This window comes from Athene cunicularia (genome assembly GCF_003259725.1).
Source record: "Athene cunicularia isolate RWA chromosome 13 unlocalized genomic scaffold, athCun1 chr13_part1, whole genome shotgun sequence".
NCBI classification, from domain to species: domain Eukaryota; kingdom Metazoa; phylum Chordata; class Aves; order Strigiformes; family Strigidae; genus Athene; species Athene cunicularia.
The window spans coordinates 6,893,702-6,964,810 of NW_020799117.1; the positions used below are offsets into that span (position 1 = coordinate 6,893,702).

At 42.8% G+C, this 71,109-nt stretch overlaps 2 protein-coding genes across 4 annotated transcripts in view; one reads left to right on the forward strand and one right to left on the reverse strand.

The window, feature by feature from the left end:
• G3BP1 (G3BP stress granule assembly factor 1) overlaps positions 1-4,189 on the forward strand; it is a 24,608-nt gene extending 20,419 nt beyond the window's left edge. The window contains exons 10-12 of one of the 2 annotated variants that reach the window (XM_026858044.1): positions 356-481; positions 569-699; positions 3,108-4,189. In XM_026858044.1, the coding sequence (XP_026713845.1) occupies positions 356-481; positions 569-699; positions 3,108-3,314 (464 nt within the window). In that variant the 3' untranslated portion in view covers positions 3,315-4,189. The remainder of the gene's footprint in view (positions 1-355; positions 482-568; positions 700-3,107) is intronic. The other variant, XM_026858043.1, reaches the window with a different exon arrangement.
• A 4,834-nt stretch (positions 4,190-9,023) lies between these two features.
• Positions 9,024-56,870, reverse strand: GLRA1 (glycine receptor alpha 1). Of its 2 annotated transcripts, none has more exons than XM_026858095.1 (10): positions 56,768-56,870; positions 40,945-41,075; positions 38,952-39,019; positions 30,199-30,422; positions 26,532-26,614; positions 25,776-25,913; positions 25,034-25,248; positions 24,221-24,367; positions 19,528-19,814; positions 9,024-18,900 (listed from the first exon to the last, which is right to left on the reverse strand). In XM_026858095.1, exons 1-10 carry the CDS (start codon positions 56,821-56,823, stop codon positions 18,744-18,746), a joined length of 1,506 nt encoding a protein of 501 aa, XP_026713896.1. In that variant the 5' UTR covers positions 56,824-56,870; the 3' UTR covers positions 9,024-18,743. The 2 variants fall into 2 exon arrangements, with proteins under 2 accessions (XP_026713896.1, XP_026713895.1); XM_026858094.1 differs by having other exon boundaries at positions 19,528-19,838.
• Positions 56,871-71,109: the final 14,239 nt, after the last annotated feature.

Sequence of the window (71,109 nt, forward strand, 5' to 3'; positions counted from 1 at the left end):
AGCTTTTAAAATCTCATTAATTTTGTCAGTAAGCAAATTATTTCTACTTTTGTGGATATGGTTATTTTAGATGATCTTGGTCTGAATGTCTGTCAAGCTTCAGAGCTGAATTTCACTAGCATTCTGTTGAACCGTCTAGGTTTCTACTCAAGTGTTTGGCTTCAGTCAGGCGATAAAAAGCAAACAGTTACAAACCTGTTAGTGTAGAATGCTTACCTTTTTTATATATGAATGGATAAATAGAGTGTAAATTCTCATTATCTTATAAGGTGCTAATTCTGACCATGGCTTGGTTTTTTTATTAGTTGGGAGACTGTCTTTTTTTCTTTAAACAAGTTTAAATTTTCTTTTCAAGTTCGTGAGGGTGAACAAGGCGATGTGGAAACTAGACGGATTGTGAGATACCCAGACAGTCATCAGCTGTTTGTTGGGAACCTTCCCCATGATGTGGATAAAACTGAACTTAAAGACTTCTTCCAAAGTAAGTTAGTTGCTTTGCTATGCTTCCAGGGTTTGGGGGTTGTAGCCATAAGCGTGGTCGACAGAGCATTCTAATGTATGACCCAAGAACTTGGCTTTTCTCTTGCAGGCTATGGCAATGTTGTTGAACTCCGCATCAACAGTGGTGGAAAGCTCCCCAACTTTGGGTTTGTGGTGTTTGATGATCCTGAACCAGTTCAGAAGATCCTTAGCAGCAGGGTAAATAAACTTAGTCAGTGGTTTTTGGTCTGTTAATAACAGGCAGTGTTTTTCAGATTACTCTTAACAAGAAAAGATTCTACCTTTGGGCTTTCTTGAGCATATTAAAGTAGGTGTCATGTCTTTCCCTCCTATTACCAAGGCTTGTGCAGCATTTTGTACAGATTGGACCTTTTGTCATTAGCTTGTAACAACTTAGGTGAACATGAATTTATTCATTGTAGAGCCTTTTTCTAATGGGAAGTTGTTGAGCTCTACCAAGGAAGCATGTAAATAGTTTTCAGGAAGGCAAAATAGTCTTAACTGTGTAGACAAGTACAATCTTCTTTGTCAAAGAGCTTGCGAAGAGGAGGTTGAAAGGGAGAAGCTATACTAGTGTGCATGTTGAAAAGGATTTCTGCTAACAAAGGCAGGAGGTCCCTGCTCAGCTTGTTAGCAGTGGTTGCTAATGTGAAATGTGCACCCCGTGACTGTATAGTGTGGTGGTAGGCAGTGAATCTGGATGCACCGTAACGGCTGTGCAGTGTTCTTACTTACAGCTTAGCTCTTCACCAGACAGGGACATCCTTTTTTTCTTTATTTCCTTACTGTACAGCAGTATTGCCAGTATAATTTCTGTTCTTAAAGTGAAGGTAACTTTGCAGATTTTTAAGCCTTGAGTTTAAGTCCCAGTTTGGAATATTTCATGTGGCAGGACACCTTTAGTTGTGGGATGCTGGCAGCACTGGTGGCGATGCTTGATGAGTTAGTGCACATGAAGCCCAGCAGCCCTAGAACTCTTGCAGGGAGCTGGCAATTCAAGATTGGAATGCTGACAGAGATACTTACTTAAGTGGCAGTTCCAGTGTGGTCTAGGGTAAAGTCAAAAGTGATTTGAAACCAGTGCTAAAAGTAGGTTGAGTAAATCTGGTTGACTTTGGTCTGAATTGGTGTGGGAACAAGTAGTACAGTGGCAGTGGGTCCTTAGACCATTTCTTAGCTTCAAGCAATAGACGAACACCTTCAGCAGTGACTTAAATTTGCATGTTTGAGTTTTTGCTGAAGCAAACTAGAAATGTTCACTCGAGTTCCCTTGCAGTTGTGGGGGTATAACTAAGAGCTGAATGCCAGACTTCATGTCCAGGGAATACTGAAGGTGCACTCAGCTGGGGAATTTGTGGCCTCTGTTTACTTGTTCAGCTGTGCCACTCTGTAATGGAGAGTGGATGCTGGTTTCCAAGTTAGACTTTGAATGTCTAATAGTTGGTGCACTCAGAGTATTGTTTCTGCAAGCCCATGTAAATGTTGAAGATATAATGGATGAGCATGGTTTTCTGGAATAAGACTTTTTATGTATAACTAAAGTCCTGTAGAAGCAGTTTAACATACCTCCTAGCCTGCTTTGAACAGCACTAAATTCTGTTTGTAGTATCCACTGTGTGAAATATTTTGCAGATGGGTCCAGTACTTTGAGCAAATGTATGTCCTGAAACAGTAAGGACTCTTTTCAGGATGAGCTTTGCTCTAAATGAGTGTTAAAAGCTTTGATAGACTCTTAGCCAGTAAAACTAAACCTGATGTCTGCTGCCTGATGTGAAATGTGGGAGTTTACACTGGATTTGGTAATAATGCTGTAACATGATGCTTCGATCTTTGTCCAGCATAGCTGATGGCTAGAGGAGGGCAATGTGCTTAGATCTGTTCTGCCTCTGTAGTCAGCTCAGTAGAAGTGAGTGGCTAGTCTTTCCATCTGATGAGAAAGCATTGTGCCTGGGCCAAGGATGGATCATCTTTTTCATGTTCTTGTTTATGCACCTGCAGCAATAATTTGAAACAAGTGAGTCCTTGTTCCTGTAGTTTGTGAATTCTTGCAGACTTCAGCTTTTTGTCTAGTGAGGTTTGTGGGAAACCTCACTGAAGCAAGAGCAGAGAGGAGCAGAGCTGCAACATCCCACACAAATGACGGCTTGTTGCTGCAGTTCAAAAAAAATAGAACTTGACCTAAGAGAAAAACTTCACTGGCCTGTATAGGAAGGTGGTGGCAGAGAGGATCTGATGTTCTTCAGGCCATAACAAAAATCAGCTGGGACTCTGCATGGTGTCAGACTGAATTGCCATGTATTAATGGAAGGTTACTGTTAATAGTTCAATTCCTTTTCTAAAAGGTGTCAGAATGTTAAATGTTAAGCCTGAGACTGCTTTTCAGGTGTCACATCTCTTTTTTTTTTTTTTTTATTAATATCTTCTCCATTAAAGCCACTGACTGGATGCATAGTTTGACTATCACCTTTTTCTAGTAACCAATCATAAACCACTTCAGTTTTCTTTCATGTAGAGGAGGATATGAGACAAGGTTGCAGAAATCTGCTTGACGTTGAAGAGTTACTGGTGAGTCATTAATGAAAGTACCTTTTCTGTTTTTGTTGCAGCCCATCATGTTCAGGGGAGAGGTGCGCCTGAATGTGGAGGAGAAGAAAACACGAGCTGCCAGGGAGGGTGACCGCAGAGATAACAGACCACGTGGACCTGGAGGCACTCGTGGGGGGCTGGGAGGTGGGATTCGAGGGCCTCCGCGTGGAGGAATGTCCCAGAAGCCAGGATTTGGAGCTGGAAGGGGGATCGGGCAACGCCAGTGAATGCATCACGGATGTTGACATGGTGGCGCAAACCCTTTTTCCTGCAGATTTGTGAATTTCAGCCTTGGGTATCTTGGAATGTGGCCCTAGCCTGTATAGACTGCTACGTTTGATACTATTTTGGCCCCTTTTTGTTTGTGTTATGGTTTTGTGATTTTTTTTTTTCTAGTCCTTGTCCCAGATTCCAGCTTTGTGGAACAACGTTTTAGGAAAAGTGGATTTTAAAAAGAAAAGAACTGATTTTTCTTGTTCACCTCAAACTTACGGACTGGATTTTTTTGGTACCGGTGGTTTCTCCTAAAGGAATGTCTCTTTTTTTTCTTCTTTTTTTTTTTTTTCTCCCACCCTTTCTACTGAATTTGGGTGCGTTTCAGTCAGTGGAATAATATTTCACGTGCATGCGTTCAAGAGCCTGTAGGAAAGCATAGTACTTGACAAGTATTTCAAGGGCAGAAAAACAAAACTATTGATTTATTCTTTAAGGGTCATATGAACAGCCTCTGGTCCGGAGATATTGCCACTTGAAAAATTGACATTCACCTTTCCCTTTGTGGCGCTGTAAAGTGGAATAATGGGTATCTGTAAAATCTTTTTTCTTTTGATACATGATCACGGAAAGGAATTCGAACTACTGTTTTACCACTTTAAAATTTTGGATTGTGGGATAGGTTTTAAATGTCTAGAACTTGACTCTTAAAACACTTTTCCTGAACTTGTGAAATTTTTTATTGAAATAGGGAGTTTTTTTCATGTTTAGTTTGTATTTGTATAAAAAAAAAAAGCAAAATTGTTGTGCCTTCTATTTATCTCTCATTCCAGTCTTGGCAAATTGTTTAAAAAAAAAAAATAAAAAAGGTCTAGATTTGCTTTATCAAGTTAAGAGTATGTTGGAGTTTTTCCAAGGGGAAGAGGTTTTTCAGTCATTAGGTTTACTAGGTAGAGGTGGTTATAGCTGAAGTTTTTAATACCTTCTGTTCATCAGTTTGGCTGATTTAAATAACTGAAAACAAGTACTTTTTGGATGTAGAAATTTAATAAGATTGATTTGTGGCTGGGCAGGCCCCATTACAATTGTTGCAAAACTACAGCCAAAGCAGAAATACCTCTGTCACGTCCTTTACAGTTCAAACTGCAGTATGTTATAGAGTCATTTTTGCAGTTTTAGGCATTAATTTCATCCCTGCTTCTGCCAGTCCTGAAGTGGATGGATGCCATTTTTGTCAGAAGTGCAAAAGGTGCCTGTATGCCCTGGTGTTAAGAAAGATGTTGAGTTCTCTCTGCTGCTTCTGAAAGGTGAAACAAAATAAAAAAACTGGGTAATTTCAATCAGAGATCCTGTAAGATTCTACTGCACAAAGCAGTATTATTTCTATAATGTGTGGTGTTAAACATCTGAATGAAAACAGCAGTTTTGAGTCTACACCAGACCTTCAAGAGCTCTTGGTAATACAAAAGAGCTGCTTAAGTAGTTTGCTTATCTGTGTCAGGGTTCATTGTTTCTGTGTTTTCTTGATTTATTAATATAATTGCTGTGCATATGCAATATATCTCTTGGCCTTTCCTTGCTGTAAAGCTAGAAGAACAAAGCTGCCCTTGCTCGAAGGGCAGATAGGTATTACTTGTTCCAGAACAGTAATTTTTTGCCTCTTGCTTCCTAAACTTAGTGGTTGAGCCAGGTTGTACTAAATGTCAGTAGTTTTGGTTTGTTCTATTTTATCTGCATCTTCAGAGTTGTTATGCTATTTGTCTCTTCCCTCCTTACAAATGTTTCTGCCATTGACTTGCTTACAGTCTGTTCCTGAAGACTTAAATATCTTAGTGAATTGGAGGGGAGTGAGTTGTGACAATAGCTGTGGTATGCTCTCGCAGCCAGCATATTGGAAATACATGCTGCTTCCTCTTGTGGTGGTAACTGGTATTTAAAAAAAAAAAGCTTTCTGCGTTTATCAGGAATGACTGTGAGGTAAAGGTATGCAATGGAAGTCTTTCACTGAACTCTGTCCTTGTTCATGGTATATTTTTCCATCTCATTTGTTGGGTTCCTATTGTTCTTGATGTTAAATCCAAGGCTGCAGTAACAGGTTGCACTTCAGACTTAGCAAAGTGCTGTTTATTCATAGAAGCTTTTATAGCTCTTAACCAAATCTGCAAACGCATCCATAAACCTGAAACACCATTTTTGTAGTGGGAGTTGGGCAGTTCTGACTGGTTTGAGAAAAAGAGCTGAGGAATGTTGGTGAAGAATTTAAGAGGCTATAAGGTGAAGTGTATGCTTGTTCTCATCTATGAATCGTACTCTCAATATGTTGACCCAGAAAGTGATGTTCTTGTCCAAGATGACGGGCAAAATAAAATATTTACATAAAATTTTCCTGGAATGTCTTGTAACAAAATACTTGTTAAAAGCAATTTATATTGACAACATCTTGACAAAATGTAGAGTGACTCAATATTTGCATTTTGATGGTTCTGTGACTAGCTAATAACAGTATATGGAAAAGACCTGCTGTAGAATGTTGTCACATTGGCTTTTTTGTTTAAACTTTTTAGTAAGCGTCAAGCCCTTCTGGTTTCTGTGCTGCTGTGCTGTAAAACCTCAATGTGTAAGGTCTTCAGTGCTTTGCATGCGATTAGTGGTGAAGATGACTATGAAGAAGTCATGATTAAGTTTGCCTTAGCGAGCTGCCTTGAACTCAAATAGCTACAAGGTGGCTAACCTCTAATAACCAGGTAGCCTGACCCTTACAGGAAGGAAAATGCTACAGGGCTGTCTCAAACGAGTAAGGTGCTGTGTGTCTCCTTGCTAGCACCTCCACTTTAATCTAGACAATGAGGTGTTTGCTGAAGTGCTCTCCATGTCCCAGTGCTCTGTGGTCAGATCTGTCACAGGCTGCTTTTTGCACCCACGCAAGCCACATGGACAGTGTCAGAAGCAATCTTAATGATCCTTAGAACTTCATGATCTGCCTTTCTTGAGAGCACAGGGGTTTCATGTATGACTGGTGCAATCTGACCTCATAGTGTAAAAATAAGACTTTAATTTACAGTATTACCTCACATCACCTGAACCAGAACTGGAAGCTGGGCTGTCTTTGCTGTATTTTTGGTTAAAGGCATTGCGCATTTAACCAGGCTTTGTTATGCCATTTTCTTGTGCAGGGAGAAACTCATGGAGTATTCAAGTACCAGCACACTTGCATGGGGCTGTTGTATAACGTTGAACTGAAATTTTTGTGTTTGGGACTGCAGGTGGTTTGTTCTGTGATTGAGGATACAGGCAGGGAACACTTGCTGTCTCTGCAGGGCCCTGTTTACAGGTTCTTTTATTTATTTTTTTTTTTAAATTTGCTCAGAACTGAAGCTCTACTGTTCCTGGGTGTACACTAGCTACATAGAGACAAGTGTGAGGTGTTGAGCACGCTACTGGAATTAGGGCTTTGCATAAAGGATTTACTTCTGGAGTGAGAAATGACCTGTGTACTAACACACTGTGTGTAACAGCGACCTCTGACTTGAATCTGAATGAGAAATTCATCAGCAGTGCCACATGGAAGGGGTGTCCCTTAGACCTGGGAGTCTGCTTTCCTTGGTGAAAAGGATGGTTCTGGGTGCAAGTATGAAGATTTGGAGTTGTGGTCTCTGCAGCTGCTGATTCTGCACATCTCGAAGGGACATATTTTTTTTAACAAAATGTGTGGGGTGTTTTTAACTGTTTCTCTTTACACGCTGCTGCCTGGGGCAAAGAGCACATGGCACACTATCAGTTTCCTTAAGTTGCGTGTGTTTTAGCAGGAAATAATTATCTTGATGATTATTTCATTTCCCAGCACTACCATTCTTACCCTGGCTGGTAACTTGAGAAACTGTTCTCCTAAGATCCTAATAATCTCGTTTGTGTGTTTGTTGTGTGGAGGATGGGATGAGGAGGTTTGTTAATAGTTTATCCGGTTATGAGATGTGAAACAATTGAGTAAAATGCTTTTGAACTCCATCATTCCTTAAAGGCAGCAGATTTTAAGAGTAATGTTGTGTTCTCAGAATAGATTTGAAGGGCAGGATGTTGCCCTTCTGTTTTCTGTCACAAAATGCTGCTTGCCAAGCCAAGTGGGATCTGCTGTTCTGCTGATGATACTTCAAACTTGACAAAGCACCTGACTGTGGAAGGACAAATACTTTATCATGTCCATCTTTGAGATTCAGCATGAGAGGCAGTCCTTTAATGTTCTGAAATGTCATTTTTTAGGTGTCTGCACTGAGGTCAGTTGATCTACCGAAGAATTTTAGGCTATGTATAAATAATGCTATGCCCTAGCTTGCAAAATGGTCCATGAAATACCATTTTTTCCTTTATATGGACTCTAGGACCAGACAGCTAAGCTTGACAGAACCTGTTTCAAGTTGCATGAGAATTTAAGGCATAGTTTGTTGAAAGTAGCACTGTTCATTTGTGTCTGACTTTCTAATTCAGGATACTGTAAAGATGACACAAACAGAACTTGCTGTTTGGGTACCTGTCCTTGCTGTGTGAAAGACCAGATGTCCCTCTTGTGGAAAACTTGCTTGTGCTGCCTGGAGTTAGTCTTGAATCCATGGAAGTGAAGGCTAACTGTAAACTGTGTTAGCCTTGCAAGAGCCTGAAACAGTAAGGAGCAGTTCAGGAGTCTGAGTGCTATAGGAGTCTGAGTGCTATAGCTGATGTATACTGCTGTGGTTGTAGGAATTCCTTTGTGGGGTGGAGCTCAGGAGGTCACAGGTGGGAGAGGTTATTCTTCAGAATAAAAGGTTTAACAGTAAAACTTTTTTTTCACCTTATTTTCATGAAATGTTGTATTAGCGCAAATGCACCAGCAGTATAGGCTGCAGCATGGAACCTCTGGCACTAAAAATCCATTGAGAGAATTTCAGAAAAATCTTTTATTTTTTTATTGGAATCAGCATGAATGTATGATTCAATAAATATATTTTATATACATATAACAGCAGAAACTTTACATTCCATCTTCAAACTGCTGAAATAGAACTTCTGTTTTCTAAAATTTTTTACAAGCCAGAAAAATAATCTGCCACTGTTTCTGTGTGGTCATGCAAATTGTATAACTTACAGGTTTATTTTCATAATGATGTAAAAATGCTGCTTTTAAGGAAGCAGTTGCTTTGCACTCTGACCAATGTAGCAAAATATCCTTAAAAGGAGTGTAAGGCCATACCAACTTTTTGTATATATTTATATATATGTATCTATAATAAATTCATATAGAAAAAATAGGGGGTCCCTTTTTAAGTTGGGTAGGGAGAAGACATAAGCACTTCATGATTAAGCTAGTTTATTCTTTTTGAAGAATTTTAGATCCTAAGTTTTAAGCGTAGGTACACTTTATATTCTGTATCTCTCTAGTCCCTCCTTTGTTCTTGAGGGGAGATTAGTGTGAAAATTAATAAGCATTGAGTCTTCCCATTATTTTCTTTCAGACTTGTGTTGTTAATGAACCAGTAGAGGTGCTCAGAGAGCACTTCACTCCTTAACTCTAGTGATTAATCCTTACTCTGTGAATACTTTTTTGATTATCTCTTGTGAAATGTTGATATTTTAGCACCCACCTTGCAAGGAAGAAAATGAAAACTGCTGAGTAGGAACTATTTCAATGCTTGTTTCAAAGAGGCTTATTTGAGGTTAGGTGAGTTTTGTTCTCTTAACAGCAGCTGCCTCTCCCTATATTTAAAAGAGTTGGTTAAACTGGGGCAGGTTTTAATGCCGCTGCTTCCTTCTGAGGTCTCAATAAGACTGAAGAAAGAAAGGAAAACAATCTGACCTTGTTGCCAGTCCTTTCCTGATTATGACCAAGCTTGGAAAATATGTATCCTGGCTTTTAACAAGCAAACACACAAAACTGCAAAAGTAGTTCAAATCTGGATTTAGTATTTACAAAAGAGCGTTGATAAACGGGCTCTGTTGGATGGGTGTGTCAAGAGTGTAATCCTCAGTGGTCTGTCCTGCCCCTTTGCGAGAGGGTCTGTACCCCAGCTGAGATCTTAATCTGTGGTGGCAAACCCTCTGTTTTTACTTTGAGCTCCACTGGAGAGTGGAGGGTGACTGATATTGCCCTCTCTGGGGGGGGACAGTGACTGCTGGCGGAGGGATGGGGCAGCCATAACACGTTACACTGCGGCTGCTAAACCCAGCCCAGCTCCTTTGTCAGAGCCCTTGGCTGTCCCTGGTATAAACAGCGTCAAGGCGCTGCTTGTATTTTGGAACAAATGAGCTTTAGTAAGTCAAGCTTTGGAAACAAAGATTTTCTTCATACAAATGGTTTACAGATGGGGGAGAAACAGAAAAATAGAACAAAACAATGCCACTACTTAATAGGCTTTTTTCAAAAGTTTTTGGGAGGCATTCTTCCTAGATACCGGATTTGAGGGGGGGGGGTTGTTGACCAGTGAGGTGGATAATTCTGGGAAACGGAGACGATGTTTATCAAGGACACAAGGAAAATCTAGGTGCTGAACTGTTCCCACTTCTGTTTTGTATGTTTTCAATTAGAAAGTATTCCTGCTTTGTGTGCGTGTGTATCTCCCCTCCAAAGTAAAATCAAATGTGCAGTGTTGTCCAGAAGAGAAATATGTTGTGTTTTTATTTTTCTTCTAAAGATAAATTCATTTACAAAACAATGTAAATGGGTGTGCGTTTATAGTTGAAAGGGAGGAATTCCTCTGTCCTCCCCTCCTTTTTTATATCACTTGTTTCATTACTCCTCATCTTAGTTTTAATATAATAAGCATGATATGCTGTACACTGTGGTTGGATGTGAGTAGACAACACAGTCCATAAAATATCACTGTCCACAATGATGTTAGCCTGCTTATGGCTGTCGTTTGATCTCGGGCGGGTGGTTACAAACAGCTGCTTGGGACGGGCTTGTGCATCTTCAGGAGTTCAAAGGCTGCTTCCAGAATGGTGTTCACCAATGCTGCAGGGATGGTAAAGTGTGATGAAATGCGCTGTGACCTTTGCATGTCAGGCCATTTTTTGGGTGAAGTCCTTAGTGTGTTGCTTCATCTCTACATCTCGCTATAGATCTCTTAATTCACTGAAGTTTTTACTGTATCTCAAATGCATGTGTGAATAGCTTTTTTAGCACAGTTGCCTTCTATTTCAGTTCTTTTGAAACAAACAGTCGTCTCTTTTTCTGCAGCTCAGTAAATCCATGAAAGAAGAGGTGAGCTCTGGCTATGATTAGTGCTGTCAGTATGTCGTGACCAGACTCAGGAACCGCAAACTTATCTTTTTGCCCATGAATTCCATTTCACAGTAGGCTTGAGATGCTCCAGGCGGTGCATTTTTCAGGATAATTAATTCCACACGCATGTGGTGAGTCAAGTCACTTGGCCTTTGTGCCTTAATGTCTGTGTCTGTCACCTCGTACGCCTCTGGAGTTGGCCTCTGTCTCCTGACCTACTGCACCAGTCGCAGGGAGTGCAGCACTGATTGTACAGCGAGATGCTCTGGCGTTGCAGTGAGCAGCAAAACGGAGCTCAAAGGCAGAGTTCAGGCACAACAGATCACTCTTCCCAGCAAGGAGAAGGTGGGTTACATACCTGTCTTCCAGTTTTCACATAACATCACTTTAGACCTTATTTACTAAAAATTCCAATTTGGATACTCCCAAAGCTGACAGATCCCCAAATTAACCTGCTGTCTTGACCTGATCTAGGAGGGATGTATCAATCATGGATTCGAAATGCATGTGTCTTTCAGCTGACCTGTCAAGTTTAGTCACTCTGCTCAGTGCTGGAGGACTGTGAAGGGGGCATCAACCTCGGGATGGAGGTGCTGTTCTTACAATTCTCCACTTCAAGTAGGTTAATTTAGGGATTTGTCAGCTTGGTCCATGCTGCTTCTGAGCTTCTTTTCCCTGTTTCTAATCTCACCCCAGAATTGCAAGAATTCAAGTGTTTTGGACAAAGAAGCAGATTTGGGAAGAGGGAAACAGAAAGGAAACAGTGCTCTGCCTTTGCCTACACTGAACTTGTAGAGTGTTTCAAAGCCTTCCATCAGTTGTTCCCCAGCCTAGGCAAGCATAAGGTAAAGGAACTTGTGTTCCCTTCTGCTAAGATTTTGTTGGGTCAGCTTGTAGCTGAGCATTTCTTGTTGAGCTGAGCTCTACTGCTGTGACCAACAGCACTGGCCACAATTACTTAAAAGAGTAAGGAGAAGATATAACAATAACCTAACTCATTGGTGGTAGGTTTTTGGTTGTGAATTTTTTTTGGTGGGGAATATTTGTTTTTGGTTTGTTTTTCCAGATAAAAAAATGGGATTGATGGCAAGTGGAGGCATATATCTGATCAAGGACTTGCCGGGGTTGTTCATTGTACTCCTGCCTGTGAAGGCTATCCTGGTGTCCCTCACCAAGTGTGCAGTTGTTCAGGGAGATGCATTTCTAGCACTGTTCCTATGTTACAGAGGCTGCCCCTTCACTTTATTTGTCTGCTGGTTTCTCAAGCTTTTGTTTTTAGAGGTGTCACTGCCCATACTGTACCGTACTACTTCTTCCATGGGACAAGTCAAGCCTCATGAATGATCTTTCCAGCCCCTCAAAGAAAAAGCAGCGGTATTTAAAGCCTCAACTCCCACAAAGACCACAGGGACTGGAGTTGCAATTGTGACTGCACTACAGTGAGGAGCAAGTACTATAAGCTCCTGTGCCTTACACAAGTCTTGATCTCCTCTTCCTTTCTCATTGCTGATCCCTGCCCTCACTCTACTCTTGGGTAGGGAGCTGAACTTTTAGGACTCCTCTACTTTGAACATTGTAGCCTCAGAGGAGCAGAACTGTCCTAGAAGCTGTGGTCACAATTCAGTTGTGGCCATCTGTGGCACATCACAAGCTCCAAAGCTGGCTCCACTCCTCAGGAGCATGTGTTGGTTCTTTATCACAAGCAACTGGGAGGATACTTTTAAAAATGTGTAAGTGCATATCCAGGAGAGGTGGCTAAGGCACCACTCTTGGCAAAATCTGTTCAATATTGCATAGTTTTAGTTCAATAAAGGTCAGTATTTGGGGATTAGGTGTCAAGCAAGGAACAGTGACGCCCAAGCCCCAGTTGTGCTAGCATTGGAAGTCCTGGCCTGTTGATCTCCGCAAGGCTATGACAGGGTAATGCTGATTTAAGCAACACTATTATCAGGCCTCCACTCTAATTGTGACCGAGCATGTCATCACTGCAAAGTTGATTCAGGCTTGAACCTAGAGCTGTAATTTAGTGCCCAAATTCTGTGGTATGCTCAACCCAGGCCCGCTGGCTCAGCTGGTCTGCAGCCTAAAGCTTGATTCATGTTTGTCAGACAAGTAACCCAACAGTGCCCCAGTATCACCAAGTGCCTAAATAAGACAGGTGTGTCCTCCCACAGACCCACCAGGGAAGGTGATTTTTTTTTTTTTTTTTTTTTTTTTTTTTTCACTAAATCCTGGCACCAGCTTCCCAAAAGCCTTAGCAGCAAAAGCTACTTGTGAGCTCTGTGCCCCGCAGACCTGGCAGCTCCAGGCCAGTCTACCTGTCCCTACTTGTGCCAAGCTTGACTCACCTGCCATAGTAATGACACACTTGCAGCTCTAAGCCAGAGCACGTAGTTAAATGATGGCACCTCGTGCCTCAGCCAGTTCCCTGGGTAGGTGAAAAGGGTGTCCTTGTTTGACTTAAGCTACTTATGCAATTCAAGTGGTGAATCTATAAATAAAAGCTAATTTCAAACCAGGCTGATGGCTTATTTATGGTGGTATTATCCTATGCCCAGGAAAAGTTGGATGATTTTATATTTGAACCTCATGTTGGGGACATAGGGTTTTGTATCCTCTCTCCTTGCTGAAAACTACTGCTGTTGGGAAGCTGCTGGGCTCCTTCTCCCTTGTGCTTTTTGTGGCTGGCTTCTCACTGTTGGTAGGAGTAATGGCAGCATTAAGCACAGCCTGCAAGCCCCAGCAGTGATGCTTTTGAGTGCTGATGGGATTGTTAAACCAACATGAAGCCATCCCTGCCTTCCCCCAAAGTGGTAACTTCCCCTTCTGCTGAATCTGTTCCCAGTGCATGCGCTGTCCCTGTGCATGACCTGGGGCAAATCCTGGCTAGCTCCTCTCCAGCACTGCGGGAGCCAGCCCTATCCCAGGATGGGCTTCAGCACTCAGTCTAGAATAGACCCAGGAATATCACAAACATAAGACTCCCTTACAATTTCTATGCAAAAGCCTGGCAGTAAAGTGCATGAGGACTACAGCTTAGGTTTGCTAGACTTGATGGTCATGATTACTTAACACAATGTTGTAATTCCTGCTGCTAGCTTTGACTCTTGCATCATACCTGTTGGCACTGCCTGCCTTGAAAGCCAGGAGAAGATGGTGTTGTGGCAGGAAAACAAACTTCTCCTATTGCTTTTTCCTTTTCCTTCCCCTTCTTTTCTAGGATCCTCTTTGATTACTCTTGACAAGTATTACTTGATTACTCTTGACAAGTAATTTCCTCTGCTAGGTGCTGAAATCATTCCTCTATAGGCTACTGTGTGGTTTGTGTCCTTTACCATGTTACAACACCAGGAGCTTTGGTGCTTTGCTGGCAGCATGATGCTAGGACAACATGATAGGGCAAGTGAGGGTAATGATGAACCAGGATCTGCTTTCTTTCTCCCTGATGCTGCTTTGCTTTCACACAGAGCACAGTCAAAAAAAGACCTTGTTGGCCACCCTTGCATTCCCCAGGCATCCTCTTCATGCACACGTGGCTATGAGAGGGCTTCCCTGGTATATGTTACCCTGCCTGCTTAGGAGGAATGCTTTTCCTCACATATTTTGCCCTGTATTTCCCAAGGCACCCATCTGTGCCAGGCCCTTGAAAGGTTGTGGAGCTGAGGGACTTAGCCCCACAGAAATGAAACTTGAGGTGGTGAAAGAAGGGAGATGGACGCAGGAAAATGCAATATACTTTAATGAAGTAGGAGATTTGTGGAGATTGATTTGAGCAAGAGAAGTGCAACTGCCCTTAAGAAATAATTGTTAAGGAGATGAAGGGCTGGGAAGATTTAAAAGACCTAAAGTAATTTTGAAGATGCTGAAATTATTGAATATTAGTTTCTGCTTTGGTGCTAGTCCTAGCACCATGAAGAACAACCAAGTATCTCAATTTTCTACTTAAATAGTACACTGCCTCCGTACAAATGATGGAAATCTATTGAAGCAGAAGCACCCCAAGATACCCCTTCCATGTCCTTTTGAGAAGAAGACAGAAGAGTGTTGACTGCTTCTTAGCAGGGCAGGGATCAGACCCTTCTTTGACAGAACTGAGCTCTGTGGGATGCTCCAGCAGGACAGGACCTGCTGCTCGCCATTACCCTGGCAGGAGATGCACAATGTCCAGCTGGCAGGCGGTGACCCCAGGGCTGCAGCCACACTGGTAGGGTTGGGTTTTGAGGGGGGAAGGTGTCCATATTGTGTTATTCACTGCTGCTGTTAGCAAGGTTTTGGAGTAGAATGGGGCATTGAAAGAGATTGTCTGTCTTTGGCACAGGGATAAGAACTATGTTTTATTAAAGAATGGTAGTACAGTACAAAAATATGATTGTATAAAATCTGTGAAAAATATGGCACTATTTAAAATAGTCTTTTCTCCTTTCATATGTTCCTTTCTTTTTCAAAAATATATATTGTAAATATCTCTAATCTTTTTTTCTACCAGCATTAGGAAGCCAAGCAAGGTCTTCAAATTACAGTCAAGATAAAGGACAAATGATAGGTAATTTGAATTGTCTTGGGTTTGCCTTAAAATTAAAAATCTTCAGAAGGGGCTGAAGAAAAAATGCCTTCCAGAAAAGTCTGGACAAAACAAAAAAATGTTTCTGTTCACTGGGTATGAAAATATTCAGTATTGGAAATTTTTTTATGCTTTTGGGAACTAAGTCACTTGGCCCTGACCAGCAAAGGCTTCTAGAACAGGAGGAATGAGGGCACTGCTGGACCCATGAAGCGAATGTGACCCTGCCTGTGTGTTTAAAGGCAAGCTGGTGCTTTGCCAGGGTCAAGGCTAAGCCTTGCAGTCTGTAGCAGACCACGTGCTTAATGATCTGTCCTGGCCCTCTTCAGCACCTTTCTCAGATTTCCATGGCACTGGGATCCCAGATGGAAAGCTGCTTTAATCGGGAATTAAAGTGGGAAAAACTCATCTACCTGACAAAAAAAAAAATAGTAAGTTTATTTTACTTTTTTTGTTTCCACAGTTATGTTTATGTATAAGGAAAAATAATTCCTGCTCACAAAGTGATACTTTTCCAGCAACATCTGGAAATAATATTGTTTGGGATAAGGCTCTGTTTTTCCAAAGAGTCCAAGTGAATTGAGTCCCTATTTTCTCTCTTTACTACCAGACTGACTGATGTCTATTTTATTCAGAGGTTTTGCTTCTGAGCCTCGTTCTTAACAAGAGCTAACAATTACTGAGTTAAATTCAATCAGTATGTCTGGAAGCTGCCCTGTGATATCAAATCCTGTGCATTCTTACTAATAAATGTAATTGCTGGCACTATTAAAGCAGCCTACTTTGAAGATAGGTTATCAAAGCAAGCTCTGTTGCAATACAGAGACTAAAAGCAGTCTAGTACACATGAAAAGTTTGATTTTGAAAACTGCACAGACTTGCCAGGGGCTCCTAGGACAGTCTAAGGTCTTGTCTACATGGTGAATCTGTCTGGCAGGACATCTGTGGGATGGCTATCTCGGCACCACCAGACCTTTGCCAAGACCCCAGCGTGTTTCATCTCGGGATGTGAGTGCTGCACACTCTCACTGTGCAGGCAGCCCTGGGGCTGGAAAATGGCCTAAATGGAAACTGGCTGCTCAGTGAAGAGAAGATAACACTACTGGTGAGCATCAAACATGCCCAGTGGTTGGCAGAGTTGAACGGACACAAAGGCGTGCTGGTAAGCGTGTAATTCTTATTTCAGTCCCTAAACTCCCATGGGCTCCACCCTCAGCTGAAGTGCTTCTGTATGAGCAGGAAACACAAGCATCTTCCTAATGATTTCTAATCCCTAATTTGCCTTCCTCTGGCCTTACTCAATGCCAGAAAGTGACACTGGAGCTCTAGTAAAGCAGTAACTGCGAGTTTATCTGCATCTCCAAGCAGTAAGTCTAGGATGAACAGGGGATTCCTCTTTGGTCTTGAGGTCTTTCTCTAAGCTGGAGCAGAATGAAGTGAGGTGGGAATGGACTCCTTATCTTCACTCTGGTCTTGCCCTTCAGATGTAGGATCAAAACTCACTTGGGTGGGAGGATGGTGCATGGGATTAGTGAACCTACTGGCCACTCCTTAGAGCAGCTCTAGTGAGGAAGGAAACCCACAGCCCTGCAGCTGGCTGTGCCCTCGTGAGCCATCCTGGGTAGCCTGAGAAGTTGTACAAACCACAACAAGTGCAAGGTCTGGGCATTGAGGCAGGACACTTTTTTTTTTTTTTTTCCCCCCAAATGACAATGATTTGCGGTTGTTCCCGTGCATGAGCAAGGAGCTGCGGCGCATGGGCTGCCAAGCTTCTGCCCCGCCGCTGGGCAGGGAGGGGAATTCCCTGGGTTTGCTCTCTCATCTCAGACAAGGACACGGCGTTTAAAGCAATCGCACAGCCCGCAGTTGGCACGACCGCCCGTCGCGCATGCAGGGAGAGTTCAATAATTCAGCAAGCAAAACCAGAGCCAGCAGCAGACTTGGGCTCCAGCCAAGACTCGGAAAGTTGTCCTAGCATCAAATAACGCCTCTGCTCGACAGCTTGAGATCTCCCTGCTTGGGAAAGTACTGTCTGCCAGGGGAAGAAGAAATCCTCAGCCCACAGGTTTTCTGCTGCTCTGATGGAGGGAAGGGGCTGTTGTACTGGTTCACACTGGTGTATTGTGTGCTCTTTCCCTGTCTCAGCAGTGCAGAAGGACATGGAAAGCTCAGTGGCCTTTGCCAAAACATTAGGAAATGTTGCCATTTGCCCTAGTCCACACAGTGACCACAATAGTTTTTTAATCCCTTTTTCTTCTTGTTGTTATCCTTGGTTTCTTTTTCTTTCTTTTTTCTTTTTTTTTTTTCTTTTTTTTTTTAAATAAAGTGTATTTAGTGCTGGTGAAAGGTGCTGAACTGGCAGCCTCGGAGATGGGTATCCCTCTATCCAGCCCAGGAGAGCCCTGGGCTTTCTCCTCTTGGCCCCACGCCTGTGCTAGGAGAGTTTGCAGGTCCCCATTCTCTCCCACCCTCTCCTAGAGCTGCCTCTTGCTGCACTGGTTGGGACACCCATGGCTGAGTATAGACTCCCACCTCCTGTCCCAGGCTTGGGTGCTGCTGACCTGGGCCAGACTGGACTGGCCAGTGCTGGAGGGTACTTTGCTGTGAGCTGTCCCAGCTGCCATGGATGATGCAGCTTCTGGAAGCAGGAGCCTGTCTGTTCCCAGAGCAAGCATCAGATCTGCAGTCCAGTCCAGCTGTGGTCTGGCCCTAAGTAGGAGACTGGGGAGAGGAAGGAGAGGGAAAGCCCTGCTTTGGGTGTCACTTGTCTCTCTGCCTTCATCTGGTGCCTAATCCTGACCTGACCCCAAGTGCTTCAGTGCAGACTGATTGTCTCTTCCTTCATGCTCTTTTACCTGCCTCGCTAAAGTGCAAATGAACACAACTAAATCACCATGGGTGCTGTTGCCTGGCTCATGCCCAGGGTCCCAGAGAGGCAAGTGGGGCATCAGGACCTTGACTTGCCCATACCAGCCCTGAGACAGGCTTACAAATAACACCCTGGAGGCATTTGGTGTGTTCCCCCCACCCCCCAAAACACCAATGCCAACCTGTGCTACCACTTGGCAAAAGGGAAACCCCTTTGCTCGTGTATTCCCACCGCCCTCCCGCCTTTCCCTGTCCCCACCAAACGGTGACAGCCTCCCCTGGGACTCTGCTGGGCAGGAGAGAGGGGCAAAGCAGCCTGCTCCATCTTCCCATCCACATTAAAGCTAAATGCAGCACCAAAACAGATACAAAAATAGAGTTTTGGGTCCATCGGCCCAGCTTCACTATTAATATTACTGCTATGAAATGTCTGAAAATAAGAGCTGCTCTCTCTGTACACACCTTCCCCCCTCCCACCCCTTACTGACAGTATTGCCGTTCGCCCCATCTTATCACAACAAAGCACGAATATGCCTGTTTTCTCTATATTTTAAATATAATTTAAAATAGAATTTTAAATATAATTTAAAATAGAATTTTAAATATAATTTCTGCTTTAACTCATTCAACACTTCCATCCCCTCATTGTAAACAAACATGGCAGAAAGGGGTTTGGGAAAAAGAAAAAAGCCGTTTTAAAAATCCTTCATCATTTCTAGTGCTCTGAATAATATTTCTACCTCCTGGGACTTGAATCCTGTTAGGTCATTTAAAAGGACAGAAGGTACCTGCAATTTCTGATGAAGGCCCTGATGTCCTTCTCGGGTTTCCCATTGGATGCTCTCTGATGGAGATGAGAGAGATAATGTATTTGCTTTCCTCTATCCAAAAGTCACAAAGTGTTTGATTGGCAAACCCGTGACTAAAAAAAGTAAATATATAAAATAAACAACAACCCACAGCCTCTTTCTTAAGTTTCCCCGTCTATCCAGTTTTCAAAGTGCAAAACCTAGAGAAGCATAAAATGATTTTCTTGTGTGTGTGTTTTGTTTTTTTTTTTCCTTTTGTTAGGGCTTTTTTTTCCCTACGTGCTTGACTGGTATGGCCTTTCTATAGCAAAAGTCAGATAAAGCGTAATTGCAGTCATTTCTGCACATGGAATTATGAATCATTCCAGTGACTTGAGAATCTAAGCTGTTAATAGGCTAAAAAAAGGATTTTTTTATCTTTTTTTGGATTGTTTTCTTTTGCATTATAATTAAGCATGAATATATATTAATATATTACACTGCTTGGATTGCAGCTGGAGCAATCCAAACCTTCCTATGCTGTAAAACTAACCCCCACCCTGCACTCCCAAGATCAAGAGGGTTTTTTCTCCTCCCTGTGCCAGTTATCCTCTGTTCACATGATTTGAAGTCCCTCCCAGCCCCCCTCCCCATTTTTTTTAGTAGATATTGCCACATTCTTAAATTCATGCATTGCTGCATTGCTATTGCACATATATAAAGGATTGCTCGCTCCCTCCCAGCTGCTCCCCTTCCCTCACTGGTTGTGCACATCCTCTCTGCGGACGATCTTGTAGATGATCCAGTAGAAAATGTTGAAGATCAGGAACGCCATGGGGAAGCCGATGCGTGAGATTTTGTCGATCTTCTTGGCTCGCTGGATGAAGAGCTTTCGCATCTCCTCGGGGGAGCGGGACGGCGGGGGAACCGGGTTGGCTGTATTGTTGTTGTTGGCGCCCTTGACAGAGATGCCGTCCTTGGCTTGTAGACAAGCTGGTCCCATCCCGTAGGCAGTGAAGTTGAACCTGCCTTCACCAGTTTCATCCTCCTGAAACAGATTCAGCATGGGACTCTACTTAAAATAAGATATAGACAGTGCACCCTCACTATAAGGCTCTCCACCGACAGCTTCCTGCTCTGCAAGGGTAAGATGCCTCCATCATGCCCCGGCCTCAGTGCCCTTGGACAAACCCTCTGCTCTTGGGAGATCAGCCTTATAGAGGGGTGCCAGCTGTGTGCTGCACAGATGCAAATCAGGGGATCCAGGCACCCCACAGAGAACAGGACTGACTTCCACCCCATTTGGGTCTTTGACATACTTGAAGGGTTTATGGTACTGCTTTCGTTTTTCCAATTGCATCCCCTGTTTTGCTTCTGCCTCTCCCTCCCCCTCACTCCTATCAGCACCTTCTTTGCTTTGCCTGTGCTGGATCAGCTTGCCCAGAAGGAGTGGGCTCCATGTAACTCACGTAGTTGAATCTGCAGCGTGAGAATTCCTACCGAGTTACATGGATGTGCAGGCGCCGAGACCTGTCCAGGAAAAGACCTCTGCAGGCAGCGTGCAACCAGCCCTCTGCTCGCCTGCCCGTGGGACCCCTGAGCCCCTCAGGCCATCTTTTAGGTGAGGAACAGAAGTGCCCTTCTGTGGGTCAGCAGCAAGTCATGGCTGCTTGTGTTAATTCCAATTACTGAGCAAGAGAAATAATTTAGTTTCCAGTCTAAAAGCCAATGCTATTGCTGGGTTTTGGTGACGGCCTTTCAGGCTTCTCAGAATGATTTAGCCCTGTTTTATTGAACACGGGGATGTAATTTGGCCAAGTCTGGCCAAAATAATGCAACCAGTGAGTTGCAGAGGCAGGGTCAGAAACCCAAGTCTACAGGTCACCGAGCCTAATTGTTAGACCAATGACACTAATTAAATGTCACAGAGGCTGATCCATGCTGTATCCCCCAACTCTGAGTTACTGGCCCCCTCCCTCCTAACCCGCCAGCCCGATGTGCCCTGCTGCCCCTTCCTCTCTCCTTTGCAGAGTGTCTTTTCTGGATGGCTCCTGTATCAAGCAGGTAGCTGCATGGGATGGAGTCACTGTGCTGGGGTCTGGGGCAGAGAAGCAGAAGGCAGAGCACACTGGTATATCTGAGCAAAGCAAAACATCCCAAATAAAATCAAACTGTTGTTCTGGGGAGATTGGCAAGCTGGTGAGTTGTGTGACCTACCAGCAGGTTTATTTGTTTCAGAGTCCTTGCTGAGACAGTTTTGCAGGCCTTAGGATAATTCTTCCCTACTCTGGTTGTGTCCTCTTGGTGTATCTCTGGTAGCCCTTAAATGTCGTTGCCTCCTAACAATGCCTCTGCAAGGGGGCAGTGTTCTGGTTGGAGAAACTGAGGCACCAACAATTAAGACCCAGCTGCTCTCAGGGCTGGGTGAGTCCAGGTGCTGAACATCTAGTAAGAGATGCTTTGTGAGCTGAGAGTCAAGGTTCACAGAAACTCTTCTCTTAGCTCCCTTGGAGAGTTTTCTCAGTTTAAAAGTTGATTTTCCAATGATAGGTGATGCAGAAATTCTGCTTTTCAGGCGGCTAGAACCTGCACTGTGGATGAGGCACTGGCAGTGAGGGTGGGTGGGGACCTGGAGGGGTACAGGCTGCAGGGATCACTTCTGACCCTCCCGCTGCCTGGCGATCAGCAGATGCCTTTGGCCATGCTGCCAGCTCCTGGCACAGGGCAAGGCAGGAGCCCCAGGCGGTGGCACTGGGGACTGGCATCCCTTGGTTCTGGGGCAACAGGGGGAGTTTTGCAAAGGTCTGTCTCACTCCTGACTTGCCCCCTTTCCTTAACTGGACTCCTTTGAGCAGCTAATAATGGGTGCTTGGGCTGCAAAGGTCTGGCTTTCTGAGCTGCTCGGAGCTTAGAGACCTCTTCATGTGTTTGTGTTATGGGGGTCCAGGTAAGGCTGCCTCTGCTCTTCTCTGGTTGCACAAACACACATGCACTGACACATGTCTGGCTGTACACTAAATTACTTAATTCCTTAATTTACTGAGTTTCTTTCTCTTCTCCTTGCTGAGGGGCCACTGGGTGTTTTCTGTGGCTGATCTGTTTTGTGTGAGTGCCGTGCCTAGGACAGAGCAGCTAATGGTGCCTTTTTGCAATGTGCCATATCAAATGAGAAAGGAAAAGACATGACCAGCCACACTGGGCTGGCTTTCTTGGGCTGGGTTTCCAAAGTGGGTCTGATGATGGTGTCATATTAACCAGACTGGTCCATACCTCAAAGGGACAGTAACTCTCCCTAGCCATCACAGTCCCTGCATCTCCCCAGTCTGCCCCAGTAAATACAGACAGCCTAACGAGTTCAGAGAGCGCTGCCTGGTCGATCCTTCTAGTCTAATTCTTCCCCTCCTTCCAGAGGCAAGAAGAGATGGCTCAGAAATGGAAAGGGCCACATGTATTTATTGATTTGATTTATTTTTTTTTAGAGAGGAAGGGAGACTCTTAATGAATGAGAATAAGCTAGCACCTTGCATCTAACTCTGAGGAAAGCAAGAAACAGATTTGTCTGGATTCACTTATATTAATGCCAGACCATGGCACATTGTCTGGTGCACTGAGCTGTGAAGAATGGCTAGTAGGTTCTGATTTGGGCAGACCTAATAAGTGTGGGCATGGGCTGGTCCTCTCCCCAGCTGCCTCCACCAGCATGGACCACTGCAACATCTCACTTGTTTTTAGCTGGCACATCACGCCTAAACCAGGCAGAGCTACCCAGACAAGTCAGAACATCAGGACAGAGCGATTAGTTTTTTTGGCAGCTGCACTAATCCATTTGCATATTTGCAGTCAGCTCCTAGTTTTCTGATGAGCCTGCAAACCTTGTTCATTTTGCTTTTGCAAGTGTTTTTGTTTATGCTTTGTTCCAATTAAATTGCTGTGAGATTGGGCAAGGATTGCAATAGCAGCCTTGTGTTCAGTTGAACATCTCTGGCAAATATCTTTTAAACTCATCTCTATATTAGTGGCTTTTTTCTCCTTATTGTTTTATCAACAGACTGATCTGCATACAACAGCATAGATTAAGAGACAGGATGCCTGAATCTAGATGAAGAGATAAAAGCACTACAAGACACCCACGTTGGGTGGTTTTAGCTTTGACTCTATTAAGCAGGCTGCATCTTCTGAACCAAAACAGCCTCAGCTGATTTGGAGATGTCAGGGTCTTGCTCTGGCCAGACAAAATCAATGGATGCTGATGGTCTCATCTGTTATTTCTTTTCCCTTGCATTTGTCCAACAGTTTTCATCCCTGATCCTGACTGGGTTGGGGACAAATGGACAACTTTCCCCTGTTTTGCAGATAGGTCAACTGAAGCAGAGAGGCAGATCTACAAGGAGACAGGGATTCCTGCTCCTTAGCCCCCACTGCCTCCTAGAATGGTGGCAGTTCTCCAGGCACACATTGTGAACTGCTGTAGGACAGGTTAGACCCTGGGAATGACTTTTAATGGCTGGGACAGTGAAGCAGTGGAGTGAAGGGGGTCTCTGGATGGGATGGATCACAGAGAGTTCTTTAAAATAGAGGATAGACAAATACCTATGAGGAATATTTTAGGCAGACCTTGGCGGTCTCTTAGGGGCTCTCTTGAGATTTCCATCAGAAAAAAATTCCGTGGGTTTTTTTTTCCTTAGCAAATGTACTCTTTTCTTAATGCTAGCTTGGGGGCAAACTGTCAGGCCTGGTGCTGAAAATTTGATACCACCTACCTGATTCTACTAGTTAATTAAGGACAATTTTAAAGTGCCTCTGGTCTTGTGATCACAGTCACCTTTATGTTTCTTTCCAATGCATCCTGTGAGGTGAAATCTCTGCTGTGGTACCTCAGCCTAAAAGCTACTAGAGTCCAGGCTGCAGGAGATGAGTATCTATGTGATGCATTCGTGCTCGTATTGGCATCAGTCATGGCGAGTAAGCATGGAGCGAGGCTAAGGTTGAGAATAATGCTCTTTCTTTTTGAGAGGAGTTTGCAGTCTGAGAAGCAGATGCTTTTGAACACAGAGATGACAAAGATAAAAGAGGTGTCACTTACCTCCGGGCTAATGTAGACTGTTCTCTGATAGACATCCCTCAAAACTCCCTGCCTGCCTCCCCCCAGCCCTTGCTGTGTCTTCTGAAGAGGAGAACTCAGACCAGAACATTGCTGTGTGAAAATTGTTCTGCTGACAACAACCCTTTTGGCTTAGACCACTCGGCTAGCAAAAACCAGCTGCTCCTGGAGTCAGCAGACTGTTAGAAGAGACAATTTGTTGAGGTAGCCCTGCTTTTTGATGTGTGACCCTCTTTAACATCTGACCATATACTGAGGACTTCACTGGGAGCTAGTGGCTTGGTTCAATTGGCTGTGTAGTGATGTTCTGCTGGGACAGGTTTCAGTTGTGTCCTTCATGCTTTATGTATTACCTTATGATGCCTCCTCTTCCTTCTGAACCTGAGCAGCTCTTTGTGCTGCCGAGACACGAAGTTGACGGCAGCATACTCTAGAAGAGCGGAGAACACAAACAGCAAGCACACGGCCATCCAGATGTCTATGGCCTTCACATAGGACACCTAGGAGTCAGAGAGAAAGGCTGACACAGGGTGGCTTCTTCACCCAAATGCCTTTTTCCTTGCTATTTTACATGTTTCAGGGTCTGTCTTTGGAAGGAGTTGATCAAGCCATGATATAGTTGACATCTGCTCTTGTATACCAATATCGAACTCATTTAATATGAATGTATTATCAGGCCACTGAATTTGATCCTGGGCTCTTAAGTAGCAATAATTCCACAGTTTTAAACTTATCCAGGTCTTGACTGTGATGGTTTATAAGCAAGGAAAATAGTAATTCAATCTGATCATACCAGGAACTCTTAATAACATGGAAATTCAGTACTATTACAAAAGTATGATGGTCAAGTGAGTAAAAAGCTAGAATGTAAAGTGCATTATCCTTGTGTGGTTGTTGCAGGGGTTTGTAAGGTACAGAGCTCCTGGCTACTGGGAGCTGTGGTGGATCTTGAGGTGAGTGCTAGGGAAGCTTCACTGATAGACATAGCAACTCTGCTAAAACTTTTGCAGGAGGGGACTGGAATTTGTTCTGCTTGCTCCTAAACTGCAATAGTGCAATGGCAGCAGAATCTCCTTGAGTAGGAGGATCTATGTGGTGACTTACTTATGTGCTATCCCCAGAAAGTGCACATTTTGCCCCTCTGTGAAGATAAGTGTGTTCTGTACCTTGGGCAGTGATGCTCGGGAACCAGAGCTCTGCGTGGTCATAGTGAGCACTGTGGTGATCCCCAGGCCAACACGAGCAGGTGCAGCATCCATATTGATCCAGAAGGAGATCCAGGAGAGGATGACAATAAGGAGGCTGGGGATGTACATCTGGATCAAGTAATAGCCCATCTGCCGCTCCAGGTGGAAACGAGCTTCTATACAGGTGAACTTGCCTGAGAAGGATGGGAAATACATGGAAAATTACTGATAAGGCACAGTGAGCCTCCTGGTTTCAGCTATTTTATGGGTACTTTCCTTGCATTGTCTAGAACCAAAGTCTTGTTAGAAGAGGAAATTAACAGCTATTGTCCAGTTCTGAAATATGAGTGTACTATATCAACATAGCAAAGAAAGCTCTTGACAGTATGTTCTTTGTCACTTAAATTTAATCTGCTCCCTTGCATCAAAGACAAAAGAAGACACTGGAAGAGAAAGTCCAGACCAAACACCCTTGAACTGATGCAGATGTTACTGGGGGCAAGAGGGTTCCAAGCATTTGTGTCTATTAGCTTTTTATCGGCTGTATATGCGTATATTTACTGACAACATATCTATGTGTATTCATATGTACGTTGTCCCTGGCTGTACAGAACAAGGCTTATATCACCTGTGCCATCAGACGTAGCAAGAGACTCTGGCAAATGCACAGTCCTGAATTCCCCTCTAACGAACCCAGCAGCTAAGCGTAAACAGCACTGACCTGTGTTGTAGTGTTTTGTGCAGTATCTCAAGTCTTTTTCTTCTTTGAGTATGAACTGAGGCAGCGTCAACCCATCAGCAACTTGCACGGCTCCTTTTTCTTGCCACTCAAATATGAGATCATTCATTGTGTAGCCAACTGTTGAGAGGAGGGAACGAATACCATGTGAAACATATTAAATACTGATCTGGAAAGAGACAGACTTTTAGAAGAGAGCTATACTTGGAGACAGGGGTTTATCCTGGCCTTCCTTAGAAATGCTGTAATGAATGGGATTTGGGTTGAGGCAAAACTGCTTGTATGTGTGATAAAAGCTAGGGCAATGACCTGCACTGGAGCTGTGATGGTGTGCAATGAATTGTCTGCAATAAATCATATTTTTTCTTGGATTTGGCTTATTGAGCTGTTTGCTGATTTTTCAGACTTGACCTCCTTCTCTGAAAGAAGTTGCTCATTGTCTTTCCCTCCTTTGGGATAAGCAATGCAGCTGAAAGCACTTTCACCTTTCTCCTCCAAAGTGAAAGGCCAATGTAAATACAACCAAGCCAGGGTTCCTCTCGTGGGATCTGTTAGGGTTTGGCTTTTCTACAAAATGTCACATGTGCTGAATGAATGGAAAATCCTGAGCAAGGGGTTCTTGAGCAAGTCTCCAGTGAAGGCTGAACTGGGACTGGACTGCAGCTGGGGAGAGAGATGGCAAGGGAGAGGGAAAACACATTGTCTCCTCTCCAAAAAGGAGATGTGCACAGGACTCACAGCTTTCCAACTGCATGATGCACGTCTGTACGTCCATGGGGAAGTTCTTCAGGTCCATGGGGCAGGCCAGAGTCAGCGTGATCCTGAGGAGAGAAGGCAGCACAAGGGAATGTCAAACAGTTCGTGGCACTGATGAGGGGGTGAACCCTCTCAGGTTCTGTCTGCAACCAGGCTGGCACCTTGCCTGAGACACAGGGGTGTGCTGGGGGAGTGACTGATCAGTCACCTCTTCCCTGCCTGCTTTTTTCACATGTGGTGTTGGAAAGCATCAGAAATGCCAAGCGTTTGGGTCTGTGATATAACTCCTGGCAGAGTTGTCTGTTGCAGATGGCTTTTTATTACAATGTTGTTTTGAACTGAGCAGAACAAAGGGTTCCCACACCAAACAGTTTTGCTGCTTCGGTCTTCATTTCTTGCCTCAAGCTCACAACAGTTTGGATTAGCAGCAAGCCCGGCCCGTTCTCTGGACCCCCGCAGATGCATTTCTAGAGACCAAGACTGTAAATCTTTAAACAGAAAATTTCTGTGTCAGAAAAAAACAAATAAAGTTTGGTCAAGATTACACACTGCGGTGGGGGAAAAGAGAGACTTTAGTGGGATTTTCTGCAGGGAAAATGCCCTGCGGTAAGTCAGTATGGACCTCTGTATCTTCCCAAATTCCTGCTGTGCCTCTTGAGATCTCTACTTCTGCCTCACAAGCTACATTTTCCACTAGGTGCAGGCTGAATTTTCTGTATCATATTGCTGTGCTGCCTTATACCATGATCTATACTCAAAATGTTTGTTTGGTTCAACAAGCTGATATTGAACAATTTGATTCAGATAGCTGGACTTCCATAATTTGGTTTGATAATGTTGAAAACTATGTTCCCTGAAGTGTTCAGGTTCTTCAGCTTCTTGCCTTGATGTAGAAATAGTGGCATTTCTTGGGGAACAGGAATTGAACTTTTCTATCAGCAGACCTACAAGAAACAACAGGAAGGAATGATACTTCAACTTAAATCCTTGTGTTGGAAGAAATATTTGAGTTTAGAGGCATGCTGGGACAGAAGATGTGACAGCAGAAAGAACGCAATTCAAGTTTCCTCTTTATGAAAGCAACTACATTTTCTGTATTTAAACAAACACCTCACTAGAAGAGAGTCATCACTGGCCTTTGCTCGCTTTGTTTTTCTCATCGCATCGCTGGCAGGGAACTCCATCTCTAATCAATCGGATAAGCCTTCAATTACATCTTCAGACAAGCCCCTTGAGAAGAATTTACTGTATATATCTGCCAGATATGAAACAGGGGTGACTGTGGCTATGACTAGGTCATGAGATGCTGAGCACATGCCGGACAATTGTGTGCTGAGAAGGGATCAGAGTGAACTCCTCAGGGGTGATTTTGGGTGAACCCAGTGCTGAGCATGCTGACTCTTGGCTCCATGGGACAAGTCCACCTTCTTGTAAGTGCCTTGACTAGAATTTTTCTATTGCAAATAGTAACAGCAAAGAGCCAGTGAGAAAATGGCAGAGCACTTTAGATGGAAACTGTGTTTTAAAAGGAAAAGACTATTTCTCCTTTTGGAAACTCTTTGCATTTACATTGTGCTCTTCCATCATGAATGTCCTCATTCTCTTTGATTTTCACCAGAAAACGTACTTAAAAAGAAATCTGTATTTTCATTTGGAGATGAGGGAGATAGGAATTTAAAAAAACAAAACAAAACAAAACAAAACAAGAACTGAAGTGTTTTCAAGTTTTTGCCTTGAAAACAGTGATCGGGTCAGCCACATTGCTCCGTTTCCCCTGCTGAGTTGTTGCTCTGTTTTGCAGAGCAACCCCAGGGCTGGGGTGACCCCTTATTCCCCCTCTGTGCTCCTGCAAACCCACCTGGAGCAGGGCTATGTGCCATGATCACTGCCCAGTTGCTGGTGGCAGTTTTACTACATGCCTGGTTTTAGAAATGGAGAATGTGAGGTTTCTTCATTCAGCCACATGCCTGGCAATTCTCTTACTGTTTTGGCCATCGGGGAGCTGGTCTTTGGGCTGGAACCGCCTTGATGTTTGATGGAGGCTGTCTACCTTGCAGCATTAAGCTCTTTCCTTTCCATTTTACAGCTCCGTGCTGCTTTTTTCTTCCCCATGGCTGTCACTGGGAGCGGCAGTGTGAGATAGGGTGTGCATACGTTAGGCAAATTTACATTATACATGAGGTGAAAAAGTCTTTAAGATAGAGTTAAACTTTCCTGCTTTAAGCTCATGAAGTTTGGTCTTAATTTCATTGGTTTAAAATAAAGAATGGATGGGGTTGGAAGTAAAGTGAAGGTGGGGAATTGGATTGATTTCCTGTGGGAAATTCAGTGCAATTAGTTCAGCTTCACTGATGGATTCTTGGATCTAGCAATGAAGGGATAAATGGGAAGAGTTATGGTGAGACAAAGACATGGACCAGTACTTAGGAGTTTCCCTAATTTTTTGTCAGGAAATGCTGCAGCTTTCAAAACGGAGTTTTCATGGACTGTTTTCAGGCTTGTGCTAGTATATCTCAAGTAATTTTACACTAGGGATGTTAAGGAATCTATTAGTGAGAAGCAGAAGTCTCAGACTGAGAAAGGTAGAGATGAGCTAGATTCCTTCCCAGACGAACCCTCTGTCTTGATATGCTTTGGCTAACACATTCCTGGTCATTACTTTTCTACCTGTTGTACAAGCAGTAGCAAGTGGCAACCGTCTGGCTGAAGTACTGACATCCTTCTGCTCCAACATGATTCAACTACTGATGTAAGGAGGCATTTCCCAGCCTCCTTTTTTTCACTCCAGTTTTTTCTCTCCCTCCTTCAAATTAAAATGTTTCTGAAAGTAAGTACCTTAGGCATAGCTTTGTCTTAGCAGGTCTTGAAGATGGAGTACTGCCAGGCTGCCCAGTACTTTTGGATGGGCACCTTCTTACTTAATGATGAAGAAAAATAATGATGTTCCTCATGCTTTCTTTTAAAGGGAAACTACTAATGTGAAATTAGGACTTGAAGCTCAGATAGCTGGTGGCACATTCTCAGAAAGATTCCACAGTTTTGACAACCTCTTCTTCTTGGGGTGGCTGGAGAAAGACCTCCTGACGTGCAGCACATTACTCTGCTCCCACAAGGATGTGCTTACATGTGCAAACAGGGAACTGTTTATCCCACTGCTCTTAAGCAAAGGTTAATGCTGGATATAAAGGTCTAGATGAGGGAATTGGTTACCGACCTGTTTCTTTCTTTTAGCTTGTGTATTTAACTCAAAATCATTGACACAATATTGGCTAGGGAAATAAGGATGTGTTTCACTTCTCAGTGATTTTTGTGCAGAGGAATCAGCCCCAGAAGGAGGATGAAACACTGGTACAGGCTGCCCAAAGAGGTCATGGGATCTCCATCTGTGGGGTATTTCAATTTGGCCAGACAAAGCTGCAGCTGATCTGTCTTGTTGTCATTGTCAGGATGAGGTTGCATGGGAGACCTCCGGAGGTCCCTTCCCACCACATTGCTATGACACTGCTAATTGTATGATCTCCTACTTTAAACCCCCCTCAGTTTCTTTTATCAGATGGCATTCTCAAAGTCTCATTTTAGGCTTGAACAGTGGGAGTTTAGCTCTGCCCTCCCCTACCTTGGTGGAGCTCTTCTCATTGAGTCCTCTCACCTGATGCTGTAGAGGACATTGCCATTTCTGGAGATTCTCAGGAGCTTGTTGTCTGTGGTAATCTCATGGAAATGGGCCCCTTTCTCATTTGCAAAGAACAAGTCAGGCTTCCAGATGGAGTCCAGCATAGAGGGGTCCAGGTCCAAGGAGTCATCAGGGTATTCATTGTACGCCAACCGTGGGTCATTCCATTGCTGTCGCAGGAAGATGTTCACCCTGTAATCCTGAACAGTGTAAGCAGGGAGCAGAGAAACACAGTTAGTGCTCAAAGCAGGCTGAAAGTGCTGAAAACTAGGGAGCATGTACTAGAATAATTCTCAAAACCAAACCATGCCTAGGCCTACATTCCCAAGCCATGACAAGCCTTTTTCCCTTTATTTCTCAAGGACCTGTTGTTAATTTTTAGCTCTGTAGCTTACAGCTATCTCATAGCATGAGCAGCTGCCTAACCTTGCATCTCTCTGTCACAGCAGTTGTCAGCTGTGTGTGAAGTGTCAAGACCTCAAGTCTGAACCCCCGGGCTGGAGAAGTGATGTTCAGTTGCGGAGGCTGTAAAGGCTGGTGTCAGCAAGACAACTGTTGCAGAGGATTAAGGGGGAAAGAGACCAAAGGCAACTTCCTTTCAGTGTTGAATCATCCCGTATTGTGACTATCTATGATTCCTCCAGACTTGTCAAAAGAAAAGGCACAGTGAGACAAGCAGTCCATGGAAGGGATATTCCCTGTGTGTCCACTAATATAAGGGTAACTCAGATGGACTGATGGGAGCAGCTGCACTCGGTGAGAGTACGTGAACATGAGAGGGATGTGCACGTAGTCTACTCTCCTAATCCTAAGGGAGTGTTCTGGATTCTCCTCTCTAATGTCAAAATGCCATAAATGCTACAGATTTTATAGGACAGTCATCTTTAATTGAAGCTAGTCCTGAAGCACTATGCAAAATGCTATCTGCCTCATAACTGCGTGTCTTACAGCTCCCCTGAGTTCCCCAGGCCAAGGCTGGCTCCTGAGGTTGAGCTCAGACACTTTCCTGGACTATTAAAGGCAGTTTCTGTTCCCCCTGTCTGACCAGTAGCTTCCCAGGGTGATGTGTGTGCCCCTTTTCTGCTGACTTTCACGTAAGAAAATGAGCCAACAAATTGAAATGGAGAGAGGACATGCCAGCTATCAGGAGAGGGATAAAAGCTCCATGTCCATAAATTAATTGACATTTTCTAAGTATAGAGGCAGACTGTCTGAAGAGCAGAATATAATAAACCAATTTCACTGCCCTGGCCCAAACTAATAGTTGCTATCATGATTAAGGGTTTCTCTGGTGCCTTTCTAACACTAATGTACTTTGAAGACTTTTATGAAGAGACAATTAATGGACGGTGTCTGACGTGCTTGCTGGTATCTAATACCTGCTGCAGGCACTGGAACCTTGATTTCAGTGAGGCTATTTGGCACCTCTGAGGGGATCTCCCTGACTCCCTCAGGTCTGTTCTTTCCATTTGAGAACACAAAGCTCTGAAGGGTGCATGTGGGGGACAGTCTTTCTGATGTTGCTGCCTCAAGTGCTTGCTTGAGTATGAACCTACAGCCTCTTGTCCAGGAGGACATGACTTCTGTGAAGTCCAGTCACACTGGAGGGTTTGGCTTGTGTCTTGTGTGCTTTGTGGGATTTTTGGGGGCAGTTCGTAGCTAAGCCCATGGTCTAGAATCTGTTTCAAGCCACTTAATGCCATCCACATCCTCAGAGCACAGAAGCTGCTAATGACATTAATGATTGTGACAACAGCAAATGGACCAAGGACTTGATGCTAAAAGGAGCAGACTTCTGAACATGAAAAAGAGTTGCAGCACTCTCTCCTTCTGCTGATATTCCGAATGTCACCTTCACAAGTCCTAGTCAGTCCCGCTGATTTAATTATTCATCTCTGTCCACCATGCATAATGTGTCTTGAGAAAATGTGAATAGCAGTGGACAGCTAGGAACCAGGGTCTTAGCTCAGGACTAGACAATCATGCAAACCTAAAGACAAAAGCAACCCTGAATCTCCACTTCCCATGGCACGCAGCAGCTCCTGGAACAACTTGTACACTTTCAGTTCTCCCTTTTCTGTGTATAAAGATCTGCAACCATTGCAGTCAGGGGAAATCAATGTCACTGACCTAATAGGTAGAAAGCAAAAGGTTGTTTTGCTTATTCAGCTACAAATAAGCTGGATGTTAGCAGGTCAGCTCCAGTTGGGGGCTTATGTCATGTATAACACAAATTAAACTCATGTTTGGAAGAAACTTCAGTGGTAGCTGCCCAGAAGTGTTCTCAGCTTGATGGAGTGTTGAAAGCAGGGGGGGGGAAATGGAGTCAATCTCCCTGTAACAGCTTGTGTTGCTGTGGATAAGCTTTGTTGCTGGAGTAAACTCACTGCTTTAGCTTCAAAATTCGTTGAAAGGAAAGGGTGAGAAGAGAGGTGTAGTGTGGTTTATGTTGCCACCACAGCAATTGTGGCAAATATGGCATTAGAGGCCCTAGACAGAATGATTACCATAGTCACCATGATGATGGATCTTAATCACATGTTTGTGGGCCAGATGAAAAATAACTTCTCACAGCAGACGGCTGTGAGAAAACTCCTCCTAACTCATCTCCAGAGATCAAGTGTCCTGTACTCATGTCCTGCGTGGGGACAGTCCCGGGGCATGGCGTGGACAGGTGGTGTGAGAGGCTGCCCTACCTCCCTCCAGGGGATGTTCATCAATGTGGTGAGTAATGCTGGCACGAGTTTGTCTTTGTGCTTCTCCTTTGGAGACAAGTGTTTGCAGCGGATATTTTTTTTTTTCTTTTGGAATATAGACAACTGAACGTTTATGTTGTGATATAAAAAAGGCAAGGACAAAGAAATATAATACACGCACTGAATGTAATTCTCTGGCTTTGCCATTTTATGGCATTAGTATTTCACCTCTCTGCGCGTGTGTTTATGAAGATCTTCCTTCTCAGGGGGTTTATTCCACTGGCCTGGCCTGGCTACTGAGAATGGTTGTTTCCTCCCATACGCCTTTTCCCTTATGACAGACAGCTGCTTTGCACTGCAGTATTGAAGGTGCTAAGCAGCCTTTTATATTTCTTGTGGCCAGGCTTATTTGAACATAAATGTAGAAACAAGCCCTGTGACTGCAAACTGGAGATGGCACTGCCTGAGGAGCCAGCAGAAGGCATGGAGAGCAAATGGGGCATGTCTGTGGCCATGACACAGGCTAAGATAAGAGTTACAGGATCCTGTGTGTTGAAAGCTTTGTGCTTAGGCATTGCAGTCAAGCTGAGGGGTGACTAACCAAACACTCATTCACTGGCTACCTGGAGATATACAGTATTTCTCCTGGATGCTGTTGTATGAAATCTTAATTAGCATCACCAAGAAGTCCACAGTTATTCCTAAGTGATGGAGAGAACAGACCAATTTCTCATATGAACTTCCAAGCAAAAAAAAAAAAAAAAAAAAAAAAAAAAAAAAAGTAAGTTTTACTGGGGCAGCAAAAAAAAATCTTTTTCCATATCCTTCTTATCACTTGAGTTCCTCATTTGTGTGCCAATCACATCCAAGCATTGATTATCTTGTGCAGCTTGGGAAAGGAGAGCAGCATCTCCATGTCATGAAGGCATTCAGGAGTTTTGTAATTTGGCACAAAGGCATTTTGCTCCCAAGGGTGAAATGACACAGGGCAGGAAGAAAATAACTGAAGTGATCAAAGTAGTTCAATTTGATAATGCTGAAATGAAATTCTGTTTAGTGACCTCGCAAGGAGCCAAGGAAATGGAAGATCATTTGAGACCTTTCCTTCCCAAGATACCAGAGTCTTGGCATCTGATGAAAGTAGGGACGGGCTGGAGGTAGTGCTGTGAAGGAGGGATGGAGGCTGTCGGGAAGGTCAGTGGGTTTCAGCCCCTGATTCAGGGGTTCTGTCAGACTAGCCTCTACACTGAACAGTTTTGCTGAGAGATTTCATTTTGCTTCATTTACATTTTGCTGCTGGAAAAAAAATGTGGTAGAACTCCCTCAGAAGGGGATTCTGGCAGCACACCAAGAAGCAGGGAACAAGGGGCTTTAATAGTATTGAGTTAATTCTCTAGAAAGGGAACAGACAAAGGTTTTTAAGGCTACTTGCCCTACAAAGGAGCACTACAACTGACGAATTGTGAAAAAAAAAAAAAATGCATCTGGAGCTGACCTTTGAAGGGTTAATAAGGGACCTCATTACCTTGCCACAGCTGTAGCCAAGGAGCCAACTTGAAGATTAGTGTGAAAGCCACAGCTGGGCCAAGGGGAGGAGGTGCGGAGGAGGAGGAAGCCTGTTGCTTGAGGAAGGTAGGTGGGCATGTGGTGAGGGAGAGGAGTGGTACTCCAGTGTTTAATAGGTGTGAGGGTTTTGCGCTGGAACCTAAGGCAAAGTTTTACTGGTCTCCCTGCAAAAGGAAGGGAAATTATATCTCTCTAAGCCGAGGATGGAGCTGCTAGGGGGTGGGCTGTACCTAGTATCCTGAATTTTACGATTAGGAGTTTAGTATTGAGGTCTTGTTCAGCTTGGGTTTTGGTTCTTATTTTTGTGTCCTTGTGTTTGAGCTGTGTAGTCCTATTTCATGTTTTGTTTTTTTATCTCTTCCCTTCTCCATTCAGTGCAAAGACAAATTCCACCCACATAGATAGCTAAAACACTGTGGGTTTAACATTGAGACTGCAGCAGACTGAGATGGTGTGAAAACCTTTTCATTTTGTGTTGTGTGACTTGTTATATACTTATCATCTCTGTGGGACTGATGGTTGGCTTTAAGAATGACTGACTGCAGAAAACTGAGCTCAAAGCCTAGCCTTTGCTACAGGCTTTGTGTACTGATACTTATATCTTTCACTAATCTCAGGGTGAGTGAACCCAATATTAAATGTGAGATCCATACACTTAATCAGTCATATTTGCTATCTACTGCACTGTGGCTTGTGAGGCTGGAGTGAATTGCTTAGTCTGTTTTGCAGGATGGTTTGTTATCTCATTGGAAATCTCATATATAGATGTCTCTGAAGAAGTATTTAACATTTGGACAGTTACAGCCTCCAGCATCCCCTGTCTTGAGAACACGCTGGGAGACCAATTGTAGCTGGGTCGCAGCTGGCTGGAAGGTCACATCTGGTTTGCTCTTTTCAGATGGGATAGCTATGGCATGAAAACAACAAAACCAAATCTGCATATATACACCCTCTCTAGGGGACCCTGTGCTGGCTGTTTTGTGGTTTTCTTTCTTCTATACTCTCGTTTGCTGTGTGTGGGTCCTTTTTAAAACATGAGACTGTGAGGGAGGGTTATCTTGAGCACTGACTCCAGCTCCTAACAACTCTAGGTGATGATATAAGAAAAACATTTCTCCTTCTCCATGTGCCTTCACTGTATACAAAATGCTCCCAACTGCCTAAGCCAGGGAAAGAGCCACAAAACTGCAGCTTCCATTGGAAGAGAGGTCAAGGGCATAATTTAATTCCAAGTTTGCTGTTATAGCAGGAAATCTGTGAGATGAAACGCTCACATAATCCTGCCAGTTGTCTTGTGCTACAAAGAAAAGCTGAAGATGGTGCAGTTCATTCACTTAAAAACAAGACCCTGTTTCTTAAGTGCTTGACTTCTGTTTCATTTTGAATGAAGAATTTGTAGCTTTGCTATAGGTTTCTTACTCTGGTATGGCTGGGAGGAAGGTGTTTATGATTTTGAGGAGCAAAGATGGATTTAGGAGTTTGTGGTTGGGGTCATTTGGTTGTTTTTAATAAAAATAAGTGGATAGAGTGGATGGATCTTGCATCTGTCCTTCACAATTCCTTGTTGTTAGATGCACTACTGCAGTAATGCTTTGGGACAGAAGGAGGCTGCCTGTGCTTCTCTGGCTTGGTAATATCTTTCCCCTTGAAGCACTTGTTGGGTTCACAGGGATGTGTTCCCAGTTGCCGGTTCCCTTGTCCTTAGAGCTGATTGCAACTGAGGCTGATGGATATAAGCTATGAGCTGCAATGTCCAATCAATTATATGCAGCACTAGAGGCTTTTATGTTGGGTCTCCAGTTCTGCAGTATGCTTAAAGCTTACTTCCCTCGTTCTAAGTCAGTTCTGCTTTGGGGAATTCAGTTTGGTGGATGACTTTGTTGTGGTGTTTGGGGTTTTTTTTTGTTTTTGTTTTTTTTTTTTTTTTAAATTCCTTCTATCCCTGCAGCAGTTTTCAGGTCTCCAGTTCTTGCCTTATTCATTCAGAATCTTTGTGGGGCAGATATTGGCTTTCTGCCTGCTCTGGGAAGTCTGTTCCTTCTATTGGCCCCAACTCATTATTCTCCCTTCTGAGGTTTGTAGACCCAAGTGGCTGCATTAAATGACTGTTTGTTCTATTTTCCTATTATTTTGTCCTCTTCCTCTACCTTCTATGATGGCTCAAGCTGTAAGTGAGCATTCACCTTCAATTTCTCTAATTCTCTGCGTGGAGAGCTCATGATTTGTGCTAATTTGTGAGACTCGGGCACTGTGAATGTATATAGTAGTGATGGCTAACAGCCCACTATGAAGATATTCTAAAGCCTTCTTTAATTGCACGTGTGGTATCCTTAAAGAGCTGTGACTTTTACTTCAGGTAGTAGTACAATAGTAACTGAGTATAAGATGATGTAGGTTGCCTAATGGTTGAGGTTTAAACCATAATGTTTTTCTTTATTGGTCAGTGAAGCAGCTGGGGGAGCGTTACCTTCATTAGTTCTAGGGGTCAATGATAGACCACTGCTTTCCTTAGAGCAAAATGTTGAATTACCTCTCTCCCCCCACCCCAACTATCTGATCACTTGTTTGAATTCAAAGTAGTCAGGTCTGTTTCAAAATCCCTTCACGATAGGACCTTCTGCCCTTCCCAGAAACTGTGGTGGGGAGCTGACACTGCCTATCTGACCTGCTGCATCATCAAACGGTGGGGAGAGACTGGCTTCTCTGCGGAGTAAATCCCAGGTTAGGAAATCCCAGACTGCTCTAACTTGCTGAGCTCTCATTTTCAGATGTTTCGGTACCTGTGATGCTTGTGTTCTTGTCAGTGTTTACAAGCAGAATTGCTGTCCCCAAAGAGGTGCATTATATTAGGTTGTGTGCAATGCTGTGTCAGCCTGACATCTGGACTAGCTTGTCAGAGCTGACTTGGGTATTTCTAGACAAAGGAATGTGCCCAGAGGGTGTTCTTGGGTTCCCATGGGAATTCTTTCTATGGAAGATCGACTATGAAATGAGTGGCATCTGGAGAGGATAGCAAGTCCCTGCAGCATATCTTGGAGGTGAACTGCATCTCTCTCCCTCTCATACTAGTCTATGCTAATTTTATGGAGCATCCTGCTTACAGGATCCTGCGGCGTCTTTGTACGACTGCTCCGACGCATCTCGCAATGTAGGACAGATATATTGAAAAACATGTCATTGTAATGTGCTCTGTACATTGCACAGGGATCCCTTGTGGGCCTGCCCCTCTCCCTTGAACTCTGCATTGTCTCTGCTAGATTGTGTAGGAACAGAGTATTTATTGCCTGTAACACCAAAGGAGGCGTCCAGTAAAATAACACATTAGGAACAGATGTGTAATTTGGTTCTAGTTCTTTCTCTTTTGCTTTATACAGATGAATCTATGAACACACTTCTCGCCTATGATCTCTGACATTCTGTAGTCTTACTATGAAATGTGTTTCTTTGTGCTTGGATGGAGTAACAGCTTTTTTTTTTTTTTTCTTTCTAATACTGGAACCGTACTGCCCCCAACCCCAAACATTTCCAGAAGAATGGAATAATGTCAGAAAATATTTATAATCCCAGGTATATAGCTGTTTGTCTCCTCTGACAGCGGTGTGCCTGACAAGTAACTTGAACAAGTCAAGGAGTGTGATCTATATGTAAAGCCTATCACATCCTGCCTGAATGAACAAAATACCAGAAGCTGGTGTTTTGCATTCTTCATTCAAAACCTTTCTAGAAAAATAATTACTAAAGAGTAATTAAACGCCATCTTTCTGGATTATCTTTAATTAGCACAGAGGTAAGTCACTGTACCTCCAGAGTTTTTCTTTACTGTTCACTGATTATGCCACAACCAATCTTTAATAGTTTTCAGATGGAGCAGTTATCTCCCGTTCTGGTGATCCTCTGCTCCCACTGTCTTGCCAGTCAGATACAGCCTTTAGCCATGTTCACTAGGTTTGTCTGAAGGGAACTTTAACTTGCAAATATTGGTTTAGAATATTTTATTAAAAATCATTGTCCAACAGAAATATGTCTTCAAGAAAATAATCATCTGATGATTCTCTTAATCTTTGGGAATCTGAAATCTGGTGCTGACTGAATTTGAGGTCAGCTGACTTCCCTTCACTTAAAGTGTTGATTCAAACTTCTGGATTTATATGCACCTAAACACAAAGTATTTGTAATCGATCTGAGCTCAGAGCCTTAAGCAAGTTCTCGGAAAAGACTTTGTTTTCTTTTCTGACCCTTACACTTTGCCTGTACTGTGTTTTCATAGAAATACAGATAGAAACTGTGTGATCACACTACATGCAGTGTGAGTCTTGTGTGTTGACCATTAATCTACTGAAATGTAAACTTGGGAACACGGAGACAGTATTTTCCTCTGGTCATACTAAAGAGGAGAGTGATGTATTTGCTGGGAGTTCAGTGAGGCTAAGCCAGTAGCTGAGCAGCTGTGCTGTGATTTTTACTTACCATAGTTGTTTCTGCAATCGAACCGAAGCTGTTGATGAAAATGTTGCAGCTGACGTTCACTGGTGGGCCTGCATGACAAATATGGATTGGAACAGCAGTTCACTGTGTGGTTATAAGACAAAGTATTTCCACTCGGTAGTGTTAAAACCTATTGTGGGAAGAGGGTGACTGAGGGGTGAGTATGGGAAAAAGGTCTGGATGACCCGGCTTAGTTTAGTCTTGGTTCTGATGCATGTTTAACATCAGACAATGCTCTTGCTTTGCCTCTGTTCCCCTGTTTGAGAGAGTGTTTATATATCTCTTCTGTTGGCTTGTGTGAGGCTCTAGGAACTTCCCTGCCGAGTGCTGAAACGAGCCACCTCTGCAGTGGGATGCAGCTGTGAAGGAATGTTGTTTTCCAGCAGCAGGGTTAAGGGTGCAGCCTGGGTGAGAGGTCCTTTGTCCCTCACATGGTGGATTCAGTTCTGTCCCTGCATGAGTTACTGACTTCATCCTCCAACTTAAACCAAAGCCCAAATGCTTTTTCCTTGTTCTCAGAATCTGAATCCACAGCTAAGTCCAGCCTTTACAGTATTTATGGAAAACCTGCACTCTTATTTTTGTTAATCTTCCCCTCCCCAAAAATCAATCTGATACGGATCTTTGGTATTATTTTAATTTAGATCTAACCCATTAAAATGCCCTTATGAGTTACTGCAGTTAATTTAAATGACAAGCTTTGAGAGCTACAACCCCAAGCTCTGTAAAACACCTCCTATGCCTCCCATATAAATTGGAGCCTGATTTATGTGGGAGGCTAAGCCAGCAAAACTGCCCTGTGGGGAAGGTGTAGTTCATTGAAATAAAACTGAAATTAAATTATCTCAAATAAAAATGCAATACAGCTGCCTTCGGCAGGAAGATAATGTATACATTTCATTAAATATTAAACTTTAATTTCTTGTGTGTGTGTGTGCATAATTTAGTGGTAGGCAGGTTTGCAGGGTGTTTTTTTAACTCTTTGATTTGGATAAAAACAGCAGTGTTCTCTGTTGCCTAGCTAATTTCTAGGACATAAGCTTTCCACCTATATTTGGGTTTAAAAGCCCAGTATAGAGCTTATTGTTTGAAGCTGGATGGTAGGTGCTGTCACTGTGATTAATGGGTCCTGGGCGTCCTCTGTTAGCATTGCCAGTGACTTGGGGGCGGAGGAATTGGTAGTAGGAAACAAAAGAAGTGAATGAAATGAGCATTGGAGAGGGCTGGACAGTGGCTGAGAGGGGCAGGTACTGCTTCATCTCTGGGTGCGATACAAGGGCAAATAGCTCTGGGAAAGTGAGCTCAGTTAAAAGGAAAAGCAAACCAAAAAAACCCCAAACCCCACCCTTGTTAGAAGAGGTGTTTCGAGAAGCAAAAAGGTTCTGTTGCTTCTCCCAAGGCCTGGTCCGATGCTGCTTGACTAACAGTGAGTATAGGATGAACTGGGGAAATCGGGTACGAAACGCAGCTGTGCTGGGCACTAGCTTAAGAGCCCCTTTACTATGGGGAACAGTGATGGGGCAGAGATGCCCCTGGCATCTTGCTGAATTCCTCTGGAGCTGGTGGGAGAGGCTCCTCTTGGCTCCAGCAGGTGTTGGGGGGAGCGTTGACCCCCATTAGAAGGTGCTGTGGGCAGTGACTTCAGGGCAAAGTTGAAGGATTTTTTTCTCTTGATCTGCAAGATGTTCAGCTCCTGCCAGTCACTGCCTGGTTTGGCAGGATCCCTGATCCTCATACTGAAGCTTTTCCTGTATGTAAAGGTGTTACAAGGTTGTTTCCATTCTGAATGGAAGTCAGATGCCTTTCCAGACATCTACAAGGGATCTATGTGTCAAACCTCCCATCGTCATAGGTATTTCATATGGACATAATGATTGTTCATATTTTGTATACAGTTAGGGAAGCATTCATGAGGATTGCATGCAGTTTTCAGTCTCAAAATGAAACAAAGCCACAAAGCAGGGGTTTTGCATACCTTTAAAATTTGGCCTGATCCTGGCATCATATCCTGAAGTTCGTCCCATCAACTTATCCAAGAAATCGGAAGGAGACATGGGTTTGGGGGCAGATCGTGCTGCTGCTTCAGCTTCTTTGGAGGCTGCCAGGCTGTGTGAGTAGAAGGAAAGAGGAGGTTTTAGTGTGCATCCCATACTGCGGAGGGTTTGGGGTCCAGACATGGAGCAATCGGCATCTCGTTTCTGCTTCAAGGCAGGATGGGTACCCATGTGGATTTCTAATAAGGCTGGTCTTTGCTGATTTGTTTACCCAGCCCAAACATCTCTGAATGCAGCATCCCAGCTGCCACCGAAGTAGAAGTGAGATGATGAGTGGAGAAAATCCTTTTGTGAGTTTAGGTATAGCTCCTTGGCATGCCACTAAATTACAAATGTGAACTCTGGCATTGAGCTCTAAAGGTAAAATATACTTGAGATTAGCCTTGGGCAGCAATTACTGCTTAATTACATGGCAAATAGTAAATAACATATCTGGTACTCTGACAGTTTAATTTTCCAAAAGGCAGGTAGGATCAGAGCGATCTGGAATTTGAGGCTTAAATGAGTGTCATGTGATTGTATAGCTCCTGCAGAGCCTTTGCGACCATAGGGGATAGATGCATTTTTATTTCCTGCTTCCTGGTCAGTCCAGCATTTGCTAGTGGTAGCTGCAATGCAGGGGTCTGAGTTCAATACAGCAACACAGTCTCTGGACTGGGAGGTGTCTGGAGTGTGATCCTGAAATGATACTCCTACTGGGTCCAGGATGAAAGGAAATGAAATCTTTTTGGGACCTGTATGGTTTCTGGGGCAGAAAGAGCAAAGTGACTCATTTATCTGTAGAAGATGAAAATCTAAGGTTGGCAATGTGCCCGTGGGAGTGTGCAAGATCTGCAAGGTGATTTGGGCTTAGGAAGTCCCTGTTGTTGCCATCTACACAGAAACAAGTGGCCCCTGGTACGAGGTGCTCATTCTCAACTTTGCAGGGAGGTTTGATTTTCCAAGACCAGAATAGACACTATTCAGTTCCTTCCCTATGTTTATATTGTTTCTACTTGAACACAGATCTGTTCCCAGGCTGAAAGTGAGGTGTAAAATTGCCTAGATTAGAGGAAAAAACCAACCAAACAAAAATCCCTCCCCAAACCACATAGGTGACATGCAATGTGCTTAGGTGAGAGCTGTCTCTGCCTGAAGGTTCAAATGCCTGATGCTGGTTAAAGCCACAGGCAGTATTGCAAGGCAAATATATAATAAGCCAAAGAAAGCTGCTCAGGAGGAAGTAAGGCTTATTGCTTCACCTCTTGCAAAACTCCTGAATTCGAAGTACAAAGGCTCTGTGGGAACAGTGGGAAGCCGCTGTATCAGAGCACCTGAGAGGTCTCAAAGCATGTTTACAACAGGCACAAGATATTTAGCTCCGTATGTCCTCACAAATGACACCATGGAGTCCTCTTGCAGCATGAGGACGTCACCTTGGGAAGTTCTTCATTTCTTGTCTCAAGAGACTCTGCAGTAGCCAAAACTGCTGTCTTTCAGAAGAGGAGTGCTAAGTACTGACAAGATCTATCAGAAAGAATTTAGAGATGGTTATTATGCATGGTGTTAATGTGACCCTGTCCCCAAAGACCTGTTCAGACAATACAGGTTTGAGCTGAGACCTCAGACGTGAATGTTATCCACATGAGGCCTTGACAAGAGCGTTTTGAACCACCAAGTTCCCCAGGACTTAAAAAATGGATGCGATTCAAAAAAGGGCTTGGGTGTCATAATTTCAAAATCTGTATAACCTGTATTGTGTTGACTTCTCTTTTCCAGTGTTAGAAGTGATGTCTTGCCAAGCCTTGGTTTTCAGTCCTGCAAACTCACAGCTGCAGTCTGGCTTCTTTTGCAAGCTGCAGCCGTATTGGGGTTCTCTGACTACTGGATTTTTAACTGTTAAAAATTGTTTCATTTCTGCAGTAGAGAGGAGAGCAAAGTTCCAGATCACTCCTAGTGAGTCTAAAACCAGTATTTCATTTAATTCCATTCACCCTTCATATGTTCACAGTCCGCTCCCACAGTTGACCTTATCTGAGCGGGCTGATGCACACTCGTGCTTGGATGTGATCTGACAAGGTGTGAATTTAGATTTTACTTTAACCATGTGCTATTTCTTGTCTTGTCCCTGTCTCTGCTCTAAGGAACTATGCAAAGGCAAACCAGTGTGTTTCGGGGGTAAATGAGGCTGTGGAATGGGTGATATTCTTTAATTATTTTTTTTTTAAAAGGAAAACAACAGGGTGCAATTGATTTGCAAATGCAGAAGAAGAAAGCTTGGAATGGAAGGACAATCAATACTGGGCTCAACTATTGCATTCCAATAGAGTGTCTGCATGGCAATGAGTCGAGAGAAGATTTCAATTAAGCAACAAATGACTTGGTAACCAAAGACTCCTGCCACTTCAGCAGCAAGATGCCAGATAGTGCAATAGAGTGATTTCTTCTCATTAACTGTAGACTTGAAGTATATGGAAGTGGAAAAGTGGGGGGGCAGGAGGGAAGAGACAATACAAATCTAATAAGCTTTAAGTGCAAAAAGATAATTAGAAACTGCAATTCCCCTGGCATTTATTTTAAAAAATTTAGGTGAAAAAGCAGAGAAATCAGTGTTCAGCTTTCCTGTAAAGTGTGAAAATCTGTTCTGAATATGTTCACTTCACTTCCAGTGACTGAGTCTGATGTATTCCTTGGGTCCCATTTTCTGATTCTTTCTGCATCAAAGTTGCAAGTAAATTAATTTCATGGGCTTAGTTCCTACATGGAAGTAGGTATTTAGATAAATGAATCCCACAAGCATCTGGGAGAGGGCCACCCTCTCACAGCCCTGCTGCGTTCTGCAGCTTCACGTCCATCCCTGTGAGCCGTTTCTCTGAGCATCTTTTTGGATGTGCTAAAACTGTCAAACACCATCTCGTGCCTCCTGGTGTGTGTTTTAGGAGCTCTGAGTGCTGCATTGTTACCCAAATGACCTAGGAATGATGAGTTCTGAGTTTCTTCCAGTTTCTGTTTGGTTACTAAATGTTTTGTTAAAATTTCCCCCCCCCACGCTCTAGATTTAACAAGAAAAGGCAAGAAAGTAGGGGATGATGGAATACCAAAGCCTTTCCGACAGCAGGCTCTATGGGCGTCAGGCAGATGTGTCTGCTCTCTAGCTCAGAAGCGATAGTAGAAAACACCACTGGGAGCTACAGAGAGGCTGTCCCACCCCACCATGCTTTGGAGGGATGGATTGCATCTGACATAACTCCGGAGTGTTCATTCTGGTTGTGACAATTGAGCTTTGATATGCCAGTTTATCTCAGATAGCACCCAAAAAAGCTATCAGCTTTTTCTATTGTTTTCCAGGTGTGTTTTGACCAGTGCTGTGTGTGCTGCCTTGAGAGCTTTCTGGGATTTTCTTCATTCTTTAGTTCTTTCAACCTTGAAAGTCCCATAGGTACTGTTCATCTCCTGGTCCAGCAGAGACAAGGAGAGGGGGAAACTGCCAATTGATTTGAAAAATATTGACGGTAGGAGAGAAATGGATATTTAGGTGGGTGGTTGTGTGGTTCAGAGAAAAAAAAAATAATTCTATGAATAAACAAAAGGAGGCAAAACATGTAACAGAACGACTGAGGATGTAGTTTGCATTGGTGCAAGAGTGTTGTCTGAGCTGAGAGCATCTTGGTGCATTTTAATAGCAGCCAGACAGCAGCTTATTTTATTTACGAGGGTGTAATCCCTAGTGCATCTGGCTGAGGAAGTGCCATCGGGCAATCATCACAGCAACAACAATGGAAGAGATCCCTTCAAAGGGCCGATGAACCAGCATAATCCTTTGTGCTATCAATGCTGGCATGTGAGCAGACATCACCAAGCCCCTGGCAGGTCCAGCCCGCTTAGCGGGCACGTGAAAGTGGAAGCTGGTGATGAACCGCCCAACTGCTCAGGGTTGCATTCCTTAAAACAGAGCAGTCAGGCTTTGCAGGATACCTATTACGGTTTTCTCCCAGCCTCTACAGGCACTGTTTGCTCTGTCGGCATTATTTTGATTCAGCTAAACAGATGATATATTCTTGTAAAGAGTTATTTGGTTTAGAAAGTGGCTCTGCTGCAGTCTGGATGTGTCAGTTTGTTCTGTTCCCAGCTCCCCAGTCGGCTGTTTTCTCCTTCTCCCCCCATTTCTATGGCTCTTCTGCATTATTTTAATGCTTTTTTTTTTTTTTTTTTTTTTTTGCCCATAGTTGTCCATCTAATTAAGTCCAACATCACAAACTGCCCTATTCTGTTTGAATGCTGATACTGAGAATTACCGATTTTTTTTTTTTTTTTTTCCCGAAGAGCAATGATGAAGGAATTTAATTAGCATGGGGCCTCTATTCCCCTGTCATAATTTAATCGTTAGTCATTAATTCTGAGGGTAAAAAAAATAACGTCTGGCAGCAGAAACATAAACTGTTGCAAAACCAGTGTTTGCAGAGGAAATCTATCTCTGCAAAGTGTGGAAGGTTCAGGTCCCTGCGAAGGTAAACTGGTGCAACATCAGTGGCTCAGGAGAACAGCACTGGGGTCATTCCTCTGGTTGGGCACTTTGCGGGCTGGGGAAATACAAGATACCTGATCACTTTTCCTGGTTCAATGCTGCTCAGCAAAGGTTTCTGAAGGGGGTGGTTTGTTTGTTTATTTTTGAAACACAGTGCAAGCCAGAAAGCTTGGCAGGGATGTGTTGGGAGTAGTGTTCAGGTGAGCTGGCTCTCGCATTTGTCCTTCAAATGTGATGTTTTCTGTGAGCAGGTATCCCAGGGGAGAGGAATATCCACCAGGTCTTTGAGGCAGGCTGAGGTGACCAGTATAACTGTTTCCACAGTTACCTTCAAAGCCAGGCTAGAGCAGTGTGGGCTCCTGGGGACACAGGAGAATTCACCAGCTTAGTTTCACTGACTCCAGCAGGCTCTGAGATGTGTAATCACGAAGAGGACACCAGACGGTTGGGCACAAAAAGGCATCATGTCCTCCGTGGTAACTCTCCCCCTGCTCTTCCCAAACCACCTCCCTGGTCCCCGAGATGGTGCCTCTTGGGCACAGAGTCCCCTGAGCAGAGACTGGAGCTCAGCAGAGCCCAGCCTGTATTCAGGCCCTGCTGATGCTGGGGCTGCCTGTCTCCATCTTGTCCTCAGCAGCCGGAGAGAGGGAGGAAGGACAGACAAGAGATTTTTTTTCCTGGTGAAAAGGAAAAGGGACAGCCCTAAACTCTGTACCCAGACTGTTATTTCTGACTGAACATCAACATGTTATCTGGAGGGAAATGCTGCCAGACACTGGCCTGGGAAGGCTTGGCAGAGGCTGCAAGCAGGCTTTTTTTTTAATGATTAGATTTACTATCAAAATGAATAGCACAATCAATATTGATATGCAATTCAATTAAAAAGGATGAAACTCATTGTCTGCATGTTTTTCTCTGTCACTTTGTCTGAATTCCTGGCCTACAGCAGGAGAGGTTCACAGGACAGAAGAAGAGTGGAGGTGTGTGGGGAGGAGAGCCCCAATGCTTTGTTTTTGTCCCAGCATGGTGCAGAGTAGGAGCTTTGAGTGCTACAGATGTGCTGATTGCAATCCATGTGGTCATGCTCAACTGCTAGTAATTACAGTCCCTGCAGTATGGACATGAGCTGTGCTACAGGGGTGAATTTGCAGATTCCAGGAGGTGGGGAAGAAATATAGACTTGATTTTGTTTTTCTTAATTCAACTGAGAGGTTATGAGACAGAGGCATGGAGCAGACCTGGATGTTGGGACAGGATAGGAAAACAGTCACGTACAGCAAAACTGGTGAAATATGGAATTCAAGAACATGCAAGAAGGAATTTTACTCTGGGAAAGAAATGGGCAATAAGCCATTACTTATTCCTATTCATGGCAGGAGGAGGGGGATGGGAAAGAAAAGTAGGCTTGCTAAATGTTGCCATCTCTGTCTTGGATGGTTGTGCTCTGTTGCTGTGAGCTGTTTAAACCAATTCTAGCTTTTGCACCAGAAGTAACTGCATTGCAGTAGTCGCAGGAAGTAATCAGTTAAAGTTTTAACCCAAAGAATCCCAAAACACTCTCAAAGGTCCTGCACAACAGTTACACTGGACCCTGTGGCTGTACAGGAGGAGAGGAGCTGGGAGGCACTTTTCCATGAGTCTTGGGGAATTAACCCTCTGTGATCATTCCCATCCAGGGAAAGCTGCAACAACTTTACTAGAGTAAGAAAAATCTCTTCTTCAGACTGCAGCATTCTGATGTCTCTGTGTTCCACTGACACGTTCCTGCAGCTCGTCGCTTCTATGCCATATGGCAAAACACCCTGTCCAGAACTATAAAACATCCCAATTACACTGATTAACTCTATGGAAAGACACCAGCCCTTGCAACAATTGCTGATGTTGCCTGGATGGAGAAATAAGTAAATAATAAATGACTAGACAATTGGCTGGGGGGTTAAGGGAAAAATCTGCGTGTTGTATATAGCTGAGATGGGAAGTACACAGGGAGACCAACAAATTGCATGGGAATAGTGCTCAGTCGGATGCAAGATCCCTGCTCTTAAAAGGACTGTGGTTGGAACTCTCATGTTATGTGGTCACTCTTGCCTATTGCATATTTAAAAAAAAAAATAAAAAGTGTGTGTTAAATTCGGGTTTGAGCCACATGCATTTTCCTTAGTGACATTTTCAACTAACGCCTCTTCCAGAAGCATCCACAGTTCTCGGAGCACAAGTAGTGACTTTCTGGAGATGTATGATCCTAAGACACTGAGACAGGCTTGAAAACATAAACAACGGAGAAGCAAAGTCAACGCTCAGGTTCTAATTACTTGTGAAATAAATCCAGAAAACACCAGCACTGACTTTTACACATGTGTATACTGAAGGGTTTTTAAAAAAAGTTATAATTGAATTTTTCATTGAAAAAGAAAAGGAAAAAAGTCCTGCAAAGACAAAAGCATGTGTCTAGCTTCACACACACTGAATATTCCCGTTAAAGTCAGGGGGGCTAGTCAGAAAATTTAAAGTTATGCATAAACAACCTTCCTGAATGCAGTAAATGGGGGAAAAATGTCTTTACAAGACAAGGCTTCACATTCTAAGTAACGATACTCTCCACTGATGTGCTTGGATGGAGAGCTGTGGTGGGAACCTCAATTGACGTCAGAAGGTTTTAGATCACAGACCAGACAAGTGTCAGAGAATTACGAGAAATCGTGGATGCTCTTCTATCTATAGCTCTGCAGTCGCACTCTCGGTTGCGTTTTCATCAGTTCAAATAGCTTGCTACGGCAGCTTTTTAAAAATTAGATTTTAGTTTAAGGATTTATGCTGCTTGTTAAGATTGAATCACAATATTGTAACTGATTTTTTTTGATAAATCAGAAGTAGTATGAATAGGATTCTCTTAAAAGAGATACAACATGCAGTGCAGAGTGGTGGTTAGTTTTATCTTCTGAAACTTTTGGCTACAGATTCTTTAAAAAGGCCTCCTGAGCATAACCTACCTACAAAATTGTGGGTCTCACAGTAGAATTGGGGCGCTCTGATGTGTGTATTTTGTATTGCGTAAAATGAGTTGCACGATAAGAGAGCTCATTTTGGTATTTTCTGATGGAATTAGTTGTTGCCGTTGCAACACCATTACCCTGCTGGAGATGAATGTTACCTCTGTGCTGCCTGTGATTCCTGGTGTAATTTATCAGTTTATTCATGAACTATGATGAAATGTAACTTCTGGAATGAACGGCTAAGCTCCGGGTCTCCTGCTCAGAAGGGCTCTTCTCCTCCCCACCCGAGCTGTCCTCTGGCTTTGGTTTCTTCAGCTCCCTGACAAACCCCCCCATCTATTCAGCCCTGGCAGTGCTGCAGGGCCTGTGTGGGTGCAGGAGAGCAGGTTGTGTTTGATGAGGCTTGTACGTTTTCAGCCGTGCTGCTGGGAGATGACTTCTGAGCCCATAGCTCTGTGTCAGGGTGTGATGGATGGGGCTGGAAGATGGAGGATACTTGTGATTCTCAGGCATGTGGGGTGGCAGGAGAGGTGCGACGGACACGTTTTGGTTTGTAAATCAGATCTTGGGAGCTGTGGTGCAGGAAAAAAAAATTCTATGTGTGTGTGTGGATATGCCAGGAACTCTTGCCCTGCTCAGCAATGCTTCCAGGGGGTGAAAGCACTGGGAGTGAGCAAAGAGACAAGATTGTAAACAAACCCCACAAAAAGTCACTTTTTTTTTTGGTCCACAGCCTGTCTTTGCAGTTCATAGAAGATAAGAAAAGGTTGCCTCACCCAGGAATTCAGGGCATCTGGCTTCTCTGCTCCCAACTGTGGTAATACACATGGTGCACAGATCCTGCTGTAATGGGGGACGGGACCCATCTTGCACAGGGGCTCCTGGCACCAACAAGGGCATTTGGAACTAAGGATTTTTTAAAGGGTGCTTCTAACAGCCGACCCTTGTATGTTTGGAGGTTTTATACCTCCATGAAGGGGGAGCGGGGGGCCTGTTCTTGGGGCTTTGTACAAAGCATCTTTTTATTTGCATCATCTGAAATAAAAGAGAAAAAAAAAATCAAAGGAAATTGGGTACAGGTGAGAAGTCACGAATTTTGTTGGATTTTTCTGCATGATTCCTGTCTCAACTGCATTTTGCTGCTGAACCAGACACGTGCGACTGTGGTCTGATCCACCATTGATCCCACCTCTGTTGCTCTTTATTGATTTGTGTGTTTGCTCCAGCCCCACCGGGGCTGGGGGACAGGATCTGCATTCTGGGCGAGTGGTGGCAGGGGCAGGCATCGCTCGCAGGTCAGGCGATGAGGGGAGCTGCTCTCGGCAGCTCTCGTCTGAAGGCAGCGTGTGTGATGATTGATTGCACTGCAAGCCCTGCTGTTCCATGCATGCGACACTCCTTGTCTTGGCAACCTCTTGTTAGTTTTTTCCCTCTTTGCTCACCCTGCAATGAGGCACTGATAAAAACAAGAGAGTTCCCTGACTGTCTGCTAAGGTATTTGGGATTTTTTTTTCTTTTTTTTGTTGTCTTTTTCCTAGTGGGCTGTGAGCCACAGTGGAAGGATGAAGAAGGAGAAATCAAAAGGAAAGCAGGTGCAAGAGTGTGTTCTTTTGTTTCACCCTCCTTCTCAAAATTGAAATTTTGTGGGGTTTGGTAAACTAAGATTTCTCCTGCTTTTCTCCTCTGGCACTTAGATCCAGCAGAGATGTATTTACAGGATGTCAACTGTGTCTGTGTACCAGCCAGATGTGGTGCAGTCCCCAAATCAGCAGCTTACCATGGTGCATTATATGGATGAAATAATTGTCTGCATAATGGGGAGTGCTCAGCGCCTGTAAATGACGGGTGCATCTGTCTCTATCTATTTCTGTTCTCTGCAGGCCCTTTCTGTGCTTTAGCCTTACCGAGGGGACAAAAGCTATATTTCTGGTTTGCTTTTTTATTTTCCAGTTTCTGTGCATCAGTCTCTTGAGGTATCAGGAGAGATTTGGGAGCAGCTTGAGGTGTGTTACCTGATCTGTAGCACCAGAGGGATCAAAGTGTGCAGCTCCAGGACCAGATTGGCTAGAGCAGATCAGCAGTTTCCCAAGAGGTTAAGGGGACTGCATCATTTTGCACCAACTGATCAGTTTGGCTAAGAAATACCAATGCAAACCACTTCCCCTCGAGGGAAATGGTTTCTGTTGTCTGGCTTCGAAAACACAAATGTAAATTGTTTAGATACATTGGGGGGAGGGTGAGAGAAACTAAGAAGAGGTGAATTTTTTTTGGTTTTTTTTTCCTCTTTAAGGTGAACTGACCTGCTGAATTAGCAATATTTTATTATGCTGAGTGCAATGAATCCGGACTGTAAGTAGGTCTAGAAGTCAGGAGCCAGACAGCCTGGTGTTGAGTTGTCTGGTCATGGCAGCTAAGAATCCTTCCAGTGCCTTGCACTGGAGCAGCAGGAGGAGTTCCTGTTTCTCTCGCTCCTTCCTTTTTGCTTCATTTATCCCAAGTTTTTTGTTTTGTTTCCAGATGGAAGTTACCAAAACCACTTGGAATGGTGTTGTTTTTGTTTGTTTGAGGTTTTTTTTGTCAGTCAGAAAAACTGAATCATACCATGGTAGGGAGAGTCTGCTGGAATGATATTTTTAGTGTGTGAAAGAATGTGATGAGCCATTTTTCTTGAAAGGTGTGAGGTGCACAAGTCTAATCATACTTTGTAAGCATAGAAATCATTGTGCTCTTGCTGATAGATAAGGGTCAATAGAAAGTATATAAGGTAATGATAGCAAGAGGGTAATTTACTGGAAATAGTGAAACCCTGACTTAATGTGTCACAACAGTGAGAGCTGATACAGGCAAATAAAAGTGAAAGAAGCCAAAATGCATTATCAGCCTATCTGTTATCTGAACACTAGTCACTTTTGGATTCTCAGAAAAGCTCCTGGTTATAGAAAATGAGCAAGCAAAACTCAGTGAATAGATTTAGATGATTTGACATATTTAAATGTTGTGGGTTTGATTTGGATATTGTGATTTAAAAGCATGATTTATTTTTTAAAACACTCTCATCAGTACCTAAATAGCAATTACATTCATTAGGTGGTCTGACATCTTGTTCTCAATACTGAAATTTGGAGAGGCCTTTTAACCTGCGTGCTAGGATGAAATGAGAACAGACTTCTCTGCTGGTTTTCTATCACAGATGAATGATCACTGGGATAATAAAGTAATTTAATTTTGGACATTGATTAACATCTTAATTCAGATGTTGGAATCCTTTTCTACCCAGGTCAGCTCATGAGGATTTGGTGAGATGAATTTCATAAGCTGACAAGGAAAGTGTTTGCCCAAGACCAGGGGAACCGCAGTGGGCTGTTGCTTAAACTGCTTTCCTTTTTGACTTGAATCTTTTGGTCAGTAGGAGAATGAGCTGCTTGGCTTTCACTCTATGCTATTATATCTGAGACACTCGAGTCAGAGGGCCCTTTGCTGACTTGTTTCATACATAAGGGTGGGTCTCCAACACCTCCTTCGCAGGAGAAGAGGAATAAGTGGAGACCAAATTCCCATGCCTAGATTCTTGTTCTTGAAATCTCTGTAGATAAATCGTATGATCTAATGCTCTTGAATGTACAGACAGGATCCTATGATTCCCTCCACATATTGATCTCTTTCCAGAAGCAGCTTCCTTCAGGTATTTGAACAGTAAATATGTGTCCTGCCAATGGGGCTTGCTGCAGTATAGGGTGATGTTCAGTGGGACTCAAAGTGGACAGCTGGTCTGTATTACCTAACACCTGTGCAGCACCATTGCCTCAGAGACAAAGGGCATTTTATTAGTGCATGTGAGAAACAGCAACATTTTCTGTTGTTTTTGTTAACCACAGTGACTATCTATGGTTTTCCTGCTCCTTGCACCCAACATAATGGGGTGGGGAAATGAGTTTTGCCCAGACACTTGTGAAGCATTTCTTTTGTTCTGATCTATCCAAGGAGCAGGTCTGGAGTTTACAGCAGCTGTTTAGAGAGGAAGGTTAAGATTAGACTGTGTTACAAAATGTTTTGCATGCTTTATGTTGATTTGTCTTAATTGCCTACAATGCAAGTGAATTGTTACAGATGGATGGAAGTGTGTATCAAAGTCCCTGCAGAAGGCAGGGTCTCAAACATTTTGTGTTTCTACTGGGATGATACCAAATTAATCTTCCTTTGTGGAATGATTTATAAGGGTTTCTAGGGAGAACTGTCTACCTCATCACATTTTCAAATATTGAATACGTAACCCTTTTAGTAGGGTCTCTAATGGAGCTATTACAGGTTGCAGACCCAAGAAACTAGAGTGTCCTTAGAGCCATCTAGTCCAAGTCTTTGCTAAATCATTTTTATTTTGTGGAGGAGCTGACAGATTCAGTAGAAGCACAACAGGTCATAAGGCACAACTTCTAGTAGATTTTAGTAAGCACATGGAAAATACTCTTTAACTACTGAGAATATCTGCTATGTTGTTTATCTTGTGACTCTGGAATTCTCTGGTTAGTATTATACTTCACTCAGAGGTACCTCTCTAATGCTGTCTAGCACTGCAGAGCTGTAGCAGAAGGTTTGGAGATAACATGCCCATTACTCTCCTTTTCCTTCCTCTGCCTTTTCTTTTGTGGTATTTCCAAGGTGCTGAAATCAGCAGGTCGCCAATCACCTACTTTATCTCTCAAGTCTGTTTTAGGAAAAAGTGTCTGTCTGTCAACAAAGTTAAGATGCATCATATTCACAATGGCATCTTCTTACTGTTTTAAAAACTGGAATCGAAGAGCTCTGTTACTGACAGGAGGAATATAAAAATGCTCCTTAGAGCAATCTGGTAGGGTCTGAGGCTGGCGGCAACCTTTAGCCTGTGAATCACTCAGAACAGTAGCCTTGAATCACTCCTGCTTGCTGACAGATTGCTGTTCAGAAGGGGCCCACTCTGACCCTGAGTCAGTGAAGGTCATGCTGCTGATTCCTGATACACAGAAGTGCATTTAGGACAAGAATCAGGCCCAAACAATTTCAGAGCTTCACAGGACAGTGTCCAGTTGGGTGAGGTGCCAGTTCTAGCCTGTCTTTTGTCTCCTACCTTGTACAAGGTGCATTCCTACCTCAGGTTTATGCAGTGATGTTTCTGGACCACTACAGCTATTAAAATGCAACAGTACAACAGAAAGTCCGGGCAGGATCATCACAGGGTAAGGGTAGCTCTTTGTTCTGTGTGAAGGAATTCATAACTGAACCAGGGCACAAATATGTGGTCTAGTTAGACTCTAGGAGAACATTTGCATATGTCTCCACAAATATAAGCAGGACATCTGGAAGTTGCTGTGTAAATATTGTCCAATCTATTTTTATTTTAAAGAAATAGCGTTTTGCCTTACATAAATATGTGCAAGGAAGGGTTGGTCAAGCAGTCTGCCAGAAGACTCTTAATCTCCCACCCCAGCACAGTTTCCATCCCTGTCTCTGTCCAGGTTCTCAGTAAATGTCTTAGTCACAGCTAAGTGTCTGCAGTCTGAGAAGGCAGGTAGCAAAAGGGAAAATGCTCTCCCAAAAAGAAAGATATATCAGAATAAGCCGCTTACCACAAACTCCTTCAAAACCCCCCCAACTATAACAGAAACAAATATCATATTGGCAATAGCATAATGTTTGCATTCACACAGCAGCTGTTACTCTTTCCCACAGGGTCTTGTTTTTTTAAAAAGCTGGTGAAGGACATTTTTGTTAAGCAACAGATCTAGTGTTATTTCTTATATTGGCTGTATCTAATGTTTCTTTGGGACTTCGGATCTTTCTTTGTTTTTGTTATATATGTGCTAACATATAATAGACTCTTTCCAGAATATTTTCGACAGGCGGGCAATAAATTGTGGTACACCCTGTAATTTAAAGCAATCCATACTTCTATTATGGATTATTGGATTATCAGATTGTGGGTTTTTTAAACATTATGTATGACTGAGTGGACTGAGTGCAGGAGTAATTGGCACACTATATTTATGAATGACTGTTAATGAATAAACTTCACTTACTGAAACTGAAATAGCAAAGCTATTCTTGGACCAGAAAGGCTGGTAGATTTTTGGCCTGTAATAAATTGAACACATAACACAAAGCAGGAGAAAAAAGAGAAACATTGCTTAGAGTCAGTTCTGAGAAGGAATTCCTGATTTTTATTTTTTATTTTTTCCCCCTTGCTTGGAAAATGATTGCAGTGTGTGTGTGTGTGTGTGTGTGTGTGTATATATATATATATATATACACACACACACACACAACAGAGATATATATATTTGGTTTCAACAACTCCCTGTAATTAAAGCATTTTAAAATTTTCTTAAACATTATTTTCAGGGAAACCAGACTTCCAGAAATACATTTTTGTATGCAATACGACATAATCTTATATAGCACGTGTGTGTGTAGGCATATAATTTATAACAGAAACATTTACATTAGAACCTGAAGGGACTGGTTTACCAAGGTTTTTAATGCTCGGGACTTTAATTGACGTGCCGAGAATCTGTAAGTGCTTGCATGTGTTGGATGATGCATAAGTGTGCATCATAGAACAGGATCAGTAAGACAAGTACGTACCAATTTCACTTGTTCAGGCAGTTGAGAGGAAAGTCAGATAGATTCATTAGTGCCAGGGCCATAGGAAACTCAAGCCTGGAAGTGTTCTTTTTTTAAAATTTTCCTTTTGCCTTCTAGCTTATTTATGGACATCATTTCAGAGCACTTATGTATTGTTTAATCTTGTTTTTTATCTCTATGCTTCAACGTTGTTTAACTAAAGAGTTCATTGCACAGACATATGCCTCCTGCTAGTCCACCCCACTGTATTGTGCAGTGCTGCTATACACTTGTGACTGAATAAGATAACAAAGGATGGCTCTGAAGTATTGGATATTGTGCATTGCTTTTCAGATATTGATGATTTTAGTTATTTCTAGAACTTCTCTCTTGGCTTACCTAACATATAGACATTAAATGCTTTGAGTTCTCACTACAATCTTGCTGTCGTTGATTTTCTGTGGAAATACAAAAGAAGTGGGATATCCCAATTTGTATGCCTGGAAAGACTTTCGTGTTCAAAAGGAAAGAGACTGCTAGCTAGAAAAGTCTGGCCAGTATCAGCAGGTCTGCTACTGTGATTCATAAAATAATATGTATTACACCAATGATGTATATGTAAATAATGTCTGTGCTTTCCCATTAAACTGTGAGACTTTGGTGAAATACAGAAATGCAAAAGTAAGAGCCATGCAACTGAAATGAATTCTGACTGATGACCAAGTTCAGGTCATGAAAGCAGTTTAATTTTATGTTTTGGTGTGGTGGTTTTTTTATTTATTTTTTTATTTATTTTTTTTTCCACAGTTGAATTTGTCTGGCATCTATCACTTGATAGCAGGCTCTGTTATTTGTACAAATAAAGAAGAGCTTCTACCTCCCAGGGTGTGTGGGGTTTTTTTTTGTTTTTTGTTTGTTTGTTTGTTTTTTTTTTCTTTTTTTCCATTTAATAAAAGCACTGCAAGGTGAGATGGACCAGAAACAATTCTTTATGACTAAAACTGTTCTTCTCCTACCTTAGCCTTAATGACAAACTGAGCACATCTAAAACAGTCAAAATACGGCTGGGTACTAAGGGATATAGTTATAAAAAGCTCCCCGCATCCCCTTTGGCTTTCACTTAGATTCTGCAAAGGAAGGATGCTGAAAGCAACATGAAATTAAAAAGTGGGGAAGGAAGGAGATTATTTCTTTGCCTTCAGTGACAAGCTGAAGAGATAAGGTGAGCTCTCCTTGAAAAGGAGCCCTACACAGCTAAGCAGTGAAAGCATCCTACGGAACTCACCTTAAACTGCAATCTGAGGATGGGGAGGGGGCGAGGTGGGAATATTTACCCGGGCAAATTCAAGTGCAGCATTCCCAGCCGCCACTAGTTGTCACTTTGCAACCAGCCGGGGTCGGTGTTTTCAGCACTGCGGTTAGCGAGATTGCGGTCCTAATTAAACGGAGTAACTCCCAAAGCCGCGGAAAGTCCCGAGCCCGGGGCTGTGCGATAGCCAGTCTCGGTGAACCGAGAGGAGGCGAAAAGGCAGCTCGAGAAAGGCGGAACGCCGCGGTCCTAAGGCTGAGGCTGTGCCTAGTGGCTGTGCCCTGAGCCTGGGGCCCCGGCAGTGCCCGGTGCGCACACACTCCTCCCGTAAAGCCGAGCCTTACCTGAAGAAAACGATCGTCTCCCACACGTAGACTCCGAGCGCGTTGACGTTGCACATTTTTCCAGTTGTTGCTGGTTTTGGTGGTGGTTTTTCCTTTTCTTTTCTTTTTTTTTTTCTTTTTTTTTTTTTTTTTTTTTTTTTTTTTTTTCCTGGAGATATTTGCCTCTAGGCTGTATGTTCTTATAATGTTCTTATATCTCCTCCTGATGCTAAGGCAGTTGTAACTTGCTTGCCTTGGTGTTTGTTACTTGCATGTGTCAGACCTTGGTCAGGGTCAGTCCTCTGAAAGCCGTCTACAGGGATGTCCGTGGTGAAATTACCTACATTGGTTCTGTACAATGCCTGATTTTTAGTTTTCTTTTGCTCTCCAAGAAACTAAGGGCAGATAAACTGGAAATCAGGTCTGGAGATCTAATAATGGTTAGAAGTCAATTTTATCACTGTTACTGTAAGTAACCCCTGTCATCAGGTACCGATTGACAAGACTCCTCTTCCCAGACCTGTCCTGGCTTGCTCCTAGATTGGATTTTATCCCTCTACTTGCTTTTGCTGCAGTATTTTGTGATTTTTTTTTTGGGGGGGGAGGGTTTACTTGCCAGGCCTCTTATGTTTCAAGCAGAGTCCAAATGGTTTTAAGAGACATTTGTCTTTCTCTGGTGGCACTTGTTTGTACAAATGACAGAGTTGAAGATAACTTATCATGATGTCAAATGAGGCTCTTAAAATTAGAATTGCCTGCTGTGTATTCACCTTGTTGTTTTTTTTTATTAGTGTGTTTCAAAGTGGATGAGTCTTGTAAAACTGTAGGTGAAGTTGTCTGGGAAGCTTCTGTGTCGTCTTCTTTCTGGGTTGTGAGTGATGAATTCTGTTAAATGTAAGACACCACAAAGATGGTTATTGCAGGGTAACCGCTGGAGTGTAGGATAAAATGTGTTCTGATGTAAGAGGTCAGTATTTACATCTAAACTTTCCAGAGCCAGTCAATATTTTAGAAGTTGTGACTGACAGTGAAACATCACTGTTGCAACAACCAACAGATGGGACAGTTCTGCGCAGTTCTAGGCTTACCTTGCTGGAAAGGAAGTTGCTGGGGCTGCAGGATTTGGGCTGAGGACACTTGTTCTATGACAGAGAGCTAGATCTTGTCATAATAATCTCATTTCTGTCTTCACTGCAGGGGAATTTGTCTTTTATCCTTCTTTGTGGTGATTCAAACCTTTCAGTTAGTACTGATGGCTGAGGAGTCTGTAATGACTCAGTCTAACCAGAGCAGCTAGTGATTTTTCTCTCCACTTGTTCATTAGTGGTTTTAGATAAATGGACAACTGGTTTTCTTTTCTTTCTTTTTTTTAGGAATCACTGGCTTCTGATGTTTTTTATATGAGATCTTAATCTTCAGTGATATTGCGGTTGGCTATTCTACAAATGCTGATTACCAGAAACAGGATATAACTGTAATCAAGAATGGGCCATTAGGTGGCTGGTGGGATGAGATGCAGCTGTGGAAGGAGATGAAGACAGGAATATGACAAAGAATTTGTGAAATAACACTTTTGCCTTGGGCTCTCTGGTTCTGAGTGCTAACAAAGTTAAAAGTGAGTCTTGCCAAGACAGTGAGGATTATGACCTTGAAGGGTACCTGCAAGTTACGACTGTTCAAGGAGGAGCTGCTGTTATATGTTGCTGGGAGGACATTGTACTCTCAGCACTGAAATGTGGAACTGCCAAAAGATCCCCTGAAAGCCAAAGACCCATAAACTGAACAAAGGGATGAGTTGAAATCATGGTTAATTATACAAGGCTACTGTTCAAGATTATCTCCTGGTCTATCTCCTCTCCCAAAAGCTCAGTCACTGTGTCTGAGCCTTGCCAAATTTCATTGTTCATAGCATAGCAGTTACTAAAATGCACCTATAATGATAAGTGTCTGTTTCAGTATGTCTTCTTGATTCCTTGTGCAGTAGGAGCAGATGAGGCTTTTTGATAGAAAGGATCACATCAGACTTCTCAGGGAATGCAACAGGAGCCATAGGAAACAGAATGCTTTAAAAAACCCCAAACACAGGATGTTTTCATCATGTTTTTATTTTCTCTTTGGCACTCAACTGGAATTTGGGGACACCTGCAGAAAAGGGTATGTGTGAGGAGTAATATATACTCAGATGATATGTCTGTCAGTAGGTACAAGTCTCTCGTGGTTGAAAAAAATCTACTTTCTAACTGTGCCCTTTTCTTATTTCATTTTTTTTTTTCCTAGCTATGAAGTCAGGGAATATCTGCTCTGCCAGTTTCCTTCACGTAGTTCCTCCCTGATCCTTCCCTTTGAATAATGTGTGTGCATTTCTTCTCTTATCTGTGAAGAAAATGAATCTTTCAACATTCCTCATAGTCTGTAAGTTAATTTTCTTTTTGATAGTTGATAGAATCACTTAAAGACAAGGGGAACCCAGAAGGCCTTGCAAATCGTTCTGTGATGAGATGAACATTCACCTTATGCTGAGAATTAACCTAAAGCTTCATTCACAACTTCAACTTGATTTCATTCTTGACCTGTTTTTCATCTACAGATTTTATAGCAGATAGAATAATTTTTAGTTGCTTTTGCTTGCCTTTTTAAAATGAAAATGCTGATAAGTAATTTGTATGTGGGGGTAAATTCCTTCAAGTTGAACCTGCATACACACTGCCTTCCTTCCCCAGATAAATTACAGGATTTTCAGTGAAGATGTGGCTAGCATAGTGGTAAAGTACACTCAGCATATCTTGGGAATACTAAATCCATTATTGTCAGTTTGTTCTTTGGAGAATGGCTAATGAGGAAACAGTGCCCCAAGAACTTGGATTGTGTTTCCCAAGACAGAGATGCAAATTGCTACAGCAGCACTACTTGCCTTTTGACACTGAACAAATGAAAAACAAATTTGAAATTCAGGTTAAGTTCAGGGAATTTTACAAAGGATTCTAGAAAGTAAATTCCTGTTCAGTTAATTTCCACGTATAATAAGCTATTTCTGTGCAAGACAGTTCAACTAAACATGGTTTTCTTAGAAACTCAAGAACCTGGGATGCTTTTTTTTTTTTTTTTTTTTTTTTTTTTAAACTTACCTTGATACTTTGAGCCAGGGATGGATTTTACAGCCATGCACACCCACATCCACCCACCCACCCAAGGTATTGCTGTATACAATATTTGTGTTTTCATAATAGTCAAGTAGATGTGTCTCGTACAGAATTGCTGAGGTTACTATATCCTCCTTCTTCCCTACAGGTTGTACAGATACTCAACTGAGGTGCCACATGGCACATCTAAGTTTACTGTCCTTCTGTCAGTGCACATAAGGTTTTCCTTCATGTAAGGACATACGCACACTGTATGCTGAATGTCTTAAGCATGAAGTTTCCTGCCTTCATAGTTGTCTGCAAAAAGAGCCGTTGTATAGATTGTCCTTGACCTTCATGCTCCTGGGCAATATGTTTCTTGACAAGTAGATTAGGGGCTGTATTGATTTCTCATCACTGGAAGCACAGCCCCCATAAGTCTAGTGATAGCCAACCTGTGGTCATAGGCTCTTGGGAAGGGATGTGAAGCCCTGTGCCAGGATGACTTCATGACAGTCTGTATGTTTGCAGAAGGCCAAGTGAAATGCTTGCTGAGTGCAGCATTCAGGTCTTCCTGACCTGAATGTGTGTTTGCCTCCTGTGTCAGGTGCATGAATCAGGTTAAGGCAGTAATCCCTGAAGAAGAGGAAATAAAGAAGAGTGGATGGTTGTTTTTCCCCTAGAAGTACTGATTTATTAATAAAATTCCCCATCTCATATGTCATATAAAGACACTTGACTTGAGCTGTGTGTAGTCTTGCTGCATATCATAGGCTTGTCAATGTTATAATTTATGTAGTGTTAGGTAGTAAGAAACCAGCGTGGACCTTGTAGCCCTAAAGAAAAATACAGTGCTACTTCCATTAGAAGCTTGATTTGTGGGTCATAAGTTAATTAATTTTGACCCATGCAGAATAATTACCAGGTGATCCCAGAGTGCCCAGAAGTACTATTTCTTTCAAAGATCTTGACCAATAAAACTTTTTTGGTTACATTACTGTGTGAAAGAAAAATAAGCCTAAGTTGTTTTTATAGTCAGTCTTGCCAGAACTTGTCAAATGCTGAACATCATGCAGGTGTTGGAAGTATCTTAGCTTTTAGTTTTGTGAAGCCCATTGCTCCTGCTTTAGCAGCCTTCAAGTGCTGCAGGAAATGAAAATTTTCTACCCTGTACCTTGCTTGTAAGTGAAAGAAACTGTCTATTTTGAGGTAAGCAGGCACCAGGTTTTGAGATGCTGACAGAGAGGTAGAAACATACAGGGCAGGCCTAGAGCTATTCACATCACCCTCTTCACTCCTGTTGTCATGGATTAAAAAACCCCAAACAAACAAAAACATGAGAATGAGGGAAACAAATATGTTGCATATTTTCATTGCTTTCTTTGTCCTGTGAATTCAATAGAGTGCGTGTGGGAGACACCAAGAGGTGGAACCCTTTAGAGGAAAATTTTGACTACAAACAGCAAATCAGGAGACAACAGCCAGTGATGCTGAAGTGGCCCCTCAGTGTCCAAGTGCTTAGGTAATGAAACATTCTCTTACATGCCCCAATTCACTTACAGAACCAAGTAGCATAATTTATCTTCTGGAGTGAAAGAAACAAGCTGCAGCTTTTTTTTTTTTTTTTTTTTTTTTTTTTTTTTTTTTTTTTTTTTTTTTTTTTTGACATCTAAAGGATAAAAAGAAACCTCGGTAGAATCCCTCTTCTTTTAATGATTAAAAAAGGTCTGATCCTCCATCCACTTTAATGAAGCTTTTTGACTCTGAAGGGAGGTATGGTACTGCTCATGTTAACGATCTCAGTTTTCAATGCACCAGCAAGTGCTGATAATAAAGCAGATTTTCAAATTGCATTAGCAGAAGAAAGGGCTTTTCAGCCATCTGAGATGCCTTCACGTTCGATAGCACTGCTGAGATGTGATGTATCAGTAGGGACATCCCTCTCATAGAATATGTTTCTTGCTTCATTATCACAGTCCTCTTGAATTGTGCAAGTTAGTGGATGCACTTGGAGGTTATTTTACTCATGAGGAGTGGCAGCTCTGCCTGCTTCATTGTCATCCAAAGCAGTCATCCCCTAGTGGGGTAAGCAGTGATTCTGGGAAGTCATTAGCCAAAAGACTTATTACCCAGCTGTATTTTATTTCATTGTTCAAAGCTGTGGCCCCGTGGGCTTGCAGTAATTTACCTGAGCATCACTGACTTGAGCTACTTGTTTGGTCTTCATAAAAACATCTTGCTTTTACCGTTCTATTTCAGGCAGAGAGCTGATGTAGGGTTGGGTTACTAAGGGCACTTCTGCACTAGGTTTACAGATAACTGTTTCTGTAAATCCTAGTGGGAGTGAAAGGTGTCATCTGAAAATCTCGGATGGATGGTGGGCAAGCTGAGATGCTTACCTCACCTAAAATCCTTGCCTCAGGTCCAGTGTCTCATGCCTCAGGTGAAAGACAGAGAACAGAGATTCTGTTAAAATCTAACACATTTGTGAAGTAGCTTATTATTATTGCCTTGAGCTATATATTTCTTTGCAGCTTGCTGAGTTAAACCCTATGACAGGTACAAACACTCATTCATGCCATCTCTCAGCCTACTGTTTGCCTAGGGCTTGGGTAAAATTTCCCCCACAGAGGGGCTACAAAATCTGTTCAGCGTGTTCCATTTTTCACATTTTGTGTGATACTACTGATTCACCAGTTGGAGAAAGGTGTTAGACAGTGTGGACTGCTCAATGGATTCAGGAAAGGGAATTTGGCAGTCATCTGCACTGACTTGTCCTCTGCCAGATCTGAATGGAAGGAACATTCCTCTCTGAAGCAGGCTTGTCCATGCTCTACTTGATCATGACACTTGGTGAGGCTCCTTCTCTAAATGACTGACACCATTAATGAATGGAATCTCTTGGTTTTCCTAAAATACTAATGATTAATGACCTTTCTTTTGCACAGTGAGCATTCCTAAAGGCATATGTTGGAGAAGGACACTGACCACAATTCTTTTTGCCTTAACTGCAAGATTGCTTTTTCTTCCAGAATCAAAATTATCTTCCCTCTTCAAAATATTTAAATAATGGCGGGTCTAATGACTCTTAAGGTAGATAGCTTCTGTGTCTACAGTTCAGCTCACGCAAAGGCGCTAAAATGCTGCTAGTTACAAGTTTTGCAGTATTGTTCTGTTGCCGCCTTTATCTGCTGCATGCCCAACAAAGATGAAAGTTGCAAAGCCTTTGCAAATTCCTGCTAAGCATCAGTGTCCTGTATTTATTGAAAGGTATGGAAGCGTAAAACCCAGGATGTAAACAGAATGGATTTTTTTGGTAAAAATATGCTAGCTCTGATTTTTCTTCCACGCACCAATACAATTCTTTATGGTAAAAAATTGGAGTGATGTTATGCATTTCCTTTGGTCAAGTCAGAGAAAACGAATTGCAGCCCATTCATGATGTTGCACCATGCCAGCATTTTTCTTTTATATAGCTTTCCCTCCCCATGAAAATAGTTCTCTACCCAAGGCAATTGAATCGGACAAAAGTGATTTATGTAGGCTGTGCAGAGAGAAAAGGCTTTGTTAGATTTCAGGGTAGACATGGAACACTGAGGGTGAGAAACAGCTTGGCTGAGACATGGGGAATCACAATCCTCTCATTAAATCTCCATGCCTATGACCAGACGTGGCCTCACTTTGCATTTGCTGCTTGATTACAGAATCTATGAAGCTGTTGTCTGGAAACAAAAGGCAGTAAATCAAATCAATGGGCATCTTTCAATGGGAACCGAAGAAGCTTGTGCTGTCGTATTCTCCTTTGGCTCATTGTCCAAAAGTGGCAGATGCTAAAACCTGTCCATGCACAGTTCTGCTTGTACATGGCAGTGTAAATATATCTCAACTTTTTAACTCTTTGTGTGATGAGTCATGGTCTAGGAGAGACTCCTCCTCGTGAAAGACTGTTTCTCTTCTCCCAGATAACTTATCCATGGGAAAACCCCTTCAACTGGTGGAGAATTTTATTTGACAGCAAACTTTTTTTTTTTTTTTTTTTTTTTTTTTTTTTTTTTGAAGCAGTCTAATTCAGTATTAGGGAGAAACAGAACTGTGGTGACTATCACCTGACTTATGTGTGGACAAAAAACAGTGGAGACATATCTGATATTTCATTCTTTGTATTCACATTATTTGAACTGGAAGAATTCTGTCAAAGAGCTGGAGCTTAGTTACTAAATTAAATTTTTGAGAGCTTTATTGTATAGAAACTAGCTACTCTAATGCACTTTTCCCTGGTATTTGAGAGCTGACTGAATTGTCTGTGAAGGAATAACTAAAATATTATAACATATATATATATAAATATATATACTCACACTAAAATATATTAAGTATTATGTTATTTGTGTGTGTGTGTGAGTATATAAAATAACCAGTAATACCTGCATAGGCTTTCTGGATAGAAAATACAAGTTGAAACCATAACATCTTTTGTTTTTCTGTCACGTGTTGTGAAAACCCAGCATAACATCACAGCTCCCAAATCCTTGGTAGCATGGTATGTAATCTATATATATATCACCACACTACAGGTAGTGTGCTATGGAACTTGGAGAGTAGTTCTGTATGTAGAAACATTCCTGCAGGTTTGGTAGAAGTTTCCCATTTCTAATCCTTCATCAAAAAATGGACGGACACTTCTTTCTTCCCAGAAAGGTATTTTGTGGTACCTCCAAGCTGTCCGTTGGAGTCTCTCGCAGGGAAAGTGCTTGCAGATATGGGCTGTGTTGCGTGTCCTACCTCAAGGATGTGCATATTCATTCTCAGAAACATTCAAGAACATCCAAAACCTCTTTTTCCCACATAAAAGTGCCATCTACCTCTTCAGAAAACCTTTATCATTTCTGGACTTTTAAACCAGAAAATACTTCTTTTCTAAATTCTGAAGCTGCCTGATTGCAACTGTCTGGCTTGTTGAAATCCCCTGGGCAACTACTGGAGTAAAGAATTGATATTCAGATTTGACCCACTTCATGGCTTCCAGAGGTGAGCTGTCACAGTGCTTTATTTTTATCCCACATGAAAATACTCTTCAGATCCTGGATGTGGGCTGCTTCTCATTTAACTGACTGGAATGCTGGGGTTTCAACCCCAAGCCCCAAATTAAGTTTGACATATAGGTGATTCTTACAGCCCTTCACAAAGGGGGGTGAGTTTGCCTTTAAGCTTCCCTCCATGGTGGGGCTGGCCTTGCAGACAGAGCCATTGGGTAAAGGAGCCCCAGGTGTCCCACATTGAGTAATCAAAGGTCAGGTGTCCCACTCAGGGATAAAAGCTGGGATCCCTTGTAGGAGGGGCAGTGTCTGTCTGTGAGGGGGATGCCCTGTGCAGAGTTCCCTGTTGGGGAAGGACCTTCTGCCTCCCTGGGACTGGGCTCCAGGCAGGTCTGGCTTTTGTAAATGTAGGCTGTGTGGAGATTCAGTGTGTGGCTTCCTTGGTCTTATGTGTTTGGCTTGTTAACTCGGTTGTCTCCTGTCCCTACTATGGGCATGTCACCATTTATTCCGCCCACTGTTGGTTGTGTGGTGTCGTTGTTGGGGTCAGTGGGATTGATGTCGATTATGTATAATCTGACTTGTTTGTACCCCCAGTGCTCACCCATGTACTGACCCTTTTGTATCAAATACAATTTGGTTATTGGTTCATCTTTATGCTGGCTGTGTCCTTTATGCTAGGCCTAATAATTGGCAAAGCACTGACATTCCTGGCAAATCCAGGGAATCCTGGGAAAGTCTCTTGAAGATTTCAACATTCAGAAAGCTCCAAAAGTCTTGAATCTGAGAACCTGAAGACTGTGCAGGAATGACTACATCTGGGTGTACCTTTGCTGTCCTAGGAACATGCCCAAGCAGCTGCCTAATTCCAACTGAGTAGAAATTTGTGAGAACTTCTATGAGTTTATGGGAACTGATGCTTTCCAAGAACTCATAACTTGGCTGCAGTTGGATAGGTCTCCCTGGGAAGTGCAAGAGGCACATCTCCCAGCCCTACTGAATCTAAATCTTCCCTCAGAATTACTGTGAGGAGGTTAATGTATATATAATTTATACAGAGGGATGGTCTTTTAGCATTGGTAAAACACCATATTTCCCTCAGAAGTCGGCACTCTTCTGGCGGAAAGCTCAGGAGAAATCCACTATAGAAATTGCCGTAATAGCAGAAGGTGGACAAAGTAATAAACAAATGAAACGGGGTGTTACAATGGACTTTAGGCATTCTGAAGTATAGTCTCTGCTCCTGGCACTGGGTAATATGATGTATTGTCTCGTAAATTCCAGTTAATATTACATCATCTATCTATAGAGGGTGTGTCTATGCTCCTGTATAAAACCTGAGACCTCTGGGACCTTGTCTGTTAAACAGTTTGTTGGCCCAATAAAATGGCTCACGTGGCAGTGCTGTATGTTAGAAATCAATACAGCTGCACTTTCCTTGTCCTAGCAGAAGAAGGGAAAGCTCAAGGGACTGATTAAGTTCTCTTTGCTGAAAAAGCTGCTGCATCCTGAAACATTTAAAATAAATGCCATGTGTCTACAGGTAGTTCTGCATTTAATTCAGATTTTATAAGAGGCTTGCTGTACACTAAATAAGTGCATCTTGTTTATAAATAACTTATTCACTGTAAGCATACATCTTATTTCACAGATTTTAAATTCTATGATAACATTGTTTTTAATTAGTATGATAAGCTGTCATAGAGAATTGTTATTGGCCAGATTTTCTTGGTGATGTTGTGAGTGTCTAAATTAAATTATCCATTTACCATCACAGCCCCAGAAATAGTCATTTACTTACAGAGCATTTTAATAAACGAGATAACATACATGCTCCTTTTCACTTGGCTTGACAGGCTCAGAATTATTTTACTTTTTGTCCAAAGGCCTCAATGACATCAGCTGGTCAGATTCTCCCCTGGGGCTGGTGCTTTCAGGAAGGAGATTCTCGGCTGTCTCCCATCTGTCTCTGGGAAAGTGCAAGTGATAGAGCGTGGAGTATATTTGTCAGATTACCAAATTTGTAGGTGGCCAAAGATTTTGGCAGTGAATAGAGTTTTTACATAGGGACTAGCACTACTTGCTCTTTTGGACTTGTGGTACATCTGGACGCTATTGTTAAGGAGGTGTCAGACTAGGGACTTGGAGAAGTTTGCCTGTGGTGGTTCATGTTTTTTTGCGTGGTGGTATGTGTGCTGGTGATGTAGTATGGGTACTTTCTGCCAGCTCTTGTGATGCTGAAGGCAGGTGATGTGTCTGATGAATCAGAATGCCCCTTAAGAATTCAGGGCTAAAATATCAGAGCCTAGCTGGGAAGGGAACTAGAGCTGCCTCAGGTCCAACGTGTGTTTCTTTCCTGTTCCAAGAACCAAACTGGAAGGGTCATGCAAATGGGAATGTAGGTGCACCCCCACACTTACATGTCTATATGGTCCAGTATTTTATGTGCATGTGTTTGTCACTGAACAACAAAATCATGCCAAAGAAATGGAGAGAAAGTCTGTTGATTTATGCTGCCCAGGAAAGTACTTAGGTGAAACTTCATGTGTGTGATTTGTGTGATTCACAATTATCATCCCCATAGGAGGAGCAGAAGGAGGGAGAAAAGGGTAACCTACCTTGTTGGTAAAATGGGAGTTAAGAACCAGTTTAATTCGCCACCTCCGGCTCTTCAAAGGACTTGCTAATAACGGTTTGTCCTCTCTTTCCCTCCCACTCCTTTCCCCTAGGAGCTAGTGAGACGCACAGACAGCACTGATCACAGAAGCAAAATTGTAAAGGAGAGATGAAATCCCCAGTGGTAACTCTTTAATTTGCCTCTGGAAAGGGCAATTTGTGTTAACAGGACAAAACTGTAACATTTACTGCTAATTACAGGGATTTGGGGAGGAGCACCTGAAGGGTGGAGGCAGAGAACAGATTGGAGGGAAAGAGAGATCCGATTCCAACAGTCTTTTGTTGCAGTAGGAAACAGAGCAGCCTGTCCCTTCGGTCAGGGAGGGGAGTTTATCTGGACCTCACACCAGCTGAATTCCGGTAGCAGAGAAGCTTCATGTGTTGCAGACAGACCCAGCTTCTCTGTGTATCCCTTATGGGGTGGTTAGAGATTGCTAAGTTCAGTCAGGAAATAATAGGGTGTGTAAAAGATGAGAAAAAGTGTATGGATTGGATTTCAAGGTATGGAAGTCCCTAGAGCTCTAGGGCTCTAGAGTATCTCAACACATACAACCTTAGTACATTGGAAGCACTGTAGTAAATCCGTTTTAGCCTAGACCTCTGTCTCAAACTGATGAGAATATTGGATGCCGAGGCAGGGGAGTATGAGGACTGCAAGCAATTCAAGGTACTGCCTGAAATCTCCCGCAAGATTTCTGGTGGAAAATATGTGACAAACCAAAGGGTGTAAGGCAGAAATATCAATGACCCTAGTGCTCAAAAGGATACCCCCTGTTGTCCCTTGGCCTCTTTTGTTGTGCTGCTTCCCACTGCTTGCTGCTGCTTTTCATTGGCATCAGGACACTCTGAACTGAGAGGCATCAATTTGCAGCTACTATTGCTTCTCTTTGTCGTCATGTTTATTCTTCGTCTGGGTGCTTTGTGTGTTTGAATGCTTCTAAAACCCCTAATTGCATTTAGGCCCAATTCCCATACAAGCCCATCAAGGTGGATTTAATTACTGTCAGCCATTCAAGACTTTGCACAACAGTTGAGGATTTTCTCAGGTTATGGTCAACGAGTGACATTCGATTACGATGCCCTGGGGCAAAATGAGCACACAGAATCTCACTGACCTCTAGATGAAAAAAGAAAAAGTAGAACCCAAGCGAATCAACTGGCTTATGCAGATGATCAAGCACCCAAAGTACCTGACCTTAAGCACTGACTGCCTCTAGATGTTCAAAAAAGTGTAAAAGGTGGGAACAAAACTATGTTTAACAGTGCATGTGGAGATTAGGCTACCTAGATGTGGCTACATTGCCATGTTGTTCTGAGTGGAAACAGCCTTCTTCAGCACGTTCCTACCTCAGGGTTTCAATGGGTTATTTGACAATGTTAGCTAAATGCCCTGGAAGTGGCTCTTTTCCAACAGTTGTGTCTTTCAGTTCTGATCAGAAAATGGGTTACTGAGGGGAGAAAACACTCTGGTCCAACATATTCAATATCCTGGTTTCTCCTTTGAGTTTGGATCCTTTGGTGGCATCAGCTCACGCCTACTATGAAAAGCTTGTTTCCGCTGCAGCGCAAACATGCTCTTTAATACAGCTTATCCCATTGTGAAAAAGGAGAAGAATTGAGTTTTTTTTCCATTTACTAACCTAATACAACACAGGTGTAAAAGAGAACTATTATATGGTTCAAAGGCCAGTTTGTGTGGCTTGTGGACCCAATGTCAAGCAAAGGTATGGTGTGGGCAGCTGAACTGGGCCGGCACAGAGCAAAGTGAGAAGAATGCGTCTGTAGCAGTAGCTGGTCTCATGCTCATCTCTTGCATGTTTGAATTAATGCAGCCCTATCAGTTTCAGCTCTTGCTTCTGCTGCTCATGTGAACACTGCATTTTGTTCCCATTTCTTTTCTCCAAAGTGCGATAAAAAGATGATAGGAGATTTAATTTCCAGGAAGGGACACCCAGACAGGCAGCAAGATGCCAGTTGTTGGGTAGATTAATGTGGGAAGGTTTTCTATCAGACATTTAGAGTCTCTGTTACAGATAAGCAATTTTTCTTAAAAAAATAAAAATACATATAAATGCCCCTTTGCCGATGAAGCATCTTGGTGATGTTCCATTATAAGCAGGATGAACGTGAGCTGGATTTCATCTGACCTTTAAATTACCTCCATTTTATCAGTTCCATTTTATCAGCAGCTCTTTAGAGAATGAGCACCTACTTGGAATTAATAGATTCCTTCATTGCAGGAATCTAACATAGGCCTGTGAATAGCCCAGCCAGAGTGTGTTTTTACAAAAGAGATCACATCTGGAGCAGAGGACTACGTTGATGTGTAGGAAGGGTGCTTAGTAGGGTTGTTTTTGCCCTGATTTGTCTGTGTTTCTTAGAAGAAAGTTTGTTAGTGGCAGTGGCAAAAAATCCCAACTTTTTTTTTTTTTTTCTGTACTGCAGACCTGTGTGGGCAGAAGATGGACTATCTCCTTCACATCCAAGAATGAAATAAAATTTCCTAAACTCTGGAGATAGAAATCAAATAACTAGGTGTGTGAAGAGTTTGGATCTGGGGGTTGGCAGGGAATGATGCTGGAGATTTCTCTTTTCTGTGGTGCCTAGTGCTGACTGACTTCTGCTACACCTTACCACGGCTGACTTTTGCAGTAAAGGTGGCTGGATGTGGGAGGAAAGGCAAGCAGCCAAGTGTAGCCCTTGCAGTGAACTGGTGTCCTGGGGAAGGAACATGGGGTGTGCAGGGGCTTTGTCCCTCCCAAGCTTTGATTTACCTCTAGTTGACACCATTTCTGGGGCATATACAGACCCCAGGGAACATTGAGACTTTGCCACTGCCCTCATACAGCAGATCGGATCCAAGTCATGGTGGTAAATGCAGTTCTCATTTCACAGAGAGCTCGTGTTCAGGGGATGAAATGATGCAGGATCAAACCTGCTTGTGGGGGCCACAGTGGAGTGGAGGATACATCCTGTGCTTGTGCCGATGTTAAAGTTCAGTGGTCTGATATGAGACCTGTATGATACAAAAAGGATATGAGAGGCTGGTATGGGTTTCCAGCAGAAAGTTGTTTCATATTTAGTTGAATGCTTTTCCTGACTGACCTTTTGTTGTGTGATTAATCACTGGTGTATACGTGGAGAGATGGTCTTTGTTATCTACACTGTGCTTTGTCATATCAATTCTTGGCAGCCTCATCTATGTGCAAGTTAAACTACTTTTTTTTTTTTTTTTCTTTTTTCCAGTGGTGCTATTAGAAAACTCCAGAGTGAATCGTGGTCATAGTGCCATGTGTTTTCTTTTGCAGTCATTTTCAGATTGATCCATATATTTATATAGCAGGATGTCAACTCTCTGGTTGTCCCTCCCACCTTGGATCACCTTAGGGCTGCTTTCAACAATGTTACTCCTGCATTTTGTGAGGAAGATGGAGTTTTATAATGGAGAAATATCCTGTTGATAGTAGTTAATCTCCTTGTTTAAAAAAATAGACTCATTTAATCTTCTAATTTAATGATAAATTGCAGTGAT

Excerpts from the sequence above, each read along its gene's own strand:
- GLRA1 (XM_026858094.1), bottom strand. The coding sequence starts at position 56,823 with ATGTGCAACGTCAACGCGCTCGGAGTCTACGTGTGGGAGACGATCGTT. Across the intron at positions 30,423-38,951 it reads CGATTGCAGAAACAACTATG|GATTACAGGGTGAACATCTT; the intron begins GTAAGTAAAAAT and ends TACACTGTTCAG. Across the intron at positions 18,901-19,527 it reads AGAGAGGATGTGCACAACCA|TCACGGGTTTGCCAATCAAA; the intron begins GTGAGGGAAGGG and ends TACTTTTTTTAG.